At 50.6% G+C, this 68,883-nt stretch overlaps 4 protein-coding genes and 1 long non-coding RNA gene across 8 annotated transcripts in view; 3 read left to right on the top strand and 2 right to left on the bottom strand.

Moving 5' to 3' along the window:
- The window catches only part of MAP2K3 (mitogen-activated protein kinase kinase 3), a 28,956-nt gene extending 7,794 nt beyond the window's left edge, over positions 1-21,162 (bottom strand). The window contains exons 1-4 of one of the 2 annotated variants that reach the window (XM_083872423.1): positions 21,069-21,162; positions 4,218-4,250; positions 3,770-3,839; positions 1,913-1,961 (exon numbers count right to left, since the gene is read on the bottom strand). In XM_083872423.1, the coding sequence (XP_083728549.1) occupies positions 1,913-1,961; positions 3,770-3,839; positions 4,218-4,250; positions 21,069-21,084 (168 nt within the window). In that variant the 5' untranslated portion in view covers positions 21,085-21,162. Of the gene's footprint in view, positions 1-1,912; positions 1,962-3,769; positions 3,840-4,217; positions 4,251-8,775; positions 9,253-21,068 lie in introns of those variants that run through there. The other variant, XM_083872424.1, reaches the window with a different exon arrangement.
- Positions 21,163-30,574: 9,412 nt separating this feature from the next.
- NATD1 (N-acetyltransferase domain containing 1) lies at positions 30,575-41,376 on the top strand. The gene is made up of 3 exons (XM_083872469.1): positions 30,575-30,766; positions 37,275-37,393; positions 38,126-41,376. Exons 1-3 carry the CDS (start codon positions 30,670-30,672, stop codon positions 38,240-38,242), a joined length of 333 nt encoding a protein of 110 aa, XP_083728595.1. The 5' UTR covers positions 30,575-30,669; the 3' UTR covers positions 38,243-41,376.
- A 1,854-nt stretch (positions 41,377-43,230) lies between these two features.
- On the top strand, positions 43,231-52,273 carry TMEM11 (transmembrane protein 11). Its single transcript, XM_083872468.1, has 2 exons — positions 43,231-43,357; positions 51,338-52,273. Exons 1-2 carry the CDS (start codon positions 43,293-43,295, stop codon positions 51,852-51,854), a joined length of 582 nt encoding a protein of 193 aa, XP_083728594.1. The 5' UTR covers positions 43,231-43,292; the 3' UTR covers positions 51,855-52,273.
- On the bottom strand, positions 45,508-65,961 carry DHRS7B (dehydrogenase/reductase 7B). 3 transcript variants are annotated; one of them, XM_083872467.1, is made up of 7 exons: positions 65,758-65,961; positions 61,311-61,486; positions 59,651-59,766; positions 58,754-58,964; positions 58,034-58,126; positions 56,550-56,702; positions 45,508-47,877 (listed from the first exon to the last, which is right to left on the bottom strand). In XM_083872467.1, exons 1-7 carry the CDS (start codon positions 65,871-65,873, stop codon positions 47,801-47,803), a joined length of 942 nt encoding a protein of 313 aa, XP_083728593.1. In that variant the 5' UTR covers positions 65,874-65,961; the 3' UTR covers positions 45,508-47,800. The 3 variants fall into 3 exon arrangements, with proteins under 3 accessions (XP_083728593.1, XP_083728591.1, XP_083728592.1); XM_083872465.1 differs by lacking the exon at positions 45,508-47,877 and adding an exon at positions 52,144-56,202 and having other exon boundaries at positions 65,758-65,942; XM_083872466.1 differs by lacking the exons at positions 45,508-47,877; positions 65,758-65,961 and adding exons at positions 52,144-56,202; positions 61,801-61,969.
- LOC310915526 lies at positions 62,146-65,639 on the top strand. Its single transcript, XR_014591176.1, has 3 exons — positions 62,146-63,382; positions 63,500-63,607; positions 64,895-65,639. It is a non-coding gene; the product is annotated as an uncharacterized lncRNA (long non-coding RNA).
- Positions 65,962-68,883: the final 2,922 nt, after the last annotated feature.

The raw sequence follows: 68,883 nt of genomic DNA, 5'->3' as shown, positions 1-68,883 counted from the left end.
CACACAGCAACTCCATTTCTAATTATCGCTGAGTTCAAACAGCTTTTCAATACTTTCTCCTACCACCAAAAAGCTGCCAGCAAGGTAAAACCTGAGTTAACACCAAGAAAACAACCACCTAAGTGTTGCTTCAAGCTGGGAAAAAAAAACAAAAACGTGGCCAGTGCTCACCCCAGTGAAGGCCTGACACAGCAGGGAGCCAGCGAGCTCCTGCAAAACCCACAAACAAGTTTCCCTAAAGACACGTTCCCCTGTAATTGCTGGCTCTGCTGGGCAGGGCACGAGTGAGACACAGGCTATTTTTGGACACTGCATTCATCGCTGCTAATAAGTCACAGGCCTCCTTTTAGCCAGGCTTTATCCAGCCTCGTTTTCCTGCGGTCTCAGGGAACAAAAATAATACCAGGATGCCAAAGTGCCCCACAAAGGCAGCGAGGGTGGGAAAGCAACACGGCACAGCTCCGGATACGGGGCCTGGGAGCCACGCCCTGAGCAGGGAGAGAGGAAACGGGGTGGAGGAGCCAGGCTGGGAGATGTGGCTGCCAGGCCCCTGGCCAGCACTTGTCCCCTCCTCACTGTCCCCTCAGCGCTGGCCACAGCCACCAGGTCTGCTGGACCTTCCCACCAGCCTTGGCTCCGATGGTTCTGCCCAGATGTGGCTGTTGATTCCAGCCAGATGTGGCAGGCAGGGAGTGAGGGAGGGCTGTGCCTGAGCTCAGAGCTGAGCTATGCTCTGCCCAGCACAGGAAGGTGCCGGCCCTTTCCTGGGCAGGACATGGATCCTGAAATGAGGAGAGCAGGGCTGAGGGGACATGTCTGACCTCCCACCACGGGCAGCTGGCAGAGGAGCAGTGCAGGCTCGCAGGGGCCTCCAGGAAGGATCTGTGGTGCTCTTGGGACACGTGTTCTGCAGTTGTTCCAGGTCATTGTGTTTTTCCTTTCCCGGCATTTGCCCCGAGGCTTCCCCAGAAGCTGGTGGTTCCCAGTACACTCCAGGAACCAGCCCTGCCCTGCCCAGCAACAAGAGGTGATGGATGCAGCCACCTTCCCTCCCAGGACAATGGGATGCACAGCATGGCCTGTGCAGATCCCACAGACCCGAGGTCACCACCCAGCCCCACTCCTACAGCTGGAATTCTGCCCAAGTCCTCTTCTCCATCATGTCGCTCCAAAATACCCAGACCAGACCCTTCCTGCAAACACTGCAGCAGGCAAGGAAGTGACTCTGGAGAGTTTTTCCTAAGCTGCAGCACTGTCCCCTTGCACACACAGTGCCCAGGCTGTCACAGAGAGCATCTCTCCCAGAGTTCCTGCTACACAGGACACCAGGCCCAGAAAACAGCACAGGCAGCAGGATTGTTCCCTGGACCCAGCCAAAGCTTCCTCTCCTCAATCCTAATCCTTGCACTGAGGCCAAGGGACCCAGATCCCATCAGCCAAGCCACCTCCCAGCCTGGAAGGGTCTAGATATAGGGCTGATCCAATGCAGGGTATTTTTAGCTCATTTGCAAACAGCTTCTGCAGCCCCAAGAGAGCCCATAACAAGAGAATGAAATAAAAGAGACACAGTGGCTATTTCTAGCTGTGTTTTTCATCAGGTCACTAGGAAAGACTTTGGAGAACCAGAGAGAAACTTTGTGCCCAGCTTCTCCTGGGCCTCAAGCAGCAACACAGACCTGTGGGTAGGCAGGATAAAGGGACTTTTTCAGGGGTAGTCAGAGCTTGGTGACGCCACCCTCATTTAGGACAGCTGGGTTGGATCATCCTAGAATGGTTTAGATTGAAAGTTGTATCTCATGAGGCTGCACTCCTGATCTGACAGGTTACAAGGCACAATCCTACAGAGCTCTCCATGCCCAGGGAAAACCAAACTGAAGCAAGAAAAAAAAAAAGAGACCCCATTGACACATACTTTATCTCCAATGGTAATGAATGTCCTGGAGTCCAAGTTCCTCGGGGGCCTGTGAGAAAAAAGACAGAGTCAGGAGAAAGCCCAGCTTCATTCACCTTTCTTGGCCAGAGCCAGGTTTCACATTCCTTTGAGCACTTTCAGCTGCTGTTCCCCCCCCTCCCCCCCCCCACCCCGTGCCTCGTTGTAGGTTCCAACCGCCCCCTCCAAACACCCACAAAGGCTTTAAATCGTGCCAGTAACACCTCACCCCACACCCACGAGGCACAGTGAGAACCCCAGGGAGTCAGCCAGGTGAGACATGCCCCAAACCACCGGGCTGTGAAACCATTCCTGCTCAGGATAGGAGCCTGAGGAGCTGAGAGTGGCAGGATGAGACGTTTCTGTGGCAGAGCAGCTCAGCTGTCATGTTTTGACAGGCAGGTGTTGTAACAGCACAGCCACGGAGCCCGAAACGCACGCGAGGGAACAACAGGTAATTCCTCCCTGGTGAATCATTTGTGTACACTCTGCTGCCTGTTCCAGGCAGGCAGAGCAGGCAGCACTTTGGTGTCACCCTTTGCACAACACCAGGCAGGTGAAAGTTGCCCTTTATGGCTTTTTTCCTTATTGCTGCCCACTTCCCATTCTGGGCAGCACGGCACTTTTAGAGCCACCGTGAGTGTTCTGCCCTTCGTGCCTCACTTCTGGGCTCTCCCCATCCCCTGGGAGCTTCTAAAAGCAGAGATTGCCCAACTGGTTTAGTCTCAATTCCCATCAGAGCAGCCTCAGGCTTCAAGGAAGTACTTTGGGCTCTGAGCAAAAGCCTTGCACTGTGCAAATATTTGCACTGCAGCTTGCAAAGCAGGGAGAAAAGGAGCTGTGGACAGCCTGCACCAGCCTCTGGGCATGCAATGCCCTGCAGACTCCAGCGTGAGGCATTCTCCAGGGGAAATTTCAATTCTGGCAGGAGCAGAGACAAATGTGCCCGTGGGGGAAGGAGGTGGTTGTCACACACAGGGCAGGGCTGTGCGAGGCTGCACAGCATCAGTGGAGCAGCTCCCCTGCCTCCCCCTTTCTACCTGAGGTTTTCAGCAGTGAGATTTCTCTTTTGGGGACTCTACTGCTCTCCTGGAGCTGGGAGAGCTCTCTAGAACAGGTTTCTGGAGCAAACAAGGCTCAGCAGTGGTGATGCCCGAAGTGTTTTGGAAGAACACCATGGAAGTGGAATTTTAGCCATCTGCTCTTTGTCAAACCAAGCACTGCTACCCTGGGCTCTCCCCCATGGCATAACAAGCATCAGCAGCTCAAAGCAAACAGGGCAGGGAAAAATTCCAGTGCCCTGAGATACTGCTGGGCACTGGCCCCAGCACCAAACAGCACAACAGTGCAAGACGTCTGTGTCCTCCTTTTAGCAGGGTAAGGAGCTGCAAACAACTCAAACTAAACCTGATACTCAGGTCGTGTAAAACACTCCTCAACCTTTGTGCCTCTGGCTCCCGTTGTGGTGCAGCTACCACCAGCTCTCTTCTCTTCCCCTGCACTAAAATTCTTCCCCCTTCTCCCAACAGGCAGATTCACTCTTTCTGCATCTTTGCCCTTTGGCACTGGCAGAGCCGTGGCAGAAAGACTGTGGAGAGCTCCCCAGAAGATTCTGAGTCTTTGCCTTTAGGACATTTCCTATCAAACAGGCACCTCCCAGGGAGACACGCTGTGCTCATGTCTGCACACACATGTGCTATTCCTTCTCATCACCCATGAGCCACAGCTGAAGAGAAAAGAATAACTATGCTGATTTTGGGAAGTCCTCACAGGCCATTCCCCTCGAGGAAGTGCCAAATCCAGCTCTGGAGAACCCCTTTAAGCAGCAGAGATACTCACGTTGTGTTGGCAACGGGTGGTTTGATGGGGACACATGTTATCCTCAGATCCCGTTTCTTCTTGCCTTTCACTGCAAGAGAAGATGATGCACACGTGAGCAAATGGATTTTTGCTTTTTTCCTTCAAGCACCCTCTTCCCAGCAGCCATTCCCAGCAGGGAATGCAGGGCTTGGACCCCTCACCATGATCAGCAAAATGCCAAGAAGGTCACAGTGACCACTTGCCCAAAATTTCAGGCAAGAGCCAGAGCACAAGTGGTGTCAATGACATTGTTGAACACTCCTCTGTAGAAATAGCCAGGGGTGCACTAACAGACCACTTTTCAGGTCTTGCAGCCAAGCACTGTACCCTAAAAGTGCTCTTTACCCTTCATGGCCTTTAACAGTCCCTTTCTTTGGGACTTAAACCCTTTCTGAGGTGAAAGATGCAATTTCTGCTGGGCACTTACCTGGTTTGTGTGGCTCCAAGGATCCTTTGGAATCTGAAAGAGAAAAATGAAACACCAGCTCAGCCTTCATGCTCCAGCCAAACCAGAGAGCTGCCCTGTATCCCTCATGGCTCATGGGCCCAGGAGAGCTGCAGGAGAGGGAGGCAGCTGGGCTTTGGGAGCTCAGCCAAACCTGGCCCCATCCCCGTTTCTCCAGCCACAAGAGGTCCCCACGCCATTAGTGATGTGCAGGGCTCCCAAAAAACATTCCCTGTCCAGAGGCCCCATGACCTCCAGGGCCCCAGCCCCAGCCTGGCCTTCCTGGGAAGAGCCAGAGTTGGATCTGGCATGGAAAGCAATGACCACAGAGAGACATCCAGCAAAAGCAAGGGGTTAGTCTCAGCAGGAGAGGGGACACCCCATCCACAACAGATGGAAAATAGGGAAAAACCAGGCATGAGCTGACTGCTAGCCAGCAGTGAAACCCCTCACAAATCTGGACTTGCATAGGCTGAAGCACCAGGACAAAGCATCAGGAGTGACTGGCAAGAGGATGCTCTTGTCCCCCAACTCCAAAGAGCCCTGAGATAACACCCAGTGCTGCAGAGGGAAACAGGGCTCAGGCAGGGCCAGAAACCTGTAGATGAAAATTCCATCCCAGTTCCCTGGGAAGATAAACTGACCCCAAGGGGCTGAAAGTGCAGCAGCTGAGAGTATCGAGGTCCTGATCCCCCCAGGAGAGACATGGGGGCAGCTGCACTTTGCAGCTAAAGGTGCTGTGGCTGCACAGAGCCAGAAGATCCATTAGAAAGCAGGAATATCAAGGTGTGCTCCAGGCATTGGGGCTGGGAGCAGACAGCTCAGCATGGCCTTGGACAGCCTTTCAAAACAGCTCCTACCTGCCTGGCTGCTGGGAGCAGGCATGTGGACAAAGTCCAGCACTCCAAAGGCTGCCAGGGAAGGGAGGGGAGAGCCAGGAGCTGCAATTTCAGCAGCACCGTGCAAGAGCTTCTGCAGCTGCAGCAGGACAGAAGGTGACACAGACCCAACACGTCCCCAGCACTGACAGCCCCCATCCCTGTGCCTTGCCAGCTCCAAGACAAAACAGGTGCCTGGGACTTGCTTCTCCTGCCTTGCCCTTCCCCAAATGCAAACCTCACTGAGTTCACTGTGGGTTAAAGCTGGTCTGCAACATATTGCAAAGGTCCCAACTGCAGGACCAGCAGCATCCCTCCCTGCTGAGGGAATCAGCACAGATCAGTCCACACCCCCACCTTATCTGCCACTTTTCCTGCACCAGAGCTGAGCCATCAGCTCCAAGACCAGCACAGTTTCCATGATGTGAACTTCCAGCTCAGTGAAACCAGAAAACGAGCCACTCCACCCCAAACCCATCCTGCTTGGATGGAAACCACCTGAGCACTCACAAGTTCTAATTCGTGAGCCTGCAGAGTTTCCCTTCCCCATCACCCACCCAGCAGGGCTGGAAGGGGTACCATGAACAGCCCCACACACCCACTGATGGCACTTTGCAAAATACCAGGTGAGTAATGACAGGAGCAAATGCAAAATGGAGCCAAGAGAAAGATGTTGTCCGTGGGTTCAGAAATGCCTCCCCTTCCCACTCCCAGCCTCTCGCTACTCAGTGTAGGAAGCCAAGAACAGAACCTGGAAACTGGGGTCCCCTGAGTCCTTCTGCATTTGCACAGCAAGTTAGGGAGCTTGCTGTGGGCACCCATCCTATCCCAGGGGATGGATTCAGCTCCATGCTGAGCATTTCACCCCCAGGACCTCCTCTGAAACTCAGATCGGTCTCTGCTCCACACACAGCCCCCCCAGCAGCTACCAGCCACACCTCTACACAGAGCCCTGCAATTCCCCCGTGCTGGCTGGGATTCTGCTCCATCTGTTTGCTCTCCCTCTCCCCAATTGCCATAGTAACCCCACAGAGCCGGCACAAAGCGCCTTCTGTGCCACCAGCAGCTTCCCTGGCACCGCCGCCGTGACTCACAGGGCAGGAGCAGGGTCCACAGGCACCCAAGCCAGGCCTCCTGCAGGATGGCCTCGGCCGTTCCTCTGCCCTTCTGGCTGCAGGACAGAGGCTGCAGGGAGCTGGGAGCACCCAGTGTGGGGCTGGGCATCACAGGGTGTCCAGTGGAGCTCAAGCTTGCAGGCAGAATTTGCAGGGCAGCAAGAGATTCCCTGTTGCAAACCCCCTGCTCCATACAGGAGTCTTTTGATGTGCAATGTGCACTAGACATGAATTCTGCTGTCACAGGCACCCTGCACTCCCTGTACTCCCAAACTACCACCCTTGACTTCCCAGAGCTGAAGTCAGCAAGCATGCCATTCCCAGCCTGTCCTGCTTAGCCCCAAAAAGCATTTTCTAGCTGCAGTATGAAAAAGCACTGATTAAACTGAAGGTATTGCACCACCACTCCCAGGCTCTGCCTGGGCCACCTGTGAAGGGCAGAAAACCCAGTTCAACCCATGCCTGCAGGAATAAAATCACCCAAGATGCTGCTCTGCAACCAGGGAGCTGAGGCAGAGGTTGGATTTGTTTGTTACAGCTCTCCTAAAATTTGACATGAGATTTCCAGCTCCCAAAGGCTGGCCTGAACTACCCCTTGCTGCAAGCTTCTCCCACTGCTTGTGGCACCAGTGCCTCTCCCCAGGGAGAGCCCATGCCCTGTTTAGGGTGAATGAGAGTGCAGGAAAAAACAGGGAAGGGAATAAAAAAAGGGAAAAAAGAGAGAGGCAGAAAGGCAGTGGGATGGGCATGACATGACCCTGCAATTCAAGCCCTTCAGTAGCAGGGCAGCTTTTGCCTTCAGCCCCTACAGGCAGCTGCTGTCAGCTCCTTCCCACTGGAGAGTCCCTGGCACTGTATCTCCTACACTTGAGACTCAGCACAATCCCTCCCACATTTGGGATCCCGGTGCAGGAGGAATTGCTAGAATGTGCACAACTGCTTATGCCACCTGAAAATCCTGGAAACGTTCCAGTTTCCCAGGGCACTGGGCTCTTGCAAGAGGGGTGTCTGCAAGCACAAGTTCCCCTCGAGAGATCCCCTCTGCAAAGGCCAAAAGGCAGCAGCAGGACAAGGCGATCTGGGGACATGTCCTGGTGATCTCTGCGAGCTTCCAGGGCTCTGCTGCCAGCCTCGAGCCCACGGGATGGCAGAGCACACAGGAAAGGGCTGCCAGCCACAGGCACATGCGGCACAGTGCCCTGCACCCAGGCAGGGGAAAATTAGCTGACAGAAGTTCCTGGTGTGGATGAAATTGCGACCCACGTGATGCTGCAGGCACGTAACTGCATCCTTTATGCTAAGAAAGGAACCATTTCCTCATAAAGAAAAAAAAAAAAAAAAAAAAAAGCCCAACAAGATTTTTTCTCATGCTATAACCACCACCAGTTAAGAACCGCCAGACATTTCCTGGAACTGCCTAATTCAACATCGGAATCCTCATTTTTGCCACCACCAACTTCAGCCCTATTAAGCTGCACCTCTCGGTGGGAGGTTTTTTCCTTCCCACTCTGCTGGCGTGGGCGGAGAGAAATGAACAGGACAATCTAAAGAACTGCAAATAAAACTATTTGCCTGAGTCGACCTTTGAAATTAAACCTCAGCACTGCCTCCCCGGCGCTCTGGTTGCAGCCCCAGGTGAAGTCCTGGGCACGGGAGGCTGCTCTGAGAGCTGCACTCCTTTGTTAGTGCTGGGGGAAATGTTTTGGATGCATCCCGGGTCCTCCTCGATCCAAGGAGGAGAGTCAAATGCCATGGATAGGGCAGAAGGCTGGAGGGTGGATCCCAGCCCTGCTGCAAAGAAAGAGCTGGAACAAAAAAGCATCAAGGAAAAACAAACCAAAAAACCCTAAATCAGAGGCAGGGTGCAGAGCAGAGAGGGGAATTTGGGCGCTTGGTCATGAGAGCTCCTCACAGGCTCACTTTGTGCTGTTTTCCACTATTGGGAATGGAAAAAGCTCTCCATGGAAGTGGAAAAAGGGCTCTCAACCTGCCCGGAGCCATCACTCATCGGCCCGCCGAGGTCCCGCTGCAGAGGGGCTCCCGTGGCTCCTCACTTCTGCAAACTGCCAGCCAGCACCAGGAAAAAACCACGCTGCACAAAAAGCCCCTTGCAGCCCCAAAACAGCCTCTCAGCCTGTGCTGAATCAGAGCTCCCGACTGCTGGGGCTGTGGGCACCCACCTTTCCCGTGCAACAGGCAGGGGACAGCCTCGGAGAGCTGCTGGAGAACCCTGCGTCCCAGGAATGCAACCCAAACTGCAGCCAGAAGCCAGCTTTACCCTCTGCATATTTTCCTTCAGACATGCTGCATTTGATTTTTTTTTTTTTTTAAATTAAGACGCCAGGGTTTTAACCCCACAAAAACATGCAACTTTTCCAATGCTTTAAAAACAGACCCCCAGCTGCAAAGACCGACCCCCCGCCCCAAGCCGGGAAGAAACGAAACCGCGTGGGATTGACCCCAAAAAGTTACACGGCCCCTTTTTAACACTAAAACCAGCCCCTTTTGCTCTCCCCCACCACGTGTTTTGGAAATTGCAACATCTACCTTGCTTCTTGTCCATGGTTTCCCAGAAATGAAGAGCAGCGCCGGCAAGCCTGGCAGAAGAGAGAGGGATGGGGGCGGACTGGAGGAGGGAGGGGAAGAAAAAAAAAAAAATTCCCGCAGGATCCAGCGCACGGCACTTCTGTGCAAGCACGGAGGATTGTTTTCAGTGGGAATGCATGGCCCCTCGCCCCCGCCGGCCGCACAGAGCGCTCCTCGCCGGGTGCCCCCGGAGCAGCGGGGAAGGCAAGCGGGGCGGGTCGGGGAAGGCAGAGCCGCGTTCCCTCATCGGCAGCTGCCGAGGGTGGCCGGACTGGGTTCCGATTACCCTGGAAAGCTCAACAGTTGTAAAAACTGCAGAGGAGAAATAGCAGGTGACGTCAACAGGAAACTGGTGGGGAGCCAAACTCCAGCTCCGGGAGCTGCTGAAGCGCTGGATTGCTACAGTGCATCCCGGTGGGACACGCTCTCTTCCCACAAATCCGACCATTCCCGGCCAGCCCGCAGGCCCAGCCGTCCCACCGGAGTGACCCTTGCTCCAGGACAGCTCTGGCCTCGACCAGCAGAGCTAAGGGGAGCCCAGGCTCGCTGCTTTGGGCACCAAAGGGGTGCTGCCATGGAAAGAGGTCACATTTCGTTGTGCTGCAGGTGACACGGTAATTGCTCCGCCACTAACAACTATTACCACAACAAATAGTAGGAATACTGTTCCGTGACAATGCCAGCACGGAGCTCAGCAGCTATTCCAGGGTGACAACCGAGATGTGGCATCTCTGGTAGCAAAATATAAATTGCTGCATGCACTTGGCTGGGAAATAGCAAGGGAGAGTGGGAAAATAAAAGCTCCTCTGCAAGCACGTGTAAGAAAAGCCTTGGCCAAGTATTGCTGCTCTTCCCCTTTCCCTCAAAACCACTCCAGCAGAAGCAAATGCTGATGTTCCTGATCAAAGCCAGGTTCAGCTCTGACAGGCTGCAGTTTTGTTTTCAATTTCCCCTGTCAGCCTGGAGGGGAAATACTGTACCAGATTCTTCACCTTAAACTAATTATAGAAAATCTACCAGTGCTTTGCTCCTGAGCTCTCTCCCAACTCCGGGCTGTGCTGGCCCAGGCACATTTGCAGGCTGAAAAGTCAGAGGTCAAGGTAAATGCACATACCAACATAATGAGTGGCTCTAATTTTAAATAGTGTTTATGTAAGCCCCAGAAGGACTGCAGAAGGTATTTTCTCAGGCTCATTTCCACTCCCAGGGTATAGTTTCAGGCACAGATCATCAGCACACAAAGGATGCTGATGCAGGAGCTGCTCTTGCAGATGGCACTGAGAGCCACCAGCACCATCCCCAGCACTCCTGGGGAGAGCAGGGCTGTGCTGCCCTCCCCTCACTAACTCTGTTAACAGCCAATTCCCTCTCACCCAGACACAGACACTCCAAGGATCTTTAGAGACACCCACAGACAGAGTCAGAGCTGCTGCTTTGGAGCAGAAAGTCCCTAACCCAGCAGGTGGGACGGGAAACAAGATTTCCTTTGAATTAGTCCCGTTGGGTTTCAGCGCCTGAGGACCAGGGGTGGTGTAAAGTGGAGCTTCCCGACATCTCAAAAGCATCTTAAATAAATAAACAAACAAGGAATAGAGAAAAAAAAAATCAGAGAAGAAACAAAAACAAACCCAGCCATCCTTTCAAGTCTCACTATTGGGAACTCTTTCAGAAGTTTGGTGGTGGTGCAGTAGGAATAGCCAGGCATGGAAAGACACGCACTGTTTACCAGAAATTATCCAGTCCTTTATAGGGCACAGGTAATCCCAGGGGAACAAAAAGCATCAGATGTTTCACTGGTGTTAACAAAGTCTCCCCATGAGGGATGTCACCTCAGAACAGGAGAGGGATGCTGGGAGAGCAAATCCTGGGAGAATTCAGGCCAGGGTTGGGTATGCCAGGACAGAGCCAGGGCCAAGGATGGCTCCCATCCCTCCCAGCAGCCTCCTGCCAGGGGGCTGGCTTGAACAAGGGGAAGAGCACACCCTCAAAAACAGCAATGAGCTCAAACAGTGCCCCACCAACACTGGGCCCCTCTCCCCACCCTTCCCCTGTGGGCACACAGCCGCTCCCAAGGCCACTTCAGTTAAGGCTGGGTCACCATCACAGCCAGGGAGTAGAGAAGGGGACAAGCTGCTTTGCCATGAGCAGCACGAGTCCCATTTGGGGTTGGAAAGGAGCTTTTTATAGACCTGTTTGGAATAGACCAACAAAATTAATGACTTCACCTGTCCTGTAAGCAGAGCTGCTGTCTAACCACGGAGACAGTGTGATTTTCATGGAATGTTTCATTCCCTCTGATCAGAGACAAGCCCATGCACCAGCTGGCTGCCCCATCCCAGCACCACACTGCCTGATGCCCCCCACATCTCTGCAGGAATGGCAGCAGCTTCCCTGCCACTGCCCCAGTCCGGGATGTTCTCACCTTTCCACACACAAGGCACACATCCCACGGGAAAGCCCCACATGCTCGAGCCGTGCACGGGACACACAGCCTGGAAACTCTTTTAAAATAGAGCCTTTGAACTGAATCCAGTTGGAAAGGGAACAGTGTTATCTTTCTCATCCCCTCGGATGGGGCATGACATGGCCCATGGCTGGGGACAATCAATCATTGAGCCACAAAGGACACGAGCAGAGCAGGACATCACACCCACAGCACCACAGGCTCTGCATGAGACTGTGCAAGGGACAAGGATGTGACCTCTCGGTGTCCAGCGAGGAATTTGGGGATGGGCACTTCAGCCACAGCCTGTGACAAGCAGAGGCACTGGCACAGCCACCTCTGGGGCTCACAGCCACACCCGGGCTCCATGCAGCAGCCAGATAACACTGGGGCAGCCCCAGAGGATGTCACCGCCCAGCCACATTCCAGTTGTATTTTTAGCTTACCTGCACAACCTCGAGGGCTGGAAAAAAGCCTTTGATTTTGTCCCCATGTGTCAGCCTGGTCTCACCCAGCCCCATAACAATGGAACCCACACATGAGCAGAGGCCAGACTCCTCTCAGGAAGCTGAGAAGCCCCATCTGGCTGACACTCAGACAGTGACATTACAGGACATGCCATGTACACACCCAGAGTTGTGGTGCTTTGCACCAGAGCTTGTGCAAAACCTCTGTGCAAAGGTGGTGATAGCCACAGGGGCACCTCTGTGGAGCAGGCACTGAGCTGCAGGCAGAGCATCCCCTGGGATGGACACTGCCTCCTTTGCATCCTTCGATCTAACTGGATTTTCCCCCTAAAAAAAGCAGAGGCTGAGGCTCAGCTTTGTCATGAGACAAAGCCAGGAATGCCATGTCTGCAAGGAATCCCAGCCCTGACACCCTGGCATTGTCAGGGGAAGGCAAAGGAAACAATGCTTAGAGAAAAGCAAAGAACACACTAGGGGAAAAAAAATAGAAGAAAAGGAAGAGGCAGAAACATCATCACCTGTGCCCATTTCCTTGCCAGCAAGTACCAGCATCACTCCTTCCTTTGATTTCTCACTCCGTAGGCTAAGCCATGTAAAAATAAAATCTGCTTGGAATTGATGTGACTGGCTAGTGACAGTTTCCTGATGGGAGAGAAAACTCAAACTGTCCTTGGAATAGATCAGCTTGACAAGAGGCACAGTGGGAAAGGGAAGTTTGACTTTGTAACTGTCAGCAGTAACTCAACTCCAGTGTCAATCGACACTTTTTCTATCCAAACTGGCATCATTCAAGTAATTCCAGGTGTCCTTGTAAACTTATGAAGAGAGCAAAGTATTCCCCTCTCTGCTTCTTCTAAAAAAAAAATAAATTTGGAAAAGAAAAGATTTCTACCATCCTCCCTCTAATTTGCTTTCGGCAGGGACAGAGTGATGCCACCTCAGCAAATGATGTAAGAGAGCAGGCACCTGCTATGAAAATAGAATGTATGGAGGGAAAAAAACCCTCTTCATGTTCAAATCTGCCTGCTCTGGGAGAGGGGCAGAAACAAGAGACCAACCCAGGTGCTTCCCTGGCCCACAGACTTCAGGCAGGACTTTCAAGAGCAGCATCTGCACTGGGGAACAGGCCAAGCAGCTGCTCAGAGGGTTCACAGTGACATTACTCCCCAGGGACCTGGAATGCTTCTCCACTCCCAGGGTGCCACCACAGCTCACATGGACAAAGCCTGTGCATCTTCAGAGGAAAGCTTCTGACCTCCAGCACCACATCTCTGGGGTGCAGGAGCAGAGAAAACCTTGGATTATTTCCTTTGGAGCAGGGTGCTGTTCCAGCAGCTTACACAAAGCAGCAGGCAAATGCTGTAGTACAGATCTCTACACTTCCTGCTGTCCTACACCAATTTTTTGCTCTTTTTGGTGCATATTCGGTGCCATCCCTTCTCTGCTACAGGGAACCTGGCAAGAGACACAAAGGGAGAGCTCAGCCCCAGCAAGCTGGACCTGCAGCCTCTTTTCCTGGCATTAACCACCCCATCCTTACAGCCCACACCATGGACCTCTCATCACTGTTGCTCTGCCCCTCAGGACAGACCATATCCACATTCCCAGAACAAATCCCATGTCCAGCTGGTCCATGAGAAATCACCTGAGAACATTTTTCTCCTTTGTTCCCTCACACTTCCTGCTGCAAAGCTTAAAAAATGCCCTCCAGTTAAAGGCTGGACCAGCATCACCCTGCCCCCTCTTCCCTCCACAGGCTCTTATCCATGCCTGTATCAAGTCTGTGTGGGGAAAACATTTTAAGGTGGATTTGCCCAGTACCCACAGGGCAAATATTTTGCTTCATGGTGAGGAAAAGCAGGGGCTCCACAGGAAACGTGCCCACAGCTCAGTGGTGTTTTGTCACCACAGTCCCACGTGGCCCCGGCAGGAAGGGCACAGCTGCTCCTCTGGGGGGGATTGATCTTCTTTCCCCTCTTTCTGTCACTCTCTCATATCCACCTATCACACTGCACTTTTTTTCCAGTGTTCAGGGAAGTGAGAGTTGCAGGTTTTTCCCGGTAAAGGCAGATTAAAGAGCTGCCTGTCCATCCCAGGAAGCCAGAGGTCTCGGCAGCCGGGCTGGTCCCAACGCATCCGGCTCACATCCCAGCTTGAGAGCTCACAGTGACTCAGCTCAGCTCAGCCTGCAGCTGTCTTGGGGCACATTCGGGGCTTCCAAGAACCACTTCCATTTGAGTAAGACAAAATCAATTTTTAAGAATCCCCTTTCTCCCAGAAGAGCGAGCCTCACATCCGTGTTCTGGGGAAAGGAGCAGCGCTCTCCCTGCAGGGTGATGTGTGGAGAGGAGCTGGAAGGAGATGTGTGAAACATCAAACTTGTCTGAGATCAAGGGAAACACACCCTGGCTCCTGTCCCTGGGATGGTTACACATGGTTTCCCTCACTGAGCTGAGGCTGTAAAGCCCCGTGGGGAAACCCACAGTTACAGAACACAAAACCCTCTGTGGATCCAAAATTCAGGGTAAACTCTCGCAGGTACCTGGAATGTACACAAAGATCACACCTACAGGGGAGCTGCTGGAGGAAAAGCTGAGTGGTTTTCGAGCACCTTAGCACAGCACACACAAGGCTGATAAGAATTAGAAATACACCCACAATTTCTGCTTGGTTATTTCTGGAGGCACCTCCTCCAGCCCTCGCTTCACTCTTACCATCCTTCGAGAAACCAGGCAGGGACAGGTGTAATTAATACCTGAAAAAAGCTGCTCTTGGGTAAGAAAGCAGTATCTGCAGAGCACAAGAGGCATCACCAGCACAGCACAGCCCTGCAGGTATCCAGGGCTCTGAGGACAACCCCAGCCCTGGCTGGTGCTCACCTCTGATTCTCAAGGATGATGTTCACAGCCAAACAATTGTAGGGATCAACAAAAAAACTGAGGGAAATGGGCTGCAGATGCTGACAGAGAGTGAACACAGGGAGCTGTACAAGCAGATCATCTAAAACACCCACCACATCCCTCTTTTTAGCAGCCTTAAAGCAGTGTGGAGCTGCTCCCAGACTTAAGGAACACGGGTGCTGCCAAAGAGAGACAAGACAGAGCTTGGCACAGTGGCTGATCAGGTCCAGGCTGGTCCTCCAGCAGCATCACCACCCACCAGCACCTTCATCCCTCTTTCTGCACAATTACTTTTTTTTAAAATTTTTTTCCTGTCCATCACAGGGGTTGCAGTCAGCACCACGGGTGAAACAGGTGAGGATTTGGCACAGGATGGAGGATTTTAGTTCTGGTGAGACCAGGGAAACCTCAGAAGTCAGCTGAGCACACGTGCACACACAGAGGTGTCTCACACTGCCCTGCCCCATGCCAGCAGGGATTTTCTGGGGGGTTTTACTAACAGGCACGTGGGGCTGGGCCTGTCACCCACCCCTGAGCACCTTTCAGAGGTGTTTGGAAGATGACAAAGAGCAGCCAAAGCCACATATCAGCACGAGATCATCTCAGCTTTGGCGCGGGTGCAGCTTGGCAGCACGTCAGGAGAGAAACCAAGCGGTGCAGACTGGCTGGGGATTCTGAACTATGCAGAGCAGCTTTCCTCAAAAGCCCTGACCATGAGCACATCTGGCCCTCAGCACGGGAGCCACGTCATTTTTAGTGACAAGCTGCAAAGACATCCTCATGTCTGCAGCACAACACACCCCTGCAGCCATGCCCGTAACGTTCAGGGCTGATTCAGAGGGGCCACCCCAAGGGCTGCACACTTTGCTGCTTCATCATCTCCCTCTCAAGCCTCAACTTTCCCACTCCCACACCAAGTAAACCAAGATCTTCATGCTACAGCAAAAAAACTCCTCCAGGGTGCAGCATGTTTGCCCTTCACCACCTTGAAACAGTCTCCTGCAGGGAGGGATGAGTGCAGCAAGAGAGAACATCTGCTCCAGCTGTGCAGGGTCAGGATGCTGCCATCTCCAAGCTGCTGTTCACACACCCCAGTGAAGACATTCAGGGCATCCAGCCCACTGCAGGCAACCCCTGCTGCATCAGCCATCCCCACAAGACCCCAGCTAGGAGGGAATTCTTACACACACACACACACACACACACACACACACACACACACCACAAAGCAGTTTCTAACTGGCCTGCAAGCCCAGACAAGCTGACACACCCTAGATAACCCCGTCATCCTCCCCTAAACCACCCCCAGCCCATCCACGTAACCAGCCCTGCGTGTTTATGATCTGTCAGACACATGACTGTCACCTGCCAGGCCCTGCAGGACAATTCCTTCCCCTCCTGTCCCCTCTGTCCTGCACGCTGCTCCCATCCACACCCATCACCCATGGATGCCAGCATCCTTTTGGCTCTTGGCACTCCCAAAAAGATGCTGGCAGGACCCCATCCCAGCTGCATTCCTTATGAGAAACCTCCAAGACCTTCAGGAATGAAATACAAGAACTAAAAGCTGCTTTTACATTTCCTAAAAGGCCCTGTCACGGCAAGAGAGGAGGTGGCAGGGATGAACACTGGTGACAAGGGGCACTTGGTGCTCAACAGGCAGATCCCAGGGAGACAAGGGTCCAAGCCATTTCCAGACACAAGCAGCTTGGCTGATGCCAGTGCCAAACCACAGCTAAGGTTAGCAGCCTCTGATGGGAAATCACTTCTATTGAGCACACTGGAGGTTTCTTCCTTTCCAAACCCAGATTTGTCTTTGGTGGTGGTGAGGGGGAAGGAAGGGTGAATGCTCCACAAACAACTTCTGGTAAGTGTTGTCTCCTCCTCATCCTGCCTGCTCTTACACTCAAGTTATGTTTTTAGTGGAAATTTATCTTTAAAAAAAAATTTAAAAATCATTTCAATTGAAATGATGAAATTAAAGCTTAGAGCACAGGAGAGATCAGCTGAGCAGTGCCCTCCCTGGGCACAGTGCAGGCAAGAGGATGGAGGCTGCAGCAGCTCAGTGGGTGCTGAAGAAGGTCCACCTCATCCTCACCTTCACTCCAGTGCAGGTCCCCCGCATAAGGCAATGATTTCCTTCCTCCCCTACCACTAGGACCCCCAAATCCTGCTCTTCCCCTCGGCCACACTATAATCCACCCCATTCCACAAAAGCAGCACCTCTACTCCAGCCTTTTGCTGGGCAGAGAAATGGCTACAAGAGAAAGGAGCACACAGGGAGCCCTGTCCCAGCTCCAAAAACAGGGAGCAGACTCAGATCCACGGCAAACTGAGGCCCACTGGGGCCACAAGGCAGCCCATGATGTCCATGATTGCTGCACTTGTGCCCAGTAATTCCAGTGTTCCTCAGGAAAAAGAACATTGGGACTCACAACAGTGCCACAGCACCCCTGCAGCATTGCCTCCACACAGATAAGAGGCTGTGAGGAGATGGAATATCTCCTAGGTGGAAAAAACAACAGAAACTTCCAGTTTCCATCATTAAAAAAAAATCCTCTCTGCCCTTTCCCCTACTCCAAATCCCTGACTAACACTTGACCTGTGCTACAGAGGTTTGTCAGCAAGAGGCAGCGGGTAGATCCAGCTCTGTATGAACCCCAAGCCATCCTGAGTCATGCCAGCAAAACCCCAAACTTTTTGTTGACAGAGTAAAATCACCTCCCCAGCCAACACAAGTTCCTCTCCCAGCTCTTTCCCCAGCAAACAGCCAGCCCAGGCTGTGCCTTATTAACCAACACAAGCAAAAAAAAAAAAAAAAAAATCTTCTGTCCAAAAACCCACAGAGCTCCACATCTGCAAAGGTGACATTTTGCGCCACAAAATCACCAGTACCAGAAAGCTACTCCCAAAGGGAACCTCTACAAAGCACAGATGAGTTTCCTCCAGCAACAACAACCTTTGCAAACAATAGGGGCAAACAAACTCCAGCTCATCCCTGGACCACGGCTCAGAGCTGAAAAATAAAAGGATTAGCCTTCAGCGAGATTCATTATCCACTAAAAGAAAAGCAGGGAAGCATCCCTCCAGGGAGGGAAATGGATTGCTGAGGCACAGCTAAATATTTATCACGTCCAGCATGATATTTTCCAGGTGCCCACCGTTATGCCAGCAGAGGAGGAAGGCAGGAACAAAGTACTGTGTTTTCTCTAGGATCATTAGAATTAATTGGATTCGAGCTCCTTGATGCTTCAACAAGAATTAAAGAATGGCTCCATGGGATCAGAGCTCCCACCCCTCCAGGCACTCACACCCTGGGAACACCAGGCTGGTGTCTGCTGTGCCTAGACACGACAGGAGCCCAAAGTCAAAGTCCTGCTCCAGCAGGTCACGACCCACACGTGTATTTTTGGCAGAGCTGCCTTTTTTTGGGGATGGCAGCTGGAAGAGTGTGAATGGCAGATGAGACAGTGCTGGATTCACAGACTGAGTTGCCTAACAGTGGTGTGTGCTCCCACAGAGGGCACGGCCAGGGCACGGCAGGGACACGTCCCCACCACTTATTTACCCACCCAGAATAGACGTGCCACGAGAACAAGCAGCGCTTCATCCCCACAGCCTGGCATTTCTCACTGCTGATTTTTCCAAGCCTCTGTAGTGAAGGAAAGCTGCCTCCCCAGAGGCACAGCCTGGCTCCAGACAGATCCTGATCCCTCTCCCCAACAGCACCTCCATTCCCAAAGGACAATCTCCCTTCTAAGGGAAACCACTTGCTTTTGAATTACTCAGGCATCACAGCTGGGGGAGCCAGGGGAGGCCAAGCAGGTCTTCTCCCTCCAGATCCCACCCATGCACTCACCCTCCCTCCCTGCAGCTGCTTTTCCCAGCAAACTCCAAAATTTTGGGAAACAACTGTTTCCATACTGGCACACTCCTGCCTGTCCCTCCAGGCATCAGGGGCCACTCAAGTGACAGCCAACAGCCCCAGTGATGGGCACAGGGATTTCCACATGCAGGGCAGGCAGAAGATACACCTTTAAGTCCAGGGAAGAGGCAACAGCCTGGATTTGTATCCCCAGAGCCTCAGGCCCTGCACCCTCCACTGTGTTTCTGCACAAAGGCTGAAAATTCCCTGAGGCTTCATCCCCTCCTGCTTTAACCTGGGATACAACACCCCCTGCGCACAGCATCCATTCCCTGCAAAAGGTGCACACCTTGCAGGAAAATCACACTCAGGCACAGCCACATGTTGCAAGCAGAGGCCAGAGGCTGTGTGCCTTGCAAAGCTCTGCAAAGAGGGCACAGGGACAGCTCCAGAGCTTTGTTCCCAGTTCCTTCCTACAGTGCCACCCATGCCATGAGACACAGCTCAAGGGAACTTGGGTGACCTGAGAAAACAGGGAGTTTTTGCATACATGAGTAAACATCAGCCTCAACGGTGCAAGATAACACAAGAGAGTTCTCCCACATACAAGATCCTGCGAGATAACTTGGATCGAGCAGACAGGAGCAATGGGAAGAGGAAGAAAGAAAGCAGAAATCCTCCCTAAGCTCCACAAAATCCCCAGAAGGTGTTTATCTCCCCAGCTATGTTTAGTGCAGAGCAAAGCCCCGGCCCAGCACCATTCCTGTCACCAGTGTCACAGCCAGCCACGCGTCCCAAAAATCTCCCGAGGCAGGAGACAACCCCGTGACTAAGCCAAAGTGATGGCAGGTGAGTTTTGGAAGGCATCTGTCACAGAAAGAGCCAACCAAGAGCTTCACCACAGTGGCCTCTCTTTACAATCCTCTGCAAAACAAGCCCAAGGAAAAGCAGAAAAGGAAAACTCGCTGAAATTCCCTAAGAAAAACAAGGGACATTTAGCTTAAAGTCAGGCTGCCTGAAAGAGAGGGAAGCAGCTGCCATGAGCAGCAGGTGCACACACTCAGACCTGTGAGCAGCCCTGGAAAAACCCACTCGGAGGCAGGTGCAAGCCAAGGAGGGGCAGGATGAGGAGAGGGCTGCGAGGAGGCAGATGTGGAACACACGCTCAGGATCGATCCTGGTGCTGCTGATGGAAGCAGAGGAGCTCAGGTCAGACGGGGACTCAGAGCCCCCAGCACAAGTGTGACACCTCCAGCACAGGACATCAGGGTTAACTGCATCAATGAACCAGCCTGCCACAACCAACAGAAACCTGCAGACACAGAGCAGCTCCAAACCTCCTCTGAGGAAAGCACTGAGCTCCCAGGTGCTCCTCCAGGCATCATCCCTTGGTGTCAGCCACGCTGCTTCCCCCAAAATCCTCCAGGCCCGGCTCGGGCTCCATCTGCTGTGGGGCACAGGCGGTGCCAGGGCCAGGCTCACCTCGTCCCTCCATCCACACATCCACCGGTCGGGCACAGCAGCCGAGGAAGGGTCTGGGCTCAGGTGTCCCAGCCTTTTAAGAAGCCTGGATGATCCCTTCCAAGGCTGGATGGCTGGAGGCGTGTGCTCCTACCTGTGAGTCAGCAGCTCCACTCAGCAGCTCCCTAAATCGCTGCTGATTCACCCGCTGCTTACACAGCAAACAGGAAACTCAGGTCCACATTCCCTCCGGATAAGACACGGGGGGGGGGAAGGAAAAAAATAAAAAAGTCACGGGAGGTGCGTTCATCTTGCTCACATGGCTCCTGACTCCAAGTTTCCAGCGCATCACTCCCGCACAAGGAAAACCCCTCCGATTTCATTCCGCTGATAGGGAGAGGCAGCACCGCGCTCCGTGCGCTCCCTCCTCCGCCCGCCCTGCGGATGGGGCCGGCTCCGGGGGCTCCGGGACACCGGCACAGCCACTTCCCCGTCCCCATCCATCCCCGGCCGACACCTGCCGGGATGCTCACCTTGGGATGGGGACACGACACCTGAGTCACGGCCACGCTCTATAAATGACACCTGTGACACACGGTCACGTCCCCGGGCTGGGACAGCGGGAAATCCAGCCCGGCACCCCCGGCACCGGGCCCCGGCCGTGCCCCTACACCGATACGAGGTGACACGAGGCGACACGGCCCCAGCCCGGAATCCCAGCCCGGAATCCCAGCCCGGAATCCCAGCCCGGAATCCCAGCCCGGCCCTGCCCGCCGGCCGAGCCGTGCCGGGGGCTCCGAGCGCAAGATTCCCGAGGAACGGAAATTCCGCGCAGGGAAAGCCTCCAGCGGCAGCAAACAAACCTCGCCTGGTTTTATGGGTCTCCCTGCGCCAAACGCGGCCTCGCCCCGTCCCCCCCGCATCCCAGCATCCCCACTGCGGGCTCTGCAGCCCCGCGCATCGCCGCGCCCGGCTCCGGCCCCAGCTGGGCTGCGGAACCGCCGGGCCCCGCGCAGAGGATGAGCCCAGGCCCGGCGGGTCGGGCAGCAGCCCCGGCCCCGCTGTTCCCCTCGGCGCGGCCGCCCGCTCTCCGCTCCCGTTCCCGGTCCCGCTCGTACCTCTGGGCAGGGACATGGCGCTGTGCGAGCCCCGCGGGCCCAGCCCGAGCGGAGCCCGCCAGTCCCGCCCGCCGCGGATCCGCCGGCACCCGCCCCGCCGGCCCCGCCCCCGCGCCGCCATTGGCCAGCACCGCCAGGGGGGCGTGGTTAAGGCTCCCGCGCGGAGATGGCTTTGCGGTTCTTGGGCGCGGCTGTGAGGGTGAAGTGAGGCGGGCGGGTGGTTCTGCTGCCCCCTAAGAGAGGTGGCCTCGGTGTCCCCGGTGTCCCCGGTGCTGGAGTAGCCTCGCCGCGGGTCCCGCAGGGCTGGGGCGCGGAGCATCCCCCAGGGGTCCCCGTCCTGTGCTGCTCCTCGGCCCGTGCCCCTCACTTGTCAGCTAAGGATGGTCAACTCGCCACATCTACTGTAGGTCCTGCACACCGCCACGGGCGCCACCGGTGGAAAATGGACGAGGAATCGACGGAACGGCTGGATTTGTGCCAGGGGAGGTTTAGGTTGGATATTAGGGGGAGGTTCTAACCCCAGAGGGTGCTGGGGCACTGAAGAGGTTCGCCAGGGCATGGTCACCGCCCCAAGACTGCGACAGCTCCAGGAGTGTTTGGACAACGCTCCCAGGTACAGGTGGGATTTTGGTGCATGGAGTTGGACTAGATGGTCCTTGTGTGTCCCTTCCAGCTCAGGATACTCTGTGATTCAATGATTAATTCCTCTCTGAGTCACTGAGGAATCAATCCCTCCTGGACGTGGCACATCCCAGGGTAAGGATGCTCCCACAAACGCCCCAGCTGGGCTACAGGCAGAAGGGCTGGACAGGATGTGAGAAATGCAGTTGAACAAGCAAAAAATAAAAAAAACCTGAGATCCCAAGTGCCATTTTCTGTCTATAATTCTTAGCGTGATCTGTAAAGATCCAGAGGAGGGACTGGAGGGGTGGCTGCTGCTGACAGCACCGGTGAGATCACAGCTGCTCTGCCACAGCCAGCTCGCAGCTTTGCAGAGCATTTGGGATAAATTTGAGGACTGGAAAAACTTCCTCAAAGCCAGGCAGTAGAAGGGAATCACTGCCAGAGGGAAGGAGCTGGATGGGTTGGGATCTGTGGCTGCACAGGTGCCTTGGGCAGAGCCGTGATCCAGCACCGATGGCACCAGATCCAGCTGAGGGTGGAAGAGTTCAAATGGAAAATAAATTACAGCTTTTTAATGGGGAGAGCAATTACCTTCCCCAGAGACGTTGCAGATTCAACCACCTTTCAAGTCTTTCAACACAGACGAGGAGGAGTCTTTCCAGAAAAAAAAACAAACCAACCAACTGCTCTGCAGCCCCACCGCGGGTCATTAGTGCTGATGCAAGAGCTGCGGATGTCACTGCAGGCCTGGGCCAGCGGGAGCTGAGGGAATCTTCCTGACCTTTCTCCACACAGATCCTGCAATCAGCAGAGGGGTTTGAACTGATCCACACAGGTTTTGGCTGAGGCAGTGCTGAGGTGTGAGTTTTGGGGGCTCCGTGGCAGAGCAGAGCATCACCAGCACTTCTGCAAATGTGGAGCTGTGAGGACCTGTGGGACCAGCTCTGACAGCTGGCCCTGCTGCTGGGGTGTGACTGCTAGTGCAGGACATGGCCCTGCTGTCCCCAAGCACGTCCCAGTGTGCACCATCCCTCCTCCTGCACCCCTGGGCATGGCAGAAGGAAAAGATAAGAAACCCACAGCCACTGGCTCTGGGTGTCAGTCCAGGAGTGGATAAAGCAGCTGCCTGGATTTGAGTCTCATCCCTGGGCACTCCACAAGTGTTCCCTGTTCCCAGGCCTTCCAGCACAGCAGTGCTGCAGAGGCACACAGGGAAACTAGGATGCAGCCAGCATCCAAATCCAACAGGGTGGGAAGGCAGGGAGCACACGGACCCCCACAAGCTATAAGAAAAGGACCAGAAGCAGCCACGTGTCACCTCCCAGCCATGGCAGGGCTTGGGGATCTCTTGAGAGACCTCTCCTTTTCTTTTGCAGCTTCCCAGTGCTGCTGCCTTGGCTTCTTCTGCCTGCACCTCCTCGTCTGAGCCTCTGTCCCCTGGGCTCTGCAGACTCCCAGCGAATCATCACAGGCACAGCATCCCCATGGAGCCTGAGTGCTCCCAGAGATTTTGGCGAGGGAACTGGATTTTTGGCACCTATGGAAAGCCTCTCCATGCTTTCAGGGGCTGTAGGTGAATCTTTGGTTGTGCAGGCTCTGGATCTGGGTGATCACTGAGACAGCAACAAGGAGCTGCTCACCCACGTCTGGGCAAAACCTGCTTCTCCTTCCTCCTCTCTCCTAAGACTCCCCAGACTCACTGTCTCCTCAGCATCCCTGTGTGCTGGAGGACATCAGCCCTCCCTCACAGCTCTGCGATCATGGCACTTATCCCCCTGCAACATCCCAGCAGTGCTGGCCTGGCTGCTGCAGTGTTTGCATTCCCTGCGTTCCCCTGCTCCCGGCGTTTTGCTGTTTGTGTCTCCCTGCACCACCACACGGTGTGGGAGCACAGCAGAGCAAAGGCTGCCAGGGAGGGGGTGAGGAGAAGGGCAACACCTCACCAATATTCATGGAGAAGGAAGGGAATGAAGCCCTCACTCCAGGCAGACACCCAGTTCTTTGGGCCAGGGCTCGATGGGAGCAGGAAAAGAGCAGGAGACCCTGACAGGCAGGACACCAGCACCAGCCAATGGAGCAGCACAGACCAACCAAATGCAGTGAATTCCTCAGGTGATGGGCTGCAACTCGGGCAGCAGGAGCTGAAGGAATGAGTAAATAAAGGCCAAGCTACATGAGTGTTTAGGTGCAGAGAAGCTGCTGGTGAGCTATTCCTAGTTCCAGGTTAATTTAGGTTTTGCTGCTTTTCCTGTTGCACAGGCAGCACAGGCACCTCAGGCACTTTCAGCTCCTGTCACTAAAAGCTTTGGGGTCAAAGGTGTGATGTGTATGTGATAGATGATGTGTATGCGATACATGATGAAGCACCTCTGCTCTTGAGCCAGGCTGAGAGAGGGAGAGGTGTTCAGTTTGCAGAAGGCTCCAGAGAGACCTTAGAGCCCCTTCCAGTGCCAAAAGGGGCTCTGGGAGACCTGGAGAGAGACTTGGGACAAGGGATGAAGGGACAGAACAAGGGGGAATACCAGAGGGCAGGGTTAGGTGGGATATTGGTGTGAAAAACGAGGTTCACTTTTTAGTAAATTTTAAGGAATATGTTTAATAAAATAATTAAGACAATTAGGAGATAAGAAAAAACCAAGAACGGCCGGCCGGGTGACTTGGCATTCAGCCAAGTCCACACCTTGCTTTCTCAGAGACGCTTGTTAAATACCCTTTTCGTTATATCGATATATGAAATTCCATAAACTAGTTTCCATATTCCAGGGACTGCCCTGCCTGGCCCCTCCCTGGGTCCGCCTTTTTAGAGCATGCGTGTTTCGTGGCCGTGTCCTTTCTATCGCGTCCAGCTTGGGCCTTGGTCCGTGCCTTCTGCGGGTGGTAGATGCTGATAGTTGGTGTTATCAGTAGCAGAGTCTTCTTTACATGTTCACTGGATGTTATCCCAACCAAACAGACAGTTTAAGCAGCTGCTACATCAACTACTCCCTTTATATCTAGTCTTACCAATAGCAGAAATAAACTTATACCTTTATATCTTTACTATGTTATTAATCATATAGCATACATCTTGCGAAAAGCCAATTTTATAATACACACATATAACAAACCCCACCTCTTCTTTTTTTATAATTCATTTGGCTTTGAGCCATATTCCTTGTTTTCTAGCTTCCATTATTTCCTCTTATAGACACTTACTTTCCAACCAGTCACCACTGGTCCTTAAGTTTTCCACAATTTAATATTTTCCCAATTATGAATACAACTATCTAATTTGGATGGGTTATAACAGTGACTGTCGATACGGGTATGTGTAATAAGAAAGGAACCTCGGTGTCTTTTCATATAAAACTTTCAGTAGTATCTGTAGCATGATTTTGCCAATATCCTATAAGGCAAAAGACAAAGAATGAGTGAAGTGACAGAAAAAGGAATAACAGAGGTCTGGTATGGCTTATACCTCCACCCTCCATGCCTATGGGGTTGCTACCCACAGCAGGAGTATATGATCTTCTTGGTGGCAAGTACAGCGGCCAACCCAGTCTTGCCCTCTATTTCCTTGTTAATTCTTTTTGGTTGTTTGTTTGTTAGTTTTCAGACAAATTGCCTTTGACTTTTTTTTTTTTTTTTTTTTTTTAACCGTAATTCTCTCCACTGTTCCTCAGGTATTTCCCACTCAACAGGCACTGGTAATCCCCATTTACTGGGATATATGTGCACATGCATCACTAAAAGGCGGTAAAGTCTTTTAATCCAAAGGCCAGCTGCAAAGCCTTTCTAGAACTGACAATTAATTATGCTGGCCAGAGCTGCACTTCGAGTAAAACTGCACCTTTAGTTCAGCTATTCCATGTACTGTGATTTTTCCGCATGATCATTTTACTGAAATTAGGGTGTCATCTTCCTCTCTGGGGAATCACTTCTGCTACCATTTAATTTTTGAAAGCTTCCACCTTTTAACTGTAACTAGGATTGAGGGACAGGTTAAAAAGAAATTTAAAGAGAGAAAAAAATTTACTCAACAAAAAATAACTTAAACTACAGAGTGAAAAGGAGAAAGAAGAGAAAAAAACCAACAAAAAACAACAGAAACTTCTTTTACCCCTTCTGATGTTAGAGTTTTATCATATTGAAGGTTTCTGTTGGGCCAATCCTCTGCTCAGCCTATTCTTAGGGCAGGAAGACAATGAATTCTTGCTATTCTAGAAGATTTTCCTTCACTATTTAGGAGAACTTAGAAAGGTACATACACTATAGGATTTATTTCTATCTAAGGCAAACACACTCACTCAATTTGACATGCATTGATTTGAAAGATTAGATACTCCTTAGAAACTTCGATAAGAACCCCCTTTGACAATCAACACCACCAGTTTTGTGAGCTAGGTCTCATCTGCAGCCAGCTGGAAAACTAAGAAAAAAACCAAAAAACAAACCCTTCCAAAACAGTTTCTGCAAAATTTATAGTAATTTATCAAGCAGGGAAATAAATGAAACTACTAGAAAAATTTTGCATATACCACAATAATATTTCCAAGCAGCAAGTATCTTGTCATTCATACTATCTCTCCTTATATTTCACAAGAAAATCTGACATCTTCTTATATAAAAAAACCAAAACACTTTCAAAAGTTTCTTAACAAAGACACACAAAGAACTGCCCATAGAAAAAGAAAAAAACCAAACAAACAACAAAAAAAACTTCTCAACCAATATCTACATCTCAACCTCTGTCTAAGAGGCAGATGACAAAGTTTTTCCACCTTATAAAGTTATATAATTAGTACCTTAAATTATTTTTGATCCACCCACTTGAAGAGCAAATCTTTATATCCCTTCTCATGACTTCTAAATAGTAGAAGAAAAATTTGCTCTTGAGAATAAACCTGACAGAACTAGATTTCTATCAGTAATTATCTGTACCTTGTTGTGGGGACAACGCTGCCAGCGTAACTGAAGAATGTCCTGTATTGGTTACAAATGTTGTGTGTGTACACAAAGGAATCACAGCTCCTGTATTAACTTTGACACAGTACCAGTTTAGTTGAAAACTCTTTCCTTAGTTCCCACTCTGCCGGGTAGTAGTTCACCCTATATTTTGCGAGCACTAACATATCCTCTTGGTATTTCACATAGGCGCTCTTCTCTGCCCTCCTTCTTTAAACAAAACAGATTAATAAGTAATAAAATGTCTTTAAGTTAGTATGAAAGAAGTACCTTAAACACACACAAAAATAAGAAAAATAAAGGAGGCAAAAACATATTGTTTGTTCTGTAAGATATAAAACCTAAAATAAATTAGCCAAAATGTTAGGGATATGGAGCCCGTCTTCTTCTTGTGATTTTCATGTACCTGCAATATTATACAGTGGAGTGACATAAACACTTTCAAAAAAAACCAATATTACATATTTCAATTTCAACTCCCCACACTAGAATTACTTGAAAGTCCATTTCCTTTGTAGCTGTGAAGAAACAGAGGTAGCATTTGACAGACCGGACTGATTTTTAGGTGTTACGCAGAGAAGTAAAACAGAGAAAGTCCTTTGTCCATAACATCCAAATTTACTTGAGTCTTTTCCAGTTCATGACCACTCAGCTCTGTTTAAAATTCAACTTTGTATCACCTGGTTTAGATGCTACAGTTCATTCTTGGGTTCTCACACCGGTCTCTTGATTTTGCTGACGTTGATTCAAAACTTGCAGCTTTAGTTTCTCAGCCATACCGCAGCTTCAGTTGCCTGCAATACCTGAAAAAGCATCTTCCCACTGTGGGGTTAAAGAACTTCCTCTCCCATTTTTGCAATTGTAAAGCTATACCCTCTTAACATTAATTTCTCTTTATTTCATAATTTAAACATTATCTCATAGGGTGTTACTTTCAGGTTCCAATCTGGGTTGCATCTGGACTCTCAACATACATTTTATTTATGGCATTTGAGCATTAATTTTGTTTAAAAAAATTCCCAATAACAAAAGATCTAATTTCATCCATAATTCTTTCTTCTTCTAATTCTTTCTTATCAAACACCAGAACTCTCACAACTCTTTTGACTCCAATCTCCTGTTCCATTAAAACTATTCCTTCCTACTTCTGAGGTCACCCCCCAGCATTTGATGTCTTATAGCTATCTCTTTAGGCAATTTCAATGCACTCCAAAAAAACCAAAAAACCAAACCAAACAAAAACAACTTCTAAGACTTTTAAGAATTTCCAAAATTCTCAAAAAACCTTTCAAGACCTCTAGCATAAGACTCTCCAAGCTTCTGTCCCACCTTCAGGATTCCATCCAGTCACTGCCTGGTCTCCTCTCTGCCATCCAACAGCCCGAACACCACCCCCTCCCTTTTTCCCCCGAGGCACAGAAAACTCATCAGCTCAGCAGCACAGCACCATGTGCTGCATACACCATCTTTCAAAACAAAAACTCCTATTTTACTTCAGCAGTCTATATTACACATACATTCACTCAAGAACAACAATAACAACAACAATAAAAACTCTTCAAAATGAATTTCCCCATTAATCTGCAAAACTGCACCAATCCTGTTTTTAGACAGCCCTCTTGAACCTGAATTCTTCATTAATTCCCTTGCAGTTCCCCCTTTTCCATTCAGACATTTTAACCGTTTCAACAATTCACTTCTTTAACACAAATAAACTCCACAACAAGCACACCTCTTCAGCTGCACTTACTTCCACTTACACAAAGACAACACAAAAAGATTGGTACCCTTTTAAAAAAAAAAAATTGTTAGTTTTTACTCATAGGTATTTGACTAACCCCCAGATGTTCTTAGATTATCACACTTTTCAAGCCTTTAGTATTCCTCAACCTGGCAGCCTTTTCCAAAGCCCAGGTGTCTTGGACCTTACACCTGCAAGGCTTTTTTGTGTTTCTATCCTCAATCTGGCAAAAACCCCAAAATACCTATATTTGGCCAAACCCTAAATGCTCTTGGGTCTTACATAACCCTTTTAATTCAGCAGCAAGTCTAGGTGTCCTTTGCTCTCTTCCTTTAAGGGGTCCAACCCCTTTTCCTGGGACCCCGTCCCAGACCAGGGGGTTCAAACGTTTCCCCCCCCCAGTATCCCGTTTTCCCAGTGGGTTGTATAGGAAAACTATCGGCTCCCTTCCTGAGGGTCCAACCCCTCCCTGGGACCGTCCCAGCCACCCGGGGTTTTTTACAACCCCTCTTTCCTCTGGGATCCCGTCCCAATCACTCGGGGGTCGCATTCACACTTTTTATCTTTTGCTTCACCTCTGTGCTGGCCGTTTCCCTTGCGAGATAACGAACAGCATGAGAAGCCACACCACACTCACTTCACCAGTCTGAGGTACCCAGCCAGTGTCCCATTCACACAGCACACAGACCCCCCTTTTAACCCGCTCCCCTGAGAATTACTCACAACCATTTTCTTCCTCAGGTTCTTCGTGCACGAGGTTTTTACGGAGCAAAAAATACTGCAGTTTTAGGGAGCCTTTTCCCTTTTCCTTACTTGCTTTTTTCTTTCTCCTTGCTTGTCTCTTTGGATGTTTACCTGCAATCCCCAATTCTCACCAGGAAAAACAAAGTTTTGGGCCGCCAAAAACTCAGGCGGGGCGCCTCCCTCGCTCTGGAATTCCTGGGGTTTCAGGGTCGAGGTATATCCCGGCAAGAGCCCCCAAATTGTGAAAAACGAGGTTCACTTTTTAGTAAATTTTAAGGAATATGTTTAATAAAATAATTAAGACAATTAGGAGATAAGAAAAAACCAAGAACGGCCGGCCGGGTGACTTGGCATTCAGCCAAGTCCACACCTTGCTTTCTCAGAGACGCTTGTTAAATACCCTTTTCGTTATATCGATATATGAAATTCCATAAACTAGTTTCCATATTCCAGGGACTGCCCTGCCTGGCCCCTCCCTGGGTCCGCCTTTTTAGAGCATGCGTGTTTCGTGGCCGTGTCCTTTCTATCGCGTCCAGCTTGGGCCTTGGTCCGTGCCTTCTGCGGGTGGTAGATGCTGATAGTTGGTGTTATCAGTAGCAGAGTCTTCTTTACATGTTCACTGGATGTTATCCCAACCAAACAGACAGTTTAAGCAGCTGCTACATCAACTACTCCCTTTATATCTAGTCTTACCAATAGCAGAAATAAACTTATACCTTTATATCTTTACTATGTTATTAATCATATAGCATACATCTTGCGAAAAGCCAATTTTATAATACACACATATAACATTGGGAAGGATTTCTTCCCTGGGAGAATGGTGAAGCCCTGGCACAGGTTGCCCCGGGCAGCTGTGGCTGCCCCTGGAAGTGTCCAAGGCCAGGTTGGACTGGGCTTGGAGCAACCTGCTCCCGGCATCACACATGGACCATGACCTGGTGCTTCCATCCCACAGCCCTAGCAGAGCAGGGCAGAGAGCCCAGCAGACGGGCAGGGCACCCAGCACAGGAACTGCCACAGGGCTGGGGCACAGTGGGGCAGCACCAGCACAGCCCCAGGAACCCAGAACGGAAAATCACAGGACCAGTGTGAGGCCAGTACAGAACCAGTGCAGAACCACTACAGAACCCGTGAGGAATCAACGCGTGACCAGTGCGGAACTAGTGTGGAACCAGTAAAGAACCAATGCAAGACCAGTGCAGAACCAGTACAGACCCAGTGCAGGACCAGTACAGACCCAGTGCGGGACCAGTGCAGACCCAGTGCGGGACCAGTACAGACACTGCGGCGGGCGCTGGTGGCGGTGCCCGCCCGCGCGGGGGCGCCGGGCGCTGGCTGCGGGCCCCACGGCGGCGTTGGCGTTGCCCCTTTAAGGGCCGCGCGGCCGTACCAAAACAAAAGCGCGGCGCGGCCATTGGCTGCGGGGCGGGCACGTGCCGCACAGCTGGGGCTTCCTGCGGCCGGGGCCGCGCCGGGGCCCGACCGCGCCTCCGCTCCGGCACCGCCAGCGACACCGGCAGCGACACCGGCACCGGCGCCCCCGCCATGGCGCACTCGGCGCCGCTCGGCCTCCTGGAGCAGGGCTGCCCCATCCAGGTGGAGCACGACCGCAAGCGGCGGCAGTTCACCGTGCGGCTGAACGGTAAAGGGACGGCGCTCGGGGCTCCGCGGGACGTTACCTGCTGCCCTCTGCCCGCGGTTCCGCCTCGCTGGCGGCCCCAGACCCCCATTCCTTTTCGGCTCTCGCTGTTTCCCCCCGCTTTGGCCCCCCGTCTCTGCCCCCTTTCCCCTCCCCGTTCCTCCTTCCCGTTGTTCTCCCCCCTTTTTCTTGTTGTTCCTCCCTTTTTCCTGTTCTCACCTATTTCCCCCCGTTCCTCCCGGTCCCTCCTCCTGCCGTCCCACGGCACTTTGCCCTGTACTCTCCACCATGCCGCGGTGTGACCTCCCCCCCGTCCCTTCCTGCACCCTAAATCCTCCTCCCGGGGGATCTGGGCTGCTCTCGCCTAAAACCTTCTTCCAGATCTGGGGATCTCGGCTCCCTCGGTTGGGGTCGCTGTGTGAAGCCCGATGGTGGCACGGGCAGGTTTGGGGGCACTGCCTTGTTCCCCCCAGGAGCAGGTGCCTTTGGGTGATGTGGAGCTGCGGTGCCAGCTGGGAACAGGGACCCCTCTGGGGACATTCCTCCAGCACGGTGGGTGCCACGGTTCTGTAGGATCAACGACAGGGATCCAAGCTGCCACAGCCACCTGTGGGACCAGGACTGTGGAACTCTGGTGACACAGTGACCCCCAAAAACCTCTGTCACATATTGGATGGAGTGAACAAAGAAAACAAAGTAGGTGCCACTAAAATTTCTCTGTGGTGCACTGATTCTTTCCCAGCCTTCATCTTAGTGGTTAATTCCAGATATTCAACGATCCCAGCATCTCTTCCCCATCCATTTGTCATGCTGAGAACTATTCTGGGTAAAAGTGCCTCGCTGCTCTGCAGAAATTGCATAAAATAAGATGTGCAGTTCAGAAATCATAGGGAACACAGGAGGTTTTGTCGATAAAACAACAGGAATAGTCCAGATTTTATTTTAGACTTCTCTTCCTGCCCCCCCACCCCATTTTCATTTCAACCACTAATTACAAAGTGCAGGCTGGAGGCTCGGCAGTGGTGGAGCAAGGAAGGAGGAGACAGGTGCAGAGAAAACAACTTCACCAACTGCTTATTTCAGCCTGAGATCAAACAAGGTCCCTGGTGCCTGGTCCCCACTGCCACCACCAGAGCATTGTCCCAGTCAGTGAAGTTGGTGTGTGCAGGAAACAGAGGGGACAGCCAAGAGTCAGCAATTATTAGGGAGACCTAATCTTTTATCGTGGCTTTCTGGATAAAAGCTCTGCCAGCCACACCACGGGCCGAGTAGCATTTGATGGCTGAGCAGGGATGAGTCGTGACTGAAGAGGGTGAACTTTGAGAGGGGGAGAATCAGCTGTGGGAGTCGTGTGTGAATCAGCACAGAACCTCCTCATTCAGGAGGGGGTCGTGGAATCACAGAATCCTGGAATGGTTTGGGTTGGAAGGATCCTAAAGCTCATCTCATTCCAGCCTTGGGCAGGGACAACTTCTGTGTGCCCAGATATGGGCTGGGTTGCTCCAAGCCCCATCCAATCTGGCCATGGCCTCACTCAGGTGAATCCTCATGATCAAGGTTGGGGTTTTTTCTGTGAGTTCAGGGAGTCTGAGCCCTTTTTTGTGAGTTGAGCACTGGCCACGCCAGAGCTGAGCAGTGTCCTGGTGTGATGGTGTCCGTGCTCTGCACTGACTAACATCCCTGTGGAGTGGGTGATCCATCTCTCCTCCTCCTCGTTAGGCACTTGCTGGTAGCAGCCAAGCCCTGCAAGATGGGCAGGAGATAAGATCTCTGTGGGAGTGCGTGGCAGGGTGTTTATTTCCTGAACTGCACTTTGTCGCTCCTGCTCCTGGCACGATGAGCATCAGTGGTGTGGAATGCTCCGGGAGGTTTTCCCTGCTTCGTGCAGGGAATGACAAGCAATCGACACAGATTCTGGCATTGAAGTGACCCCTGTGTCCCTCAGAGAGCACTCTTGTCCCATGTCACTGCACTGCACAGCAGTTTGTGGGCTCCAGGGTCAGCTTTTCTGTGATGTCCCCTAATTTCTGCTGGATGATACTCTGGGAAAACATGGATGCACCAGGCATGTGGACCAAGCAGCCAGACTTTGACAGCTGGTGGTTTATGGTCGTGTAGAAAACTTTCCAATGGTGATGAATTTCTGGAAATCCCTGGAGCAGGAGGCCTGAGACAGTGAAAGCTGTGAACTAGTTGTGAAAGTGTTCATTTTCAGCATCATCCTGTGTTTGCCTCTGTGCCCCTGTGTGACCTCGTGTCAAGACTTCCTCCTTGTGCACAAAGAAGATGAACTGCACTCAATTTTTTGGGGCTTGCCCTGTCTTTCTTTTCTCTGCTGGTTTCTCCCCTATTTGCTGCAGTAGCTCCTAAAACTCTGATAGGAACAGCTGCTTCACTTGAACACGTTCCCTTTTCCCTTGCATCCCAAATGAAGGAACGTGTAGAAGCTGAAAGCAAAGCTGATTATAACCAGACCTCACTGAGCCTCGTTATCCCTCGAGATTTGTAATGGGTTAGGATGTGACTAACAGCCTGAGCCAGCCAGAAATCTCCCTGTGCAGAGACTCTCTTGGAAAATGTCAGTTTGCCAAAGCTAAAAGCTTCCCTGGGAATCATACAGGCTGGTTTTGTCAGGAATAGCTGAGTATCTCATTGGATCTGAGATGAAATTTCAGTTCAAAACAAGAAACCCAAAGGGATTCCCCCACCTCAAAGCACTGGGCTGGTTGGTCCAGCTGCTGGCATGGATTTTTGGGGCAGGGGAAGAGCTTTTAGCAGCAGCTCCTGTGACTTCTGGGTGCCCATCACATCCATCAGGCTCTCCAGCCAGGAGACAGGCTCACCACAAGCATGGAGCAGCTCCAGTTCCTCAGGAATGTGGGGGCTTCTTGCACATTCCAGCTCACATCCCACTTGGGTGCAGCACACCACACTTCCCAAACCTCCCACTCCTCCCCAGCTGGGTTTGGGCAGGATTTTTGGCCAGAAGCTCCTGCTTTGCCAACTGCTCATCCAAGTCTCGGGAGCTCCTTGTCCAGGAGGCCAGTCTTAGGTTTATGGGGGAAAACTGGAGCAGGTCATGCCTTGGGGTTTTCCTCCCTGATGGGGCAGATGCTTTCCAGGAGAGGGGAAGGTGCTGAGTTTGCAGCAAGGACTAAGTGATCTGTCACCAGGCACTGCATCAAAGACATCCCTGCTCCTCCTGTGCCACAGGCACCTCCAGAGAGCTCCTAAACAGGAAACTGCTCCAAACCAGAGCCCCCCCGCTGCCATTCCTGTGAGTGAGGCCCTTCCATGAGGGTTGTGCTGTCTCCACTCTGGCTGTTGTGCTCTGTTGTGTTTTCTCTCCGTAGTAACGTGCCAGTAGCTCCCTGGGGAGTGAGGCCAGCCCATGGCAGGCAGTGAGCTGCAGCCTGGGATGCTCCTCGGGACATCTTATCCTCTCAGCCCACCCCACACGCAGCTTTTGCTTTTTTTCCTCACTGTCTGGCTCAGCAGCAGAAGACCTGAGCTGCCTCCTGCCCCCAGGAGTTGGAGATGGCTTTTGTTCTCTCCCTTTGCTCCCAGGGAATGGCTTTGCAGCAGTGTCCTAAAGGGACTAGAGTTCAGGGGCTGCTCCAAAGGCTGGGGTACAGAAATTGGCTTTGCAGGCAGCAGCCACAGCCCTGCCCAGGTCCTGGGCACACAAAGGGCTATTGTGGGCTGGGGTTGGTGCAGGGGGACAGGGACAAAGGATGGTCCTGCAGTGCTACAATGCTGCAGGTACCTGCTGGGCAGATACTTTGTGTATGCCAGGAGAAGGGGTCAGTGAAGAATGGGCTGGAGTGGAGTGCCTGTGTCCCTGATGTGTCCCTTTCTCAGCTGGGCTGGGACTGGGCTCTCTGCTTGCTCCCCCAGGCTCCTGAGCCACCCAGCCTGGGCACTTGTGTCTGGCATCAGAGCTGAGCCTGCCACTGCTCCCGGTGGAAACCCTCCATGGAGAGCAAGTTTAGATCTGGTCCCTTGCCCAGCTTTCCCCTTCCCTGCGCCCCCTGTGAGCAGAGGGAAGGACAGAGGGCGGGCAGGACACCAGCTGTGCTGCCATTGCTGCCATCCTGCTCTTCTCTGGCTGTGCTGATTTGCATCGACTCCACTTCCTCGCCTCGAGGGGGGTGTCAGTGAGTCAAACACCACGGGCAGGCTCCTGGGGCTCTGCTGGCTGAGACCTGAGCCTGTTGTGCCAAGCTCTGTCTGTGCAGGCTGATAAACTCCTGTCCTGGAGCCCGAGGGGGTGGCACGGGCTGGAGGCTGGCAGGAGGTGTCCCTTGGGCCATGTCTTGATGGGGTTTCTGCTTGTGCCCCCCTCTTTGGGGGGGGTTGCACCAAACTGGGGCTGGGTGCTCCCAGGAAGGGTCAGCATTGCTTCCAGCTCCCCCAGATTTCCTGGGAGCAGCCCCCCCAGTACCTCACAGCACCAGGAGTGGTTTATTCCAAGCCGTGGTTGTGACCTGCAGGGCCCACACCACACCCTGTGGCACAAGTGTTCTTGGTTTCATGTGCTGTGTCACTGAGGTGAGCATGTGTGGATGTGATCATGCACTTGGCTGAGCTGGGATGTTTTTCTGAACTGGGCCCAGTTTCCAGCAGCGCTGATTCTCTGTTGTAAAATCAGGCTGGTTGTAAAATCCTTTCTGTGTGTGTTCATCTGTGCCCTGGTGGCTCTCTGCAGCTGCTGTCCTGGCTGGGGGTTTGTGGTGCAGAGAATATCAAAGAAAAGCCTGGCAGGACATGTCTGAAATCCTCCAAACACTGCATCACCTTCTGTTTTAAAATGCATTTGTGTCTGTGGCACTTCTAAACAGATCATATATTCTAAAAGTGTATTAAAAGAAAAAAGATCTTTTGTTCTGTTGTCAATTTAAACTTCTCAAAGCTTCAGGCAGAGGCTATGGAAAGTTTTAGCCTGGGAGGAGAGTGGGGTGGAAGGGCTGGAACGAGTGAAAGCTGCTGTTATAGGATCATTTTACAGCCTTTGGTGCTGCCAACTCTGCCCTTGCCACCCCTGAGAGCTGCCACCAAATGCTCTGTGAGGGTGAGAGCACCTCATGCCCCAGCCTGGGCAGGTTTCCCTCCCCTGTGCTGCTGGGGAAGGGCTTCACCTGCTCCCTTGGCTTTTTTGGGGTACCTGGATCCACATGGAGAAACAGTGCAGTGCTCCCTCTTCTTTGTCTGGGGGAAACTCAGAGAGCTTGGCTTTCTGACGAACCAGAGCTGAGAGGGGCAGGACTGAAACCTATAAATACTTGGGGGAACAGCAGGGAGGGAAATTATTTATGTCCACCCAAGAACAATGTTGGCACAAGAACGAGTGGGCAGAAACCAGCAGGAATAAACTCGGGCTGGAAATGTGAAGGTTTCCATCCAGTGTAGGAGAATTGAGTGTCTGCATAAAAGGAGTAGGAATAAAAGCCTGAGCTGCTTCTCTGGAAACACAAAATTCCAATGGACTCATTTCTAGTTTCTCTTGAGTACAGGGATGAGGCAAACTGGGCTGGAGTTGTCAGCTGAAATGCAGTGATATAGAGTGTATTGAGCTCAGCTGAAGCAGATCCTGAATGCAGGTGAACTTTGCAGCCCTTCAGCCTTAAAAAGACATTGGAGAGAAGGAAGTTTCCATTCTTTTAATCAAACTTGTCTCTTTGATTGGGATCTTGCATTTCTGAAACTCACTTCTAAGTACAGAAACTTTCTTGAAATGAAACATTGGCTTCTGCACTGAAGGCAGAAGCTCAGGTTCTGTGGATGAAACCAGAGGGGTGTTCTGACTCCTCTGATTTATACATGAGCTGAAACTTCTTTTTTGCTGTAACTGAGCTGCTGTGAGAAAGGTCAGGGTGTCGAAACAGGAAGCCTCTGTGTGTGTACATGTAAATTTGTGTGCACAGCCCCCTTGTACACCTGTGTGCTCTTTCTTGTGTGTTTGTGGGATTCACTTCCCCAGCATCTTCCCCAAAACATGTCGAGACAATGCTGCAACACCACACCAAGGAGTCTTGTCCTGTTTTATGTGCCATAACAAAAAACCCCTATGCTAGAGGAGAAATTAATTTGCTGTTACCTGGGTCAGCTTTGTTGTTTTTCCCCCTCTTCTTTTTGCTTTTCCCCACCATCAACACATCTCCTCCCTCCCCACAGCTGCTTTCCTACCCTAAAGATGTTGTGCTGGCATCATTGATTCAGGGCTGGTCAAAAACTTGCTCCTGCTCCTGGGTCTGGGAAAGACTGAGCAGACCTGGCTCTGCTCACACCTCGGGGGGACCAGTGAGGGCACCCAGGTGCCACTGAAAGCAAAGTCTCTGTCCCAGCACCAGAGCCATTCCCATGGGCACGAGGGATGTTGCAGCAGTCCCAAAACTCCCATCCACCATAGTGGGCTCTCTGGGGACATCCCAACCCTCAATCCTCTCTCCCCTCCCCTACTGTGGTTTCCCCAGGGCCATCCCAACCCTCACCCCTCTCTCCCACCCCTCAGGTTGCCATGACAAGGCTGTGCTGCTCTATGAGTATGTGGGGAAGCGGATTGTGGACTTGCAGCACACGGAGGTGCCGGATGCCTATCGAGGGAGAGGAATAGCCAAGCACCTGGCCAAGGTACGACCCCAGCCACCCACCAGGGCAGGAGCTGTTGCCATCCCAGCTGTGGGTAAAGATCCTGGCTGAAGCCAGGCCCCATCACGTTGGAATTGCATGTGTGCCGTGTGGGAATCCTGCTCTGATGGCAGATTTGGGGCAGCTGGTGGGGCAGATGGAGATCTGGGGTCAGACATTGCCAGTGGCAAAAAAAGCTGGGTATGTGTCAGCAAATCCAGCCACTCGCCCAGGTTCAGCCCATTCCTCCTCTCAGCAAAAAACCCTTGTGCAGGGGCTGATGATCAGCTCAGCTCAAGCTGGACCCCTCCTCTCAAACCTTCACTGCCCTCATGAGCCCTTTGCCTGCCTTGGGCTGTGCAGGGAGAACTGAGGAGCCACGAGCACAATGAGAGGGGGACTGTGGGTGGTGCTTTGGGGTACAGCTACTCCCTGGCCCTGTAAGTGGGGACAAAGGGATGATGAAGGTGGGCTGGGTCACCTGCAGCACAGCTTCCACCAGGATGAATGTGTTGAGGGTTAAAGTGGGGACTCTGTGGTGAGGTGTTGGCTGTGGCTGGACAGCTGTGCTCTCCCCTCAAGCCTCTCCCTCCACCTGCTTTGCACAAGGGATACCTGAGGGACCCCTACTGCTTCCCCCATCTTGGTGAGGGGTACAGGACTCCCACGAGGCTTCAGAGGGGAGCAGAGGCTGGGGGTGGTGGCTGTAACTCATCTGATCCCCGTTGGTTGCAGGCAGCCCTGGACTTTGTGGTGGAGGAGGACCTGAAGGCCCATCTGACGTGCTGGTACATTCAGAAATACGTCAAGGAGAACCCGCTGCCGCAGTACCTGGAACACTTGCAGCCTTAAGGCAGGACTGCTCCCACACCAGCACACCTGTCCCTGACTGTTCAGCGCGGCCTTGGCTTCTCCGCAGTCTCAGGAAACCCCTTTCCACACTCGCGATTCCCGTTTTCCTTCAGCGTGTCCGTGCTGTGTGTGAGTGTGGGCACGACCCCCTCCTCCCTGCCCACGTGTGAGCCCAGACAGGGTGGCCACAGCCCCTGGGCCAGGCTGGCTCTGGGCACATGTGGTGCCCCTCAGTGCTTTTTGCAAGCCAGGGGATAGAAGAGGGTGATTTCTCCACCCAACTCCATTGCAAGGCCAGGGGATGATTTGTTCTGCTCCTCATCCTCTCCCCTCCACTTGGCGACAGCTCTGAACATGCTGGGGGATGTTGGTTAGGGGTGGTCACGGGGTACCAGCCCCCCCTTTCCTCCTGGCAGCTGGGGAGATGCTGTGGATTAAGCTTTGTGGGACAGAGGGAGGTGCTGGAGGAGCCCCAGCTCTGTCAGGTTCATCCCCTGCAGCATTTGTTGGGCACCAAGCCGTGTCCAAACCCACATGCAATACACACAAGAACATGTGGACTGTGGTGGCACCTTGGGAGCTTTGCTGCCCTGGCTGTGGAGACATTGGGATGGGGACACCTTCGAGCCTAGAGACAAGAGCTGTGTGAGGAGCAGACTTGGACTGAAGAGTCTGTGCAGAGGAAGAAATGTGGCTGAGTTGTAGATGCTGCTCCCTGGAGATGCCAGCTCCTGCCCAGCTTCTGTACACAACCCTGAAGTGGCATTCCACAGGGTCATGGACTATTATTCCTGTCTTCCTGCCCTTGGTGTGGACACAGCCTGCTCAAGAGAAAAGACCAGCCCCACAGCCAGCCCTGGCCTAAGCGATGAGGGACATCCCAGGGCACCAAGGTGATTTCCTGCAGCTGAAGAGGAAGGCTCCCCCCATCTCCCTCTTCTCCATCTCCTCCTCCCTGTCAGTGCCCCAGATCAGCCCTGTCATGACATCCTGAGAGCAGTTGGGTGAGGTCTCCAGGACCTGCTCCTGGCCCATCTCCAGGGTTCAGTGCTAGAGGTATCCATGTGGATTCCAATGGCTTGTCCTTAAAGCCTTTGGAGTGAAGCCCTGGCTCATGGCATTACCTGTCTGCTCAGTGGCCTCTTCACAGCTCCAAGCTCAGGGCACTGGCAGCACCATGGGGACCTTGGCCAGCAGCAGGAACACCCTCATTTCATGCTCCTACCTCCATGGATGATGATTCTTTAGCACAAGCCAGCATTGCCACACTCAGATGTAGAGGTAACACCATGATGGCAGGGCACTGCTGGGTTCCAGCTTGCTGCCTGTCCTGCCTTGCCTGAGTTTTCCAGGGGCTGAGCTACACCTCAGAGCATCTCACATGGAGCTCTCAGGGTTTTGTAGTGTCCCAGGGCAGGGCTATGGTGAGGGAGATGACGTTTTCAGCATGCCCAGCCCTGAGCAGCAGCTGGGGGCTGCAGCCAGGCAGGAGATGGAGAGCCTCTCACCTGGAGACCAAATCCATACCTTGCTTAGCTCAGCAGGGACTAAAGTTTACAATCTGTGCCACGGAGTGACTGAAGCCCCAGGTGAGAGGCAGCTCAGCCCTTTCCCAGAGCCCAGCACAAAGTCCATGGCAGCAAAGGCAAAAACTCCTACAATCTTCTCTCCTGGCTGGGATGGCCAGAGATAGAGACCCTGTGCCAGGATTTCAGCCTGAGCTGTCCCTAGCCACGAGTTCAAGGAGAACTCTTGCTGCCTGCCCATGCTTTTGGCTGCCCATCACCAGCATAGTGCAGCCCTCTCAGGCTTCCAAACCTCCCAAACTCCATCCCTGCCCTGCACACTGCAGGCTGTGAGACCCCTGCCTGTGCCCACCACCTGTGCCAGGGGGCAGAGCCACTCCTCTGCCTTGTGCTGCTCAGGAAAGGCTTCGAGCTCAGCCCTGTCTCTTGCTTCATTTCTGCCCTCCTGCTGCTTATTTCACTCAGGCTGTGACCTTTAGGGTGGCCTCAAGAGATTGGGAAAGGGTGGCAGGTAACAAACTAAAGGGGCTCAAGAAGAAATGTGGACTGCTGAATGTTCCTTCTTTAACATGCAGAACACACTTCAACACATAGTTACAGGAGCTGGTACTGGTGCTGCAGTGATGACTGAACCATCCCTTCTCTTGATTCCAAGGTGAAGCTGAACTGTTTTCTCCCCTGGAAGATCAGACACTTGTGTCTTTGCCACAGCAGGGCTGGGTGCTCAGGAGCAATGTTTGAGCCCAGTGCTTCCAGCCTCTGTCCTGGTTCTGTGCTCATTTCCACTGTGTGCAGTCTCCAGCAGCTCCCTGTTGTGTCAGCTCGCTGGAGGGTGTGCTGTGCTCCCTGTCTGGGCAGTGTCCCAGTGTCCAGCCTGGCTCTGGAGCCCCTCATGCTGCTCTGGCAGGACCCTCGTGTTTCCCGGCGCCGGATCACCCGCAGCGATCGCTGCCTTAAACCAGGCACAGCACACGGTTTTGCTGCTGCTTCCCTTTGAGGTGCTACAACCCCTGACCTGACAGAGGCGTGTGCCAGTGTCTGTGCCAACCATTTTTCCGCTCTGTCCCAGCCTTTTCTCCTCCTTGATGTCAGTGAATAGCAATACCCGAGGTCACCAGCGATGCCGAAGCCCTTCCCTGCCTCCCTGCCAGCTGCCTTTTCCCAGCTGGTCTCTGCAGAAAAGAGCTTTTGAGTCCTGTGCTGCCCCTTGGTGCTGATTAAGCCTGGAGGAGTTTGGGATCTTGGACTCTCCCTGGGCAACAGGAGGTGTGGAAGTGGTTTGGTTGAATACTGAGCTCCCCAAACCCATTTGAACTACAGACATTTGGTGGGTGGGGGAATGCAGGTGGCTGTCAAACCTGCTTCCACAGCCCCCAACTTGAAACACCCCCTCCCTCATCCACTCTCCAGCATTGTCTTCCTCTGTCCAAGGTTTCGTTTCTGTTGGATTCGGTGGTTACGATGTGCCTTTCCTTCTCAGGACCTGTTACAAACGACCTTTCTGCTCTCGTTTATGTTTAACATTTATCTTGATCCCTCCCTCTGTCATACTATAAAACATGAACATAATGCATGGAATACAATACAATAAAAGTGTGGCTTAACTGAGCTGCAGTGGCTGTGCTGCACTGTGGGGAACCACATGCTCCCACTGCAAATGAACAGTAGGTAAGGGGTGAAATTATTGTGTTTTATTTGAGGTCACAGGGCTGGCTGACCTCGTGATGACTGTGCAGAGCTCAGGGTGAGCGGAATCACAACTGGTTCCTCTCCTTTGCCAGCAGATCCAGCCCTGCTCACCTTCATCATTCTTCCTTGGGATTTCAGGCCAGTCTTTGGGAGTTGTCCTGAAAATGAGCTGACACTCAAGCGTTTATGTCCACTGTTTTAAGATGGGCATCAAAATATTTAAATATCCAGCTCCTGTGCTTGTCCAGAGCAAGGTGGGCAGGCAGCTGACTCAGAGGGACACCAGGCACTTCCCTCCAGGAGCCAGCACTCCTCAGGGCTGGGAGCACAGCCTGAGCACTCAGGATCCTAGCAGGGCATTTGTGTCACTTCCCAATGCTGTGTGAAGGCTACAGAGGCTGAGGCCAGAGTTTAGATAACTCAGATTGCTGGGAAGGTTGGTGTAGAGAACAGTCATGATTTGATCCAGTGTGACAAGCTGCCCCTGGGCTGCAGCAGGAGCGTGGGGTTTGCTGCTCCCCAGGGACAGCACAGGCGGTTGGGATCTGTAGCTGGGCTGTTGCTGGTAACGCACTCTGTTTACATTCCACATTCCAGACAGTCCGTGCTCCGGCCTGTCCCAGCACTGCTGCACGTTCTGCCGGGCTGGGCACGCTTCCCAAACACCTCCTTGTTCCTGTGAATGCAGCGTTTACCTCCCCCGAAACAGCTGCCCCCCAAAATACAGCTGAGAGAGCAGCGGTGTGGGAGGGCCCTGTAGGCTGGAAGAGCAGCCTCGGGATGCCTGGGAAGGTGGAGGCAGCCAGGGGTTTGTTCTCTTCAGTCACATTACATCACTTGAGAATAATGTTGTCAAAAAGAGGGTTTCTCTAGGAACGGGAGATGCAGAGCCAGCGCTGTCAGGCTGGAGGAGGGCTCCAAGAAGGGGAGGGCTACAGGACAGGGAGCTGCTGTTTGATAAGGGAAAACTTAAAATTGCTGAGAACAAGACTTCTCTTCTGGGAGGAATCCGGCCGGGAGCCCTGCAGAGGCTCCAGCATCCTGGAGATAACCAGTCCAAGCACCGGGGCACAGGTCGCCCACACAACCTGATGGATCCACAGGCACTGAGAAACCTCTGGCAGCAGCAAGCCTACATTGCAATTCTAGAGAAGCATTTGGTTATAAACTTTATATTGACTTGATGATCTTGAGGTCTTTGCCTAAGTGATTCTGTGATTTATTCCTCCTCAGAAATGCAGCAGGGGAGCCTCCCCATTCACTGCTCCTCTTTCGAGATTGATTAAAAGGGCGAAATTCACTCCAAGATCTTGCCCAGCCTCTCCTTCCAGGGAGGTGCTGCAGGAGCACCTAGTCCCCTGCAGGGAAGAAACCGCCTGGGTTTTTTATATCGGGAACTCGAGGCGATGCTGAGGCTGCCGAGCGGTGCCCACCCTGGGCAGCCGCATCTCCTCATGGCGAGGCCGCGGGGCAGGCCGGGACTCGCCGCCGCGCTCCTCCCACCGGGTGGAAGATCCCAGGCGGCGGGACCGAACCGAGCCGGGCCCTACGGAGCCGCTCCGCCCCCCGGTGACGGGGCTGTGGCCGGGGTCTCACCAGGGTCTCACCGCGGTGTCCACCTGGCCCCACCACCCTCGTCCAAGGGACTACACGCCCCAGAGCTCCCCGCGGCCGTGCGGCGGTGCGGGGCACCCTGGGACTTGTAGTCCTTTCGCGGGCTCGGCCCCACCCCGAGCCGCGGCCGCCTCCGCCCCCGCGCACTACATCTCCCGTCGGGCATCGCGGCGCGCCCGCGGGCCGCCGGCGGAGACATTTGCGAGGCGAGTGTCTCCAAGATGGCGGCGTGGGGAAGGAGGCGCGCGGGCCCCGGCGGCACCAACAGTGGCGGCGGCCGGGACAGGTGAGGGGCGGCCGGGCTGGAGCGAGGGGCGGCGGGGGCCGCGAGGCTGCACCACCCGCGGCGGCCCCGCGACCCCGCGGCAAGGGCGGGGGCGCCGCGAGGGGAGCGTGGCCGGGCGGGGCGGGCGCGGGACGCGGCCGCGCCGAGGCGAGGAGGGGCTGGAGGCGCTCGGCGGGGCCGCGCCCGGGGAAGGTCAGTGCGGCCCGCGGCGTGTCTGGGGCAGCGCTGCCCGCGGCGGGATGCCGTGCTGGGGGCCGGGTACAGGAGGGCCGGCCCCGGGAGGCTCCTTCCGTCCACGGCTATTTTTAAAGGCGGGGAGGGAGCGGCGAGTCCTCCAGGGTGACCTCCTCCTGCCGGGGCCGCGGCGGGCAGGGAGCTCGGTACCGCGCTCCGGCCTCTGCCAGGGCGGAGGAGCGGCCGGCACAGGCCGGAAATACCCACGGAGCGGCGGTGGAAGTTAGGGAATCGCAACTTTAAAACGGGAAAAAGAGACAGAGGGAAATCTCACAGAATCAGTTAGGTTCGAAAGACCTCTGAGATCATCGAGTCCAACCTGTGACCGATCCCCACCCAGAGCAGAGTACTGAGCGCCACCCAAGTCTTTCCTTAAACACCTCCAGGGACGGTGACTCCACCGCCTCCCAGGGCTGCCCATTCCAGTATTTAATCACTCTTTCTGTGAAGAAATCCTTCCAAATGTTCGACCTGAACCTCCCCTGGCACAGCTTAAGACAGTGTCTGGTCGAGCTACTTTAAAATCTGTGTGCACAGCTCTCCACCTGCTGAAAATGTCTGGGTTTATCCCGCATTTCCTGACGTTGGCATTTTTCTGTTCTGCCTCAGGGCTGACTGATGTAACTGGCAGCTGCTGAAAGCTGGTGCACTGTTTTCTGAGTTTTCCTTTGTCCTGCCGCCTCGCCTCGAAACTCTGATATCCCTCTTAATTAGAAACTGATATCCCCCTTAATTTGTGTTGTGGTTTTTGCTTCACTTTGTTCCCTTGCTGTGATCCAACAGTGTTTGCTTTGATGCTGTTGAATCTACACGGCCAAGGAGAGCCACAAGTAGTCCTGAAAATTCTGGCGCTAATGTGAATTGCAGGAATGCTGCCTGTGTTCAGGGAATTCAAAAGTAATTGAACTGGAAGGGCCAATGGAATTCCTGCATCAGCGTGGTTTAAATAAACAACTAAGAATACCACAGTGGTAAAACTGTCTGCCCCCAGTGCTGGCACTGCCCCAGCACAGGAGGTGTGGAGTTTCCATGTGGATTTTTCATGTGGCAGACTTGTCCTCCCAGCAGAAGGGAAGAAACAGAATATGGAAAAGAACACATAATAACTTCAATTATTCTTTCAGGGTGAAAATTTACGCAGACATAAAAGTGAGTTGTTACTGTGTAACTTCGTCTGTGACCTGTACAATAATCTGTTGTTTGAGATGATCTTTTTTCAAAGCTGTGATTGCTCTTGATCTTATGATCAAAAATATTCCTAAACACGAGTCACTCCATGGACCTGCTGCATGCATTGTTTTTCCTTTGCCAGCAAGAAGGGTATGGAAGAGAACAGAACAGCACATCCTCCCCTGAGCAGCGTTTCACAATCTCCATCAAAAGCTGGTGGTTCTTTAGGTGTCACCCTGTACAAACAGGAGGATAATTCCAGAAGGTGTTGGGTGATGTCAGCGAGGTGCTGCTTCTCCCTGGCAGTTGCAGAGCAGGAGCTGTGGATGACTGGGCCTCTCCTCCCCATCAGAGGCTGATCCCAAACCACACCTGCCCGTCTCTGGGCTGCTGCAGCACCGGTTGTGCAAAGGCAGTGCTGACAGACCCGATGTCATCACAGGGTGGCATGTGCTTTTTATAACTGTGAATACAGTTTTCTTACTCTGGGCAGGATTCTGCTCCAAAGACATGTTCCTTTGAACTGAATGTGCTGATCCAGTTTTCCTGGTAACTGAGCTGCTTCAGGGAGTGTTTGTAGTTGTCAGCCAGCCGCTCTAAAAGGCATCTGTGTGTCAGAGGTGGTGTGAGGAGATTTGGTACTGAATAAAATCCTGTCTGCTCTGAGACTAGAGCAGCTTTCATTTAAAATTATATATAAAAACAAACAAACAAACAAAAAAACCCAGCATATCTGTGGAGACCAAGTCCCTTCATAAGTGACTTTATTGATACAGAGAAAGCTATAATTGGTTAAAAAGGGCTTTCCTTGCTAGGAGTGAATGTAAGGACATAAATTTCAAAGGACCTTGACTGTGAACTCCAGCTGGCCCTGGTGGTGAAATAATAACGTTAAACAAAATAACCAAAAACACTGAAGGGAACCAACTAAATATTTGTTTTGCTTAATTCTGGATAGACTCTTTAATGGAGCCTGTCTGAAGGGAATTGTTAATCTGTAGACCAAAACAACTTTTTCATACAGAACAGACACTGGATTGTACTGGGTGTTTTTGTATAAAAGGCAGCCTGGTGCCCGCCAGAGCAGTGGACAGCATGTTGTTTGTTCCCCTGGGAGATGTTCTGACAAACTCTGGAAAGAACAGCTTTCATGTCTTCACCACTGCCTGCACTGGCTCGTCTGTGCCCTCACAGAGCTCTCCTTTCGCTACCTGCACTGCTCAGATTTCTGGTCCTCTGTTTGCAGCAATGATTGACCTATTTCCATCAGCCTGGCTAATCATTAGTTGACTTAAAATTGACACCTCCTTGTTGTCTGAGGGCTGGATTTGTTGTAATGGTCTGGTGATGTTTTCCTTAGTGTTCAGGGAATGTTGTCCCTCCCTAAGGCTGCTTGAAGAGCTTCCCAATGTTCATCTGTTCTTTTTCCTATTTGAATTTAAGGTGCATCTTTTGAGTTAAAGTCTTGCTTTATTGCCCTGCATTTCCGGTTCCTCCTTGACCTGAGTGCCCTTCTCAAAGCTCCTGGCCTGACAGGCCTGGCTGAGGGCTTGAGCCTGGTAGATTGTGGGGACCTTCAGCAGAGAAACAATTCTCCAGGTGTTCAGGGTGGGATGCGTGTGCTTTCTGTGCACCGTATCCTGAGTAGAAATAGACACTGGGGAATATGACTTGGAGGTGGAATATTTCCACTGAGAATTAAAGCCAGGCCACAGCTCATTCCTTAATCTTGAAATTAAATTAAATTTCAGGAAGGATTTATGTTGGAGGGACAGAAATGTAGTGTTTGAATTTGTCATGCCTTGACTCTGTTGACTTCCTCCAGCTTGGCTGAGATGCTGACAATGCTCCCAGACATGCTCTGGCCACCTGTAATGTCCTTTTTCTGAGGTCTTGCACAGCCAGCACAAAACCCCTTTTGCACTGCTGAGCTGGACTGTGTGCTGCTTGTGACCAGGTGTTATGACACTGTTGCAAGCTTCTCCTTTCTAATTTTTTTAACTACTTATCAGAGTGGTCTTCATTTTCAGATAATTTGATTGTTTGGTGCTTCGAGCAAAACTCTTGCCCAGGAAAGAAAACTTTAACAAAACTTGACCTATGTGTTATGGGAGGGGCTCAAAAGAACTTTTATCTTTGCCCAGAACTGTACTTGTGCAGCTTAAGATTGTATCCAAGTGTGATTTTGAGCATTTGTAGGACTGAGATAGTTGGATAACTTGAAACCCTCACCAAAAGTCTGTCTGGCAGGTGGCATTAGGGTGAAGACAACAAACTCAGGAGGGTCAGTCCTTCTCCCTGCAGGTGGGCAGTGGTAGGGGGATGCTGAGGGTTCTCCCAGGATGTTTTCCCCTGCCTTGTTCTCAGTCCTCTGATTCTTTGTTTCTGCTTTTGACACTTGGAACCTGGTAAAATAGGTGGTCTTTTCACAAGGAGTGACGCTGTGTCTCCTCTTTGGCATGTTACTTATTTCTTCATCCATAAAGACTATCCCATTGAAATTTCCATTTACCAGGCAGGCTGCTGTTTTCAGGAGCCTGCTTCCAAGATGGTGGCAGAGAAATGGAATTGCTCTGAGGACTGGAACTTCAGAAGAGATTCTTCCCTGTGAGAGTGGTGAGGCCCTGGCACAGGTTGTCCAGAGAACTTGTGGCTGCCCTTGCATCCCTGGAAGTGTCCAAGGCCAGGCTGGACAGGACTTGGAGCAGCCTGGGATAGTGGAAGTGTCCCTGCCCATGGCAGGGGGTTGGAACTGGATGGGCTTTGAGGTCTCTTGCAAACCATTTCAGGATTTGATGAACTGCTGGAGCTGCTATTGTTCACCCTCTCCTAGTGCTCTCCCATATTCCCATGTTAGGAAGACAGTCCAAATGTAATTTGAAGCTTGCTCTATAGCTAACACAGACACTTCTGCCCCTCCTGCTGCCATAATTCTGTTAACAATGGATTCTTTATTTATAACTTTGGCAATACCAAAATTTGACATCATTGAGTTTTAAGTGATTTCCATCTTGCTGTGCTGAATAGCTGGGAGTTCTGTCACATTCCCTCATCTAGGCATTCATTCAGCACCAGGAACGAGACGCTCAAAGTTCTCAAATGCAGAATGCCGGAAGCTGCAATAGAACAAATATTTGGATATAAGGCCTAGAACTATTCCTACAGAACAGCTGTACAACTTTTTAACTGTGCCCTCTTATTTGGAGTGGTGAGACAGGTCCTGGAAAATCATTTGATTGAATAATATTAACAACTGCTTTTAGGCTCTGGTCTGTCTAGTAAACAGCCTGTCAGGCTTTTGAACACCTGGCAGCATTTTATGTCTTCTGTCATTAGGTGCTCTCTGGTTATTTACTATTCTTTTAAGAAAAATGGAGTTCATATAAAATCCCCACATTTGATAAGTGGTGGATGCCAGCTCAGAGTTGCTTGCACAGCTCTGCAGTTGTGTTTGTCATGGCTGGGGGTGGGTGACAAGCTCCAAAAGGCAAACTCCACGGCCTCCAGTGTTTGAGCAAATCCAGTTGCTTTGACTGGATTTGTTGGTGTGCAGCTGCTGTGTCAGGAGAGTTCCCTCTGTGAAGTCCTCAGCTGAAACCTCCTCAAGCTCACACATCTCTGTATCTTTCATTATCATCTGAAATCCAAACAGTTTTCAGCTTTCCTTGCTCCAGGGGCAGCCAGTTCTTGTATGGAAATAATACATGATAACCCCACTTCCCTGTGCAGAAAGAGAGGCTCTTCACATGTCGTATTTGAGCAGATATCTTTTCATTTGTCATTTTTGGATTAGGTGTTTTGCCATTTGCAGTTTCAGCACTATGCTACAGATTTATTCTGATTTTAGAGGACTCATTTGGAGAAACAGCACAGTTGGGGGGCAGACTTTTTCAGGGATGAAGCCTTTGTGCTGTTCAGTTCCCAGTGATTTTTAATTTTCCCCAGCAGAACATACTTTAAATTCTGCTTGTTTTGGCATTGAAGGACTGTGATTTTCTTGACTTTATTGCCATAAAGCCCCAGAGCCTGGCAAGCCAAAGAATTCCAGAGGAGATGGACAGAGCTGCCTCTGGTCAGTCTGTTGGATTCCTGCTGACAGGTGGCTGTTTGTGCTGTGGCTCTGCCTGTGCAATGATGGTGAAAGGAAAAAAAGGGGTGTTCAGAGGGAAGAACAGGCAAGAGCTGAGCAAGGAGAAATGAGGCTGGTGGGTTTGTGCCACCTGTCCTGGTGCTGAGCCTGGAGAAATCCCATGTAATGTAGATCCTGAATTCTTGGAGTTAGAAGCTCAGTTCCCATGGCTCTTGTACAGACAGGGAAGGAATGGGCTCACTTCATCCATGTTTTCCCAGTGATGACAGGGAGATCTGAAATGACAACAACTGTGCTGTTCCTAAGCCTCTGGGAAGTTCTTAGTTGAATTTAGATTCTGCTTCTCTATTCTGTAGACCCATCTGCATGTTCCCAGGTATTGCAAAACACTGAAAGTGTTGAAAAGTTGAAAGCTCCTTGTTGGAAATACCAATTTTGTCTGGAGGGTTGTGTTAACTCTGGGTTGGCTTCCAGCTTGAAAATGCCTTTCAGCAATAGCTTTTCCATGAAGTCATTATGCCCTAGCAAGTGGTTTCAAAAAGTCGTGGCTGGTGGTGTGCAGTTACCTTAAGCCTCTATATGTCTTTTGCAATGAAACTGGAATTTTTGATTTGGAAGAAGCTGCACTTGGAGCAGCTGTTATCAGGGAAAAGAATCCCGGGCAGAAACCATCACCAGCTGTGTCCTTGGGGTCAGTGTAACACCTGCTTAACTGGTTTCTTGTTAGAAATTCCTTAAATAGCTCCTGCCCTTAATTTTTTTTTTTTTTTTTTTTCTCTAAATACCTCTCAATTCACTGCAGAACATCAGAGCTCACCACATCCTGTGCTGGAAGGGTTAATGGTAATTTTCCCAACAATGCCTGACAAGCTCATTGCCCCAAAGAAGCCCCTGGCATACACAGAATTAAGGTGGATTTTTATTTTTCTTTCTACCCAGGCCAAGGGGGAAATGCGCTGCAAGGAACTCAATAACTACATCTTAAGTTGAGTTTTCCTTGTAGGTTATATAAATTCCATCTGGACTTTTAATGAAACTGCTTATGACTCTGGTTTGGGAGAGGGTGGTGCCTCTCAGGTCCTGCTGGTTGATGTTTGCTGCTGTTACAAACCCAGCCATGTCTGCAACAGCTTGTAATTTAACAATATTCTTGATTACAGCTGGCCACTGCTCAATCCCCTTTGCAGCCTGAGTGGAGCTGCACATTAAGGATAATGTTTGGCAACAGCAGCTTGTGGATGTGTATTTTTCTCCCTTATTTTCCAGTGCATGCACATAAGTACCAGTGTACTAATGGAGCAAAAAGTGCTCATTCTGTTCTCCACATCAGCAGTATGTTCCTCCCGATATCACGGGGGTCTGAATGCTGTTGGGATGAGGCTGTTTTGTCTGCTGTGATTAGGTCAGATGTGTGGTTTGTTCTCCTTCTGCTAAAGGAATCTGCTAGATATTTTTATCTGTGCTAGGCCACGTGCTCAGTTTTGCTCTGGTTTAACACAAGTGTGTCAGAAATATTCGTTTCTGCTCAGAAGAGAGGATTTTGCCTGGTTCTGGTGGATAGGTTTTTACCCTTTCTTAGAGCAGGTATACAGTCATAAGACTCTTTCTTAGCAGTCTGTACATGGATGTAACTGCAGATACAAGGTGATGTGGTGAAGAGGATGGAGGGAAGGTGTAAAATGATGTGACATTAGGTTGCTGTTGCAATACAAGTTTCCTGAATCCCCTGAGTAGGAAATGTGCTCCTAGGTGAAGTGAGCAGCTCTTTCTTCACTGCTTAAGCCTGCCTGGGTTAAAAACTTGTGTCTTGCTTTGCTGCATCCCATGTCAAGAGAGGAAGCGAGGCGTTCTGCCACAAACTGAATGCCCTGCTGCCTTCTTCACATTCCCTTTCAGCAGTGTTCCTTGGCCATCCTTGTTGGATTTACCATGGATTTACTAGGCTGTGTTAATATGGAGGACTAAATAGCAAGCTGCATCAGAAAGCAAATGCCATTCATCTGGAGATGCTTCCTCTCTCCAGACCTCCCAGAGCAGCTCGTCCTCCTGATCAATGAGCTGCTTGTCTTGGTTTCTGTGAAAGCTCCTCAAGTCTGTGTGGTTTGTTCAGTGATGTGTTGTGGTCACTAAGGTGTGAGTGACACCTCTGCTCTCTCCAGAGAAACTGCTTGGGTTGATACCCAAGTGTGAGAAACCATTTCAGGACTGTTACAAGACTCTATTTCTCAAATTGTTCTAGATCCTCCAAGTTAGAAAAAGGTAAGAAAAATATGTTGCCTTCTTTTGGGATGAATTATTGTACAGCAGGAGTGATCAGCTGATGTGAAATGAAGCTTAAGTTGAGAAGCTGCTGGTTGTGAAATAGAGGCAGTGACCTTGAGGGGCTGCCCTCACTTGGGGCCACTTGTGTCCCGCTCTCCCAGCCGGGTGGGTGAACCGCCCGTCCTTCAGCCCTGTAGTTTTAATTCTTCATTTCCCCTTACCAGGGTGACCTTGTCCTCCACGGACTGTTACATTGTGCACGAGATCTACAATGGGGAGAACGCCCAGGACCAGTTTGAGTATGAGCTGGAGCAGGCGCTGGAGGCACAATACAAGTACATTGTGATCGAGCCCACGCGCATCGGGGATGAGACGGCGCGCTGGATCACCGTGGGGAACTGCCTGCACAAGACAGCCGTGCTGGCGGGCACCACCTGCCTTTTCACCCCCCTGGCACTGCCAGTAGATTATTCTCACTACATCTCCCTGCCTGCTGGAGTGCTGAGCGTGGCTTGCTGCACCCTCTACGGGATCTCCTGGCAGTTTGACCCCTGCTGCAAGTACCAGGTCGAGTACGACGCCTATAAACTTTCGCGCCTGCCCCTGCATACGCTCACCTCGTCCACTCCCGTGGTGCTGGTGAGGAAGGATGACCTGCACAGAAAGAGACTGCACAACACGATAGCACTTGCTGCCCTGGTGTACTGTGTAAAGAAGATCTATGAACTCTATGCTGTATGACTTCAGCAGGCAAGAGAGAAACCCACAAAGACAAGTGTATTAAGACTCCCACAGTAACATTTTGTTTTTCCTCTTTGAGAAGCGGTGGAGACTGGGAAGGATTTGGTTTAATAGAGCTGTTATTTTTCAAATAACACATCACTGGTGCACCAAGGTTTTTCAGTTCTTCGTTACACTTGAGATGTGGATGTGTGGTGACTTGAGATACGTATGTTAGGCCAGGGGAGTCAAATCCAGCAGCAGAATGTCAATGAAAGAAAGCAATAGAAAGAAGGGGTGTGAGAGCTGCTTTCTTTTTTTTTTTCCCTTTTTTTTTTCCTTTTTTTTTTTTTTGGGAAACATTTAAGTATATTGTTTAATTGTATTACACAGAACCAGCCAGAAGTTATCATTGACCATTAAAGGATGAGAATTTCAAATGCTCTTGCTCTCTCGTCACTGTTATCATAGTGATATCACTTTAAGTGTCCAGCTACAAACGCATTCTGCTCAGTTCTTGTGAGCTCTTCCTAAGGTGGCTACGTCTCTGAAATGCCTTGAGCCACATGCAGGGCTGGGGGCTGCCAAGGTGGGAGCCTGCTTGTCCTGTCTTTGTGCTGTGCCCTGACCACACAATTCCACTGCTTTTGCCTGGAACACAGGAGCTGCCTGCTCTTGCTGCAAGGCATCCCCGTGATTGCATCTCGTAACTGTGTTACTTGAAATTTTAGAATTCAGTCCTCTGCATGAATTCATTTTTTAGTCCTAAATTCAAAATCTTGTTCTTAGAATGGGAAGCCTTTATTCTACGAAATCTGCCAGTTATTTTTAAAAGATAGGGGCTTGCTGTCTGTAATCTCCTCCCACCACATGGAGAATAGGTGTGGCTGGCGTTGGCAGGGCCAGCTTGGCACAGCTCCAAGTATTACATTTGGAATAGGAGAGCAAAGGCCTGCAGTGGGAGCTGCCTGTGCCCTGTGTGCTCCCTGCTCCAGTGGGAGCTGCAGCCTGACCTTCACAGCTGAAACACTGACCTTGACAGGGGTCAGACCCCAAATTCTGCCTTTCTGTTTTTCTCTCTCCAAATTACCACAGCAGGCACCAAGGACTCTCCCTGTCCTTGCATCCATGTGCTGTTCTGACCACATTCTGACTTGCGCTGCTTTGCTGGGGCAGGTTTTTTTTGTGAGCAGGACACGCAGCCCATTGTGTGTGTGCTGGGCAAACTGGGCTTGTTGGGTGTTCTCAGTCCTTGGCACCAGCACAGGCAGCTGTACCTGAGTGGGCTGGAGAAGCTCCAGTGGCAGTGAGACATTTCTGGGTGGCAGCAGCCCTTTCTTTGTACAGTGGCTGAGCTCTCTCCCTCCAAGGTTAAAAGAAGCTGGGATCCGGAGTGTCTATTTATAGCAACAATGTACAGTTGCCTTGGCAGAGAGGAGGCAAAGAAATGCAACTACTTCATCTTTCAGTGGTTAGGCCAGGCAGGCTGCCCTTCCACCCTGACGAGTTTCCAGAGTCCCTGCTGGATGGATTTGAAGCCAGTGGCACATCTGCCACAGCTAATAGTGCTTTATTGCTAGAGAAGGTCCTAAAATACCTTAGTGCTGGCCACACCAAAGGTGTTCCTGGTCCTTTTTTACTCATTGCAGAATAATTCTCAGGGCTGTTAGTTCCTTTCCTGCACCAAACACTTTTGTGTTAAGCTTCCCCTGGTCTGGAATGATCACTAGGGCAGGTTCCCTAAATGCATGGCTGGCACCAGAGACTTGAGTTAAAAATTAGCAAGTTTCCTGGGGTCTTTTATTGCAGGAGGAAGGGTGGAAAGTCAGCTTAGCTGTCACAAGGGGTAGGTCTGATTGAAAAACACAGCTGTTACTCCATTCTGAGGTGGAGAGGCAGAGGGGCTTGTTTTCCAAAGGAATCTCAGTGATAATGTAGCTAAAATGCTTTCTAACATTCTGGTTGTTAGTCAGGGCTGTAACTGTGCAAGGTGACCTGGGACAATGGGAGGGATATTACAGTGCTCAGTGAAATGGTAAAACAACTTCCAGAAATTCTCATTCATGTGGAGTGGTGCTGTCTCTGCTGTCCCCAGTGCCAATAGCTCAGTGGAATCAACAGTGCCTGGGGACAAACCTCCCCACACTGTGCTGCCCACTCTGCCCGTTGTGGGCGTGCTCTGGAGTGTGCAGCATTCCCCTTGTCACAGAGAAGGAATTTACTTCCAAAGGGAATGGGTGCCCCCTCAGCAACCTCTGCCTTGGAGCTGTAGTTCCCACAGTAACTACAGTAACTCCCCACACATAATTTTTCCCTCAGGCCTGATGTGTTTCACCCTCAGTGCCCTGGATGGGAGCACAGAAATGCAAAGCAGCCCCTCAGTCCTTCCTGGGTAGCCACGACCTGAAACACCAGAACATGGAGCAGCTGAACAAGCCTGGCAGGAGCACTGCATTTCATCAAGGAACTGAGGAGCTGAGCGTGGGAAACACAAAAGGAAAAGCACAACTAACACCAACACTCCTCTTGTGGAGAGGCAGAGAAGGTAATGCCTTGTTTTCCTATCTTAACAGGAAAAAACACACCTGAAAGCTTCAAGTTGTCAATCCAACCCCAGGCTTTTCTGTGACACAGCTGCAGCCTCAGCCACAGGGACAGTGGCAGAGGATGGATGTCCTGACAGAGCAGCAGCACTGTCATCATTAAACACATCCTGGTTCTCAGAGATCATTTATAAACCTGTAGTGGTTAAATTTTGGAAAAGGCTTTTGGAAGGAGAAGGTCCTTTTGAGCCTGCACACCTGTATCAGTTTGTGTGACTAATCCTCTGTGTGGATTCACACTGTGTAAGCTCACAGGTCCCATAAAGAGGGCTGGGATAAAGCATGTTGTTCTGCAGCTACTACTGGTACAATAGCACCTTGCAGGGATGTAAGAAAAAACCAAACCCTCCTGCTTTCCCTTCCTCATATGTTACATGCTGTGAGGAGCTGGAGTAGACCAAGGGATTAATTTCATAGCAATGAAATTACGTGTCATCAGATGTGCATTCCCAGGCAGGACATGTGAGGCAGGACACATGGAAAGTGGTGGCAGGAGGGGTCTGGACCTTGGCTCCTACTAGCAGAGTTCATTTCAATTTTAAGATTATTTCTGTCCTACCTCTGTGCAGCAATTCCTTTTTCCTAGTGGTGCTGGTATCCCTCACATGAGGAGAAGAAGTGAGGAATGGAACATGGCACCCCTTCAGGCTGTCAGGCTCCCTGAAGTGATACCTGAACAGGCAGGTATGATTCCCCACTGGATGTGATCCTAATTAGCATCTGTGATTGCTTTGAAGCAGATAAGAACAAAGGTCTGTCTGCTACACTCTGCACCCTACACACATGGATTCTTCTCTAGTGCCAGAGAGTGCCTGGTATCCACAGGATCACACCTGCTCTGTGCTGCAGGTGGCCCAGGTGTGCTGCTGCCACCTGTGCAGTGTGTCCTGGCAGCAGCTGCCTTGCTGTGCTGTTCTACCTGTTCAGTGCTTCCCTGCATTCCTTGGGCTGGGATTCACAGAGCGCTGTCACTGCAGAATTAACTGTCCCAGTACATCAGTAGGGCATGATTCAGATGGGTAAAATGATGGCCAAATACATCAGTTACTTCTTTAAAAGTGGCACTGGATTGAGCTTAATTTATCAGATGACTTGGCACATTAACAGGAAGAGGCTCTGAAGTTTCCCACTGCAAGCAGCACGTCCTGGATCAGATTGGAAGGAGTGGGAATGAGACACTGATCACGAGAGCTCCCAGCTGAGGACTGTATTTCACAGGGGTGGGGACAGCCAAGGTCTGCTGGTGTGAAGGCAGAACAGATGGGTTTTTATTTGTAGCAGGCCAGTAAAGCTGAGCATGCCTGGAGTGAGGTGAGGAGTCTCCCTGGCTGCAGTGTTCCCCTGAGCCCTCCCCTGCAGCTCTCCCCCATTGTCCAAGCACCCTTCCTTCTCCAGCTGAGGTTTAGGTGCTGTCTTCCAGCAGTGTGGAGGAAACCGCTTCCCAGTCTCCGTGCAATGGTGAACAGCATTTTGAGAAAGGATTTTCCTGCAGGAGCACCTCCAGTGATGTCCCAGCTGACTGCAGGGGCTCAGCCTCTCCCTGCTCAGGGGAGCTGAGCTCTAAGAGCCCTTTACTTTTCTCTCCTTTTTTGCTCTAGATGCCATTAAGGTGAAGAAGAGCCTGGGGCAGAGGTTCCTCAGGTAGACAGCCAGGCAGGGGGTCAGGCCAGCCACAAGCACTTCCTTCTTCTTCTGTCCCACGGCATTGAGAACCACCTGAGCCACCTCAGCCGCCGTCTGTCCCTCGGCCGTAGTCTTGTCCATAACTGCCAAGGGAAAGCTGAGTGAGCACCAACACCAGCAGGTAAACCCTCACTGAGGTACCTTTCCTGCTAGGGTACCTCCTATTCCTTCCTAGGAATGCTCTAACTGCACATGCTTTGGTTTTTACTCCAGTTCTGTATGGGAGCACAGGCAGGTGTTCCTCATGGTTGGCCCAGAAGGCAAGAGTTGCTGTCTGGGAAGGCTGAATTCTGGGGCTTGCTGTTCCTACCCTGCATCCACAGTTGGTTTTTGATCCTTCAGGGCTAACCTGTGTCCCCACCAGAGGCCACGTGTTGCAAACACACCTTATGGAGATGCTTTAGAAATAGGGCAGCGAGTGGTATCTCACCTCCATAGCGAGATCCATCCGCTGTGACAGCGTTGAGGGACAGGTTTGTCTGGATGTATCCAGGGCTCACAACTGTCACTTCAATGTCATACTGCTCCACCTCTGCTCGCAGACAGTCAAAGAAGGCCTGGGTAGCATGCTTAGAGGCAGCATCTGGAAAACAGGAAAAGGACTGTGCACCAAGGAGAAGAAGCAGGGCTGAAGGAAATGTCACTTTCTGAATAATTTTTCACTGCAATGCAGCCACTTCTCAGTGAGAACCCAAGAGCTGTTCTCCAGCCTCTACGTTTGTTTTTGTTTAGAGAACGGCAGCAACAGGTAGTGGGAGTCAGAGGCAATTTAGGAAGACAAAACATAAACTCAAGTTGAAAACTGGCTGGGATCCTGAGGTAGTATCACAGTCCTGCCAAAGCACTCCAGAGTGAACCCAAGCTGCCTCCCACTCCTGATAAAGGACACCCAAAGCCTTTGGAAGGCAGACCTGGCTGCCCTGCACGTGCTGAGCACTGGGGACTTGCAGAGCAGGTTCAGGGCTTGGCTGCACACAAGGCAACACCAGATCACACAGGCAGGCAGAGCAGGGCAGTGTGGCCTAGGGCAGGATTTTCCCCCATGAAATGGCTGAGTGACTCCTTTTGCTTGGTCACTGCCTGTGACTGCCACCACCATGCCAGCACCACCACTGCCTGTGACAGCACCACCAGGACCAGCTCAGCACAGGCTGCTCACCCTGCAGGGACCTCAGGCAAGGGCTGAGCTCCTGCTGCCAGATCCATGGGGCTGTGGTCCCTGTGCAAGCACTCTGGGAGCTCCTCAGAACACACTTCCTGGAGCAACTGGACCCACATCACCTGCAAAACCCCACGGCTCAGACATTCCAGGCTCTCCCCTACTCAACATCATTCCTGACCCACTGTGTGCCAGCACCACTCTACTTCTGGTGTTTACTTTCAGCGATTTACAGATGCCTGTGTGTCCAACACTCTCCTCTTAGTTCATCCATCTTTTAAAAGATTTTTTTAGTAATCCCACCAATATTTCTTGTCATAACTGATTTTGCATGAAGAGTTTGCTGGATCAAGACTGTTTAGGCTTTTGTTTTGGCATTGTTTGTACTATGGCATTTCATAATTCATTAAAACAAAAAATTCCTGCTTTCTTAGAGGAGATAATGAAGACAAATGACATGGATAAAATACCAAAAAAATAGGGAATTACAGTGACTCAAGTGTTAAGATAGGACTATCAAGCTGTTTTCAAAACATATTCTCCTTCTCTATCCCTTGAAAACTTTAGGACAGGGCTAAGATTTTGTATTTAAAAGTGCTGTCAGTGGTTTGTGACCCCATTGAGGGTGATGCACAGCTCTGCCTTCCCTGCACACAGCCAATTCCATGGAGAGCTAAATGTGGAAGCAGGAGCCAAGTATTTATTCAGCCTGGTGCCCCAAATATGTCTTTCCCATCTTCTTTGGAGGTACTTACATGCAGATCTGAAAGGAATGCTTATTTTGCCTTGTACGCTGCTGATGGCCACAATGTGGCCTTGTCTCCTCTTGATCATGGAGGGGAGAAGTGCTAGCAAAGGACAGAAAAGATCCATTCAGACAACAGTCCTGCCATTGCTGTTGTCAAGAATCAAAGCTTTCAGAGCATTCAGAGATGCTGAAGGGAATTACAAGATCCCTCTTCAGTGCAGGGTTGGGAGAGTGCTTGGGATGCCTCTGACTGACACTGTGTCCAGCTGGGACGTTCACCTGGGAGGAGATTCCTTGTGCCAGAGGCTGCACAAGGGCTGCTCTGGTGGCTCTGATCTCCTACAGGGTGGGCAGCAGGACTTGCTTTTCCTGCCACCAGAACATCTTCCCATTTCCTGCAGCTGACATGCTCCAGGCTGAGCGTTCTGTGTAAGCAAAGCCTCCTAGGAAAGCTGCAGCTCCACTTCAACCCCCACCATGTTCTCCAGTGTTCTGTCAGTGCACACAGGATAACTGGACCTCTTCCCAAGTCCCTGCCAGGCTAGAGTCAGGAGATGGATCCAGGGATCATCTCCAATGGGGTATTTCCTACACAGTCATGCCCTCAGCCTGCCCATAACCCCAAACCTCCCTTCACCCTCTGTTCTACCAGGGGCAATTACAAACACAAGTGAAGCTGTGCTCAGCTCTGCAGAGGCATCAGCCAAATCCTGTGGATCACAGGTACCTTTGGTGAAGGCTATAGGTCCAAAGTAATTTGTTTCCATCACTTTCTTATCCACATCCAGTCCTGTGTCCACAATTGTGCCTCGGAAGCTGATGCCAGCATTGTTGATCAGGATGTCTACATGACCCAAGGCCCTCAGGATCTCCTCAGCAGCATTTACCACAGTTTTGGTGTCCGAGAGGTCAAACACCACAGTGTGAGGTTCGTGTGTCTGTGAATAAACTAAAGTTAGCAAAATACAGTTCAGTGCTGGATGTGCCAGCTCGTGATGGGATCCCCCAGCTCTGGAAGGACAGGAGCAGAGCCATCCAGACCCTGTGCAACTACAGTGCAGCAGTTCCATGTGGCAGGAATTCATGACAGAAGCAGTTTTGCTCCTCTTTCTCTGCTCCTGTAGCCTGTTCCTTATCCCTGAGCCTAAAAAACGGACAAGGGAGATCTTCCTCACGTACTGAAGTTTCCTGTTGTCTTATTAAAGGAAATGTATCTGAAAAAGGCAAAACATAACCCATGTATTTTCTGCAGAAGCCAGCAGTACCTTTCTTAGCCACTGTCAGCAGGCATAGACATAAAAAATAACAGCTAACAGAAAGAAAGTCACTTTTCCAGATTCAGTGTATGAGGTGCAGGTGTAAGGGGTCTGGGCACTCTGCCCTTCATGTGCTGTCACTTCCACTTCTAGCCAAGATTGCTTCTTTTTGTGGGTTTTTTACAAGGAATGACTTGCCAGCTCAGTGTACTCCTATATCAGCACCTATCCTAACCACGGAGTTGCATTTTTCCTATTGCTCAAGAGAAAAACCCACAGGCAATTCTGTCACTTCTGTAACAACCCAAGCAGAAATGAGCCACATGAGCCCACAGCCTTGTGGGCTTGTGTCCTTGTCCCACACTCACGTTTTTGCGGTGATTCTTCACAGCACAAAGCTCCTGCACCAGCTCTTTGAGCTTCTCGCTGTCTCTGCCACAGAGCACCACCTTGGAGCCAGCTGCATGGAAAGCTTTGGCACATTCTGTGGAGGAAGCAAGGAAGAGAGAAAAGTAGGCATGTGAATCCCAGAGAAAGGACAGATCCACATCAGACCTGGTGAGAGACAAAACTGCTGTTTGCTGGCAGGGTCTGAGGTGGCTTCACTGCTGCTGTGTGTGATGGCCAGGCTGATTTACAGCCAGGGCACAGCCACATCCCACTCTCCTGGGACTGTGACAGACACATGGTAGTGCTGAGGCAGCTGCTGTGCTCTCACATACTGTGCTGGTTAGACACTTACTGTGCTGTTTACATATCCTCCCCCTCAGCTGGTCAAATTTGCCTGTGTCTCTTCATTTTTGACTTTATGCCCTTCTAAGGAGGACCACAGTTACCTTGTGTGTCATCTAACACAGGTCTTAGGGGTTTCGATTTTAATGAACACCTCCTTTGGTTCTGGGAGCCTGGGATTTAATGGCTTCATCAAGGTGATTCTCTTCATTAGGAAAAGCCTGGAGAAGGGATGCCAGGCTATTGTCCTCCTAATTGCATGTTCCTGTCCCCTCTGGGAGCCAGAGGGACAAACTGCTTGTTTGCACAAGGGATGACAGTGGATGGCAATGAACACACAGTAATTAGAGGTGGTCTGGTGTATTAATAACTACGAGTAAGGGGAGTTGTAAAAGATCTTGCAAATGAGTCAATAAGGGAGGAAACTTTACTGTACAGTGGTGGAAGTCTCTACACCCCACAGCACACAAGGAGCTCCACCTGGAAAGTTTCTCCTGGAATACTAATTTCCTTTCCTCTTGATGAGGAGTACAAGATCCTTTACCACTCCCACTCTTTGCTTGAGGCAGGCAGAGAGAACCAGTTCATCTCTTCTGGCCAGTTCCTGAACACCCCTGTCCTTAGAGACAAACTCACATGCAAAGGCAGCATCAATTAAAGCTCTATTTGTTCTATAAATGTACTCATCCTAATGAAAGGCCTTAATAGCAGAGAGCACCTTGTCTTCTCTTCAAGCAGCTTTTAAAGCAATTATAGAATGCAGAATTGGAGAATGTAGCCACTGAAGCAAAATGTAAGTTTCAGTTGGAAAAAAATACTCCCTGGTATTAATAAATGCCAAGAGTTTGACTTTAGAGTGGATGGATTTGTACCATGAGAGGAAAGGTACCTTAACTTAAGGGTGAGGGACAAGGAGAAGGAGTGGAAAGTTTGGCAGAGCAACTGGAAATACATGGATGTAGAACACCACTTCGGGAAGGTTTTAAAGAAACAAATTGGCTTCCTGGCTTTTTCAGGATTTAGGGAAAAGATCCCCTGACAACACAAGAACAGCACCTAATTCCTTGCTTTGATAAGCTCCAGTTTATACAGGATGATTAAAATTTTCTGTACCAAATGTTGAGACTTTCTTACATCCAAATCTAAACTGGTTGTAGTTATAACTCAGGTGGGAGCCACATCTCTCAAAACTCGGATCAACAGGAACTTCCAGCTCATTACTGCTTCATTCCAAGAGCTGCTCCTGCCACAGCCCCCTGGCTGCCCTGCCCTTGGGGCCCTGCTTTGGGTGCATACCTTTCCCCAGGCCAGAGGTGGCCCCTGTGATCACCACCACGGCTCCCTGTAGGTAGGCTCGTGTCCGCGCCCACTGCAGCAGCCGGAACAGCGCAAAGATTCCCAGGCTGCCCAACAGCAGTGGGACGATGACAGTGCTGGTGAAATCCATGAGCTTTCCTTTCTGAACTGTCTTCCTACAGCCACAGGATAAAAGGAAAGAGATCATTTCACCTTTAAGAAAATGAGCAAAGGCTTGAAAACTGTTTTGAAATCGTATTTCTTAACCCTGCCTTAGACCACCAATAAACCACAAAGATACCTCTGTATCTTCAGCAGATTTTCTCATCCCTTCATTTAGGCTTTGGAAAGTTCACATCAGTACCCAGTTTTAAGCATTTAAATAGTAATGTGAACATCCCAGCAGGACACTTGGCATTGCATCCTGTCAGCTGTCACCTAACAAACTTGGGTTCAGGGATGCTGTTCCCGTGTTTTGCCCTAAATTCACCTTCTTGTGTAGAAGTTCCTCAGGGCTGGGATATTTCTCCACATTCTTCTGATTGTATAAAAGTTTTCAGATTTCTCTATAACAGCCAGTACCAGAGTATCTACAAGCCAGAGATCAGTTACTGTGTATTATCCCAGATGGACATAAGCCAGTCTTGTCTTTTGAAAGCTCCAGGTTTTCTCTCTGAGCCAGTTATTTGCTTAACACACTGAAATCTCATCCTGGAATTGGATTCTGATACCAAGGCATAGCCGTAATCCCCTTGCTAAGCCATTCCTTCAAAGGAGTAGTTTATGTGACAGATACTACAGGGCCAAAGAGCAAGTGGGACTTCTGTGAAAAGGCCACTAATTTTCCCTCTGTGTGTCCCTGAGCTTTTATCAAAGTTTGGTGCAAGAGTAAAGTTAATTACAACCCCTTCCTGAAATCTTCTGGGTCACACATGAAGTCAAAACCAAACATCAGGGTATTTTCCCTCCCCTTCTTCTTATGCAGGCAGAGTTTCCACTCTTGCAGTCTGAACTAGAGGAGAGGCCTTTACTGGGAAGATACTGGGAAATTCTGGGCACACAAGTTGTGCTCCTTCAGACAAAAGGACAAAAAGCAGAAAACAAGAGGTAACCACAATGCTAAGGCAGAATTCAGTGTCTTTGAGTAGGACTGAGCCTGTGTGGAACTGAGGGGATGGCACAGGCTCTGCATGCCATGGAACAGAGCTAATGTGGAAAAAGTCAGGCTCTTCCAGATATCCATCAGGGGCTTGGAGAGAATTCCTCAAATAGCTGCTCAGTGAACAGCCTGCTGAAATAGTAGTGAACTGAATGAAATAAGTATTTCTGGGGGTACAGCTGGAACACAATAAAATAACACATAAAGACAGCTCAAAATAAACTTGGCAAGGTCTAAAAACAAAGCCATCAAGTTAGAACACAACTCTTCCTGGAGTCCTCTGGAGCTTCCCACTCCCAAACTGACTTGTGTGTGTCTGAAGTCCTTCCTGCTGTGATCCACTGCGGATAATGCAGGGAGACATGGGAACAGGGAGAGTGCCCAGAGTGGGAAAGCAGAAACCCAAAAGGAGAATTCAGCTCAGGCCACTGCAAAACATCTTATTCCTCCACCCCTGTGCTGAGGGAGTGCACACAGGGTGTATTTTGCAGCCAGAGATTGGTACAGTTCATTTGACATAAGAGAATGGATCTTCCCTAAAAAAATTCCTGGGAAAGAGAAGTTTGGACACAAGGCCACTGGATTTTCAGGCTGGATGAGAAGGCTCTCCTGACTGGTTCATGCTCAGCTGGTCATTGAAAGCAGCTGCCTTCTTTATGATTCCCTTTTTTTTGCTCTCTCAAAGGTCTCTCAAGATCCACAACACGAGATGTGGGCAGGGACAGCAGGTGCTGTGCTGACATTGGGCTTACAGGACATTCTGAAATCAAAAAAAAAAAAAAAATTCTTCAGCCCACGTTTAGGCCCTTTCATTATTTCCAAAGTGGGAGCTGACAGGTGCAGTGGCACTTCCTCCATGAGGCACTGGAAAAATCTGGCCCTGCTCTGGTTGCAGTGAAATGCAGATGAAAAGGTAACTGGGAAGAGAGGGCTCTCCTGACACCTCTGCTAACTAAAGCACTCTAAGATCTGAAAAACATTTCCAAGTCTTTTATTGTTTTTCCTTCCTTTTTCTCCATGTTATGCACAGGAACTGGGCAGATTGTCCATCTCTGCCTGAGGGCTGCAGCAAACCAAGAGCCCAGGCAGGAACAACAACCTGCTCTGGCAACTTCCAGGCTGGAGTCTGAACCAACAGGTAACAGCTCTGGGGAGGGGAAATATGGGATGGGGAAAGAAGGGAGAGGAGTAAGAGAGAGAAGGATTTGCCAATCAGAGATCTAAATCCATTTACATTGGGGCATGCAGATGCAGTTCCTTCATCCAAGGTGCTCAAATGGCCTCTTACAAAAACCCCAAAACAAAGGAAATCTCAGTTCAGTCAAGACTTGAGAGAGAGGACAACCCAGCTGAATAAATTGTTTGGGACAGAAGAACTTCTGCAGCACTTCAGACCTACAGCAACAGGTCTGAAGTGATTTTGTGACTTGCTGCTACCACAAACCCAACTTTAGGTAACACTGAAGTAGCCAAAACCACCCCAGCTCAGGTAATGCTGTGTCACATCAAAAATGGGGGTGAGGGTGGGGAACACGTGGGTTCCACCCCTGATTTGAGAGGAACTGACTATCTCAGGCCTTCTGCTCAAAGGTCTGAGACCCCACTGCCACCTTTGTTCAATAATTTGGATATTCACACAGAAAAAATTAATCCCTGTGATTAAAAAGTAATGTTTATAACACCAGAGTTTCAGAACTCATTAACTGCTGCAAACCAAGTCTTGTAATTCCCAATTCTCCATCCCAAAAGGCAGGATTGGAACATGCAGGTTATCAGAGAGCAGAAATAAGAACACTGATAATGTCAGCAAATACAGGTGACAGGAAACTTTGAAAGCTTCATATAGAATAAATCACATTTATCCAATCAGAAATAAACCCAGAACTTTCCCCTTAAAACACAACTGGATGTTCTCCTATAGAAGCCAGGATAATGATTTCTGAAGGAACAAAGATATTAATTAATAAAGTCAAGGGTGCACTAAAAGGCAGCAAGGATGAGACCAGATCCTAAACAGCCAAACTGCTGAAAGCTTCCCCAAATAACTCAGATTCTGCAGCTCCAGAATCCCAGAATCACATTGTCCTTTCCGTGACAAGTGGCAGCAACTGGGAGCTGCATTCCCAAATCCAACAGTTGGGGGGATAAAAAGAAGGGGAAAGAAAATCTGCTTTTCCTAAGGCAAAGAGCAAAGCCCCTCTAGGCTGGAGTGAGGGCTTTAGTCTGAAGAAATCACAATGTCCTACCTGAGGAAGGGGCTCACTTGCAGTGATTCTGGGCTGGAGCTCCCCTGGTCCCGGGGCAGGACAGCCCCGACTTAAATTTGGAAATGGCAACGACCCAAGCAAGTGTCCAATGCCAGCTCAGCCAAGGGCTGCCTCTAAAAACAAACCTTGGGAATAAGGCTCTGACCTTTCCACTGCAGGGGGGGAATTTAACCCCCACACTGAGAAGATGGAAGTGAACTCAAACTTCTGAAACCAGTAAAAAACTCCTAAGGGAGGAAGGCAGCAACTGGACAGAGCTCCTCATTCCAAACAGGAGACAGGAGAAGGAAAACAACAACCCAGCTGGAATTCTCAAAAGAAAACTGCCATAGACATTACCTGAAGCATCACCTCAGGAAACCCTCTGTTGTTCTCATTCAGTGCATCCTGCCCAAGTTCTTCCAGAATTGTTATGCAAAACAACAACCTCAACCCATGATACAGCAAGAGGGGAAAAAAATGTTTCCAGCACCTAAAACCAGCCTGGACTTGAGAAATTATCTGGTTTTCCACCTGGTCTGGTGGAAGGTGTCACTGTCCGTGGCACGGGTGGAATGAGATGGGATTTAAGGTCCTTTCAACCCGAACCAGCCTAGGATTCTATTAAATCGTCCTCTCATTAATCTTCCTGCCACTTTTACTCAGTTACAAGCTGCAATTCCACCTTCCCAATTCCTCTATTGGTGTTTGGGACAGAAACAAAGGTGGCCTGATGAAAAAACGGAAACGTTTGTTCCAAAGAAAGCATTTTGCAGACATTTACCAAATCAAGAACTACCTAAACCTCCGTGAGAACATGACCGCCGGGTGCCTCCCTCATTTATCTATAATTAGGTATTTACTGTCAGTCCCAGCGGTGAACTCTGTCCCGGAGAGCGCGGGCTGTCCCTGCGCGCACCAGCGCCGCCTTCCCCCAACCCCTCTCGTATTCCCCAGATCCCCGCCCCTCTCGGGGCCGCACCCGCAGCCCCGGGGCCCCTGCCCGGTGTCCCCCGGCCCTCCCTGTCCCCGCGGTCCCCACCTGGCCGCCGCCGTCACCATGGCCACCGCCGGAAGTGGCGCCGGGAACTTCCTCCCGGCCTCCGCCCCGCCCTGACGCCAACCGGAAGTAGCTGCAGGCAGAGCTGCTGCCCTCATCTGTCCCCCGCCTGTGCAGCCCGGCCGGGCAGCAGCGCTACCGAGCAGGGGTTCCGCCCTCTCGGGGTCCTCCCCCGGGTCGGCATTGCCCTCAGTCCCAGAATCCCAAAATCCCAAAGGGGTCAGGCTAGAAGGGACTGTAGGGAACCTGCTTCAGCTCTGGGCCATCCCAGAGCACGGCACGGGGTTGCATTCGGGCAGCTCTGGAATGTCCCCAGTGAGGGAGGCTCCACGCCCTCTCTGTTCCCTGCCCTGAGCTCTGCACGGGGAAGTTTCTTCTCGTGTCCAGGTGGAACTTCCTGGGCATCAGTTTGTGTCCATTCCTCTTATGCCATTGCTGGGCCTCACCGAGCAGATCCTGGTCCATCTCTGCCTCCTCCCTGCACATCCTGAATTCCCAGCTGCAGCAGTCACTGTTTTACGTGCTCATTGCTGATTACACCCACCTAAATTCTGTCCTCTTGAGATCGCCACATGAAAACTGAAGATCAGAAACAATCACAGAAAAATCTCTGGGTTGGAAGGGACCCACACGGGTCAGCAAGTCGTGGCCCTGCACAGAACATCCCCAAAATCCTGAGTGACATTGGCACAGAACAGCACCTTGTGCAAGGCATGACTGTGAGGAACAACAGGAAATTCCTTGTGAAAAACGAGGTTCACTTTTTAGTAAATTTTAAGGAATATGTTTAATAAAATAATTAAGACAATTAGGAGATAAGAAAAAACCAAAAACGGCCGGCCGGGTGACTTGGCACTCAGCCAAGTCCACACCTTGCTTTCTCAGAGACACTCGTTAAATACCCTTCTCGTTATATCGATATATGAAATTCCATCCATATTCCAGGAACTGCCCTGCATGGTCCTTCCTTGGATCTGCCTTTTTAGAGCATGCGTGTTTCGTGGCTGTGTCCTTGTTATCGCGTCCAGCTTGGGCCTTGGTCCGTGCCTTCTGCGGGTGGTAGATGCTGATAGTTGGTGTTATCAGTAGCAGAGTCTTCTTTACATGTTCACTGGATGTTATCCCAACCAAACAGACAGTTTAAGCAGCTGCTACATCAACTACTCCCTTTATATCTAGTCTTACCAATAGCAGAAATAAACTTTATATCTTTATATCCTTACTATGTTATTAATCATATAGCATACATCTTGCGAAAAGCCAATTTTATAATACACACATATAACAAACCCCACCTCTTCTTTTTATAATTCATTTGGCTTTGAGCCATATTTCTTGTTTTCTAGCTTCCATTATTTCCTCTTATAGACACTTACTTTCCAACCAGTCACCACTGGTCCTTAAGTTTTCCACAATTTAATATTTTCCCAATTATGAATACAACTATCTAATTTGGATGGGTTATAACAGTGACTGTCGATACGGGTATGTGTAATAAGAAAGGAACCTCGGTGTCTTTTCATATAGAACTTTCAGTAGTATCTGTAGCATGATTTTGCCAATATCCTATAAGGCAAAAGACAAAGAATGAGTGAAGTGACAGAAAAAGGAATAACAGAGGTCTGGTATGGCTTATACCTCCACCCTCCATGCCTATGGGGTTGCTACCCACAGCAGGAGCATATGATCTTCTTGGTGGCAAGTACAGCGGCCAACCCAGTCTTGCCCTCTATTTCCTTGTTAATTCTTTTTGTTTGTTTGTTTGTTAGTTTTCAGACAAATTGCCTTTGACCTTTTTTTTTTTTTTTTTTTTTAAACCGTAATTCTCTCCACTGTTCCTCAGGTATTTCCCACTCAACAGGCACTGGTAATCCCCATTTACTGGGATATATGTACACATGCATCACTAAAAGGCAGTAAAGTCTTTTAATCCAAAGGCCAGCTGCAAAGCCTTTTTAGAACTGACAATTAATTATGCTGGCCATAGCTGCACTCCGAGTAAAACTGCATCTTTAGTTCAACTATTCCATGTCACTTCTGATACCATTTAATTTTTGAAAGCTTCCACCTTTTTAACTGTAACTAGGATTGAGGGACAGGTTAAAAAGAAATTGAAAGAGAGAAAAAAATTTACTCAACAAAAAATAACTTAAACTACAGAGTGAAAAGAAGAAAGAAGAGAAAAAAAACCAACAAAAAACAACAGAAACTTCTTTTACCCCTTCTGATGTTCGAGTTTTATCATATTGAAGGTTTCTGTTGGGCCAATCCTCTGCTCAGCCTATTCTTAGGGCAGGAAGACAATGAATTCTTGCTATTCTAGAAGATTTTCCTTCACTATTTAGGAGAACTCAGAAAGATACATACACTATAAGATTTATTTCTATCTAAGGCAAACACACTCACTCAATTTGACATGCATTGATTTGAAAGATTAGATGCTCCTTAGAAACTTCGATAAGAACCCCCTTTGACAATCAACACCACCAGTTTTGTGAGCTAGGTCTTATCTGCAGCCAGCTGGAAAACTAAGAAAAAAACCTTCCAAAACAGTTTCTGCAAAATTCATAGTAACTTATCAAGCAGGGAAATAAATGAAACTACTAGAAAAATTGTGCATATACCACAATAATATTTCCAAGCAGCAAGTATCTTGTCATTCATACTATCTCTCCTTATATTCCACAAGAAAATCTGACATCTTCTTATATAAAAAAAGAAAACCAAAACACCTTCAAAAGTTTCTTAACAAAGACACACAAAGAACTGCCCACAGAAAAAGAAAAAAAAACAAACAAACAACAACAACAACAAAAAAAACTTCTCAACCAATATCTACATCTCAACCTCTGTCTAAGAGGCGAATGACAAAGTTTTTCCACCTTATAAAGTTATATAATTAGTACCTTAAATTATTTTTGATCCACCCATTTGAAGAACAAATCTTTATATCCCTTCTCATGACTTCTAAATAGTAGAAGAAAAATTTGCTCTTGAGAATAAACTTGACAGAACTAGATTTCTATCAGTAATTATCTGTACCTTTTTGTGGGGACAACGCTGCCAGCGTAACTGAAGAATGTCCTGTATTGGTTACAAATGTTGTGT

This window comes from Zosterops lateralis, assembly GCF_965231275.1.
Source record: "Zosterops lateralis genome assembly, chromosome: 15".
Classification (NCBI taxonomy): Eukaryota; Metazoa; Chordata; class Aves; order Passeriformes; family Zosteropidae; genus Zosterops; species Zosterops lateralis.
The sequence above is the reverse complement of the archived record's forward strand: the minus strand, read 5'-3'. Positions and strand labels throughout refer to the sequence as shown.

Excerpts from the sequence above, each read along its gene's own strand:
- NATD1 (XM_083872469.1), top strand. The coding sequence starts at position 30,670 with ATGGCGCACTCGGCGCCGCTCGGCCTCCTGGAGCAGGGCTGCCCCATC. Across the intron at positions 30,767-37,274 it reads GTTCACCGTGCGGCTGAACG|GTTGCCATGACAAGGCTGTG; the intron begins GTAAAGGGACGG and ends CCCACCCCTCAG. Across the intron at positions 37,394-38,125 it reads TAGCCAAGCACCTGGCCAAG|GCAGCCCTGGACTTTGTGGT; the intron begins GTACGACCCCAG and ends CGTTGGTTGCAG.
- TMEM11 (XM_083872468.1), top strand. The coding sequence starts at position 43,293 with ATGGCGGCGTGGGGAAGGAGGCGCGCGGGCCCCGGCGGCACCAACAGT. Across the intron at positions 43,358-51,337 it reads AGTGGCGGCGGCCGGGACAG|GGTGACCTTGTCCTCCACGG; the intron begins GTGAGGGGCGGC and ends TCCCCTTACCAG.
- DHRS7B (XM_083872465.1), bottom strand. The coding sequence starts at position 65,873 with ATGAGGGCAGCAGCTCTGCCTGCAGCTACTTCCGGTTGGCGTCAGGGC. Across the intron at positions 61,487-65,757 it reads ATGGTGACGGCGGCGGCCAG|GAAGACAGTTCAGAAAGGAA; the intron begins GTGGGGACCGCG and ends CTGTGGCTGTAG. Across the intron at positions 58,127-58,753 it reads ACCTATAGCCTTCACCAAAG|CACTTCTCCCCTCCATGATC; the intron begins GTACCTGTGATC and ends GTCCTTTGCTAG.